The 64,605-nt window shown below is 38.2% G+C and overlaps 3 protein-coding genes and 1 non-coding gene across 5 annotated transcripts; 3 read left to right on the plus strand and 1 right to left on the minus strand.

Annotated features, from left to right (window-relative positions):
* The first annotated feature begins 4,863 nt into the window (after window positions 1–4,863).
* LOC137288159 (calcipressin-3-like) lies at window positions 4,864–14,703 on the plus strand. The gene is made up of 4 exons (XM_067820577.1): window positions 4,864–5,167; window positions 7,040–7,213; window positions 9,437–9,602; window positions 11,917–14,703. Exons 1-4 carry the CDS (start codon window positions 5,048–5,050, stop codon window positions 12,048–12,050), a joined length of 594 nt encoding a protein of 197 aa, XP_067676678.1. The 5' UTR covers window positions 4,864–5,047; the 3' UTR covers window positions 12,051–14,703.
* Window positions 14,704–14,797: 94 nt separating this feature from the next.
* On the minus strand, window positions 14,798–42,229 carry LOC137288154 (metal regulatory transcription factor 1-like). Of its 2 annotated transcripts, none has more exons than XM_067820572.1 (9): window positions 41,936–42,229; window positions 36,316–36,456; window positions 35,085–35,164; window positions 32,079–32,229; window positions 26,050–26,181; window positions 25,292–25,365; window positions 24,676–24,800; window positions 24,222–24,360; window positions 14,798–20,533 (listed from the first exon to the last, which is right to left on the minus strand). In XM_067820572.1, the coding sequence occupies exons 1-9, from the start codon at window positions 42,175–42,177 to the stop codon at window positions 20,097–20,099; spliced, it is 1,521 nt and encodes a 506-aa protein (XP_067676673.1). In that variant the 5' UTR covers window positions 42,178–42,229; the 3' UTR covers window positions 14,798–20,096. The 2 variants fall into 2 exon arrangements, with proteins under 2 accessions (XP_067676673.1, XP_067676672.1); XM_067820571.1 differs by having other exon boundaries at window positions 20,016–20,533; window positions 24,676–24,795; window positions 25,287–25,365.
* A 4,620-nt stretch (window positions 42,230–46,849) lies between these two features.
* LOC137287626 (small ribosomal subunit protein eS4-like) lies at window positions 46,850–57,279 on the plus strand. The gene is made up of 7 exons (XM_067820004.1): window positions 46,850–46,930; window positions 47,850–47,930; window positions 48,271–48,451; window positions 48,920–49,017; window positions 50,291–50,462; window positions 51,767–51,896; window positions 57,100–57,279. Exons 1-7 carry the CDS (start codon window positions 46,928–46,930, stop codon window positions 57,224–57,226), a joined length of 792 nt encoding a protein of 263 aa, XP_067676105.1. The 5' UTR covers window positions 46,850–46,927; the 3' UTR covers window positions 57,227–57,279.
* LOC137288351 (small nucleolar RNA SNORA16B/SNORA16A family) lies at window positions 53,115–53,245 on the plus strand. The gene has a single exon (XR_010957126.1). It is a non-coding gene; the product is annotated as a small nucleolar RNA SNORA16B/SNORA16A family (small nucleolar RNA).
* Window positions 57,280–64,605: the final 7,326 nt, after the last annotated feature.

Here is a 64,605-nt window from a genome sequence, read left to right on the forward strand (position 1 = left end):
AAGTTTTAAACGATTCAATTGATGGATCGTTATTTGTGGATGATTTTAATATTTCTTGTCGTGGGAAAAATATGCATACTATTGAACGGCAACTGCAGTTGTGTTTAAACAAAATAAATGGTGTCTTGAAAACGGCTTAAAATTGTCTAAATCCAAAACTAACTGTATACATTTTTGCAGAAAATATAAACCACATAAGGACCCTGAACTATCTCTAGATGGCACTCCCATCAAAGTTGCAAAGGAGGCCAAGTTCTTGGGCCTAATCTTTGACTCCCATTTAACAACTCAAAGTGGGGAGGGGATCAAGCAGCCCTCTTACACCTGTATCGATCACTCGTACGTTCAAACTCGATTATGGCTCCATCGTATATGGTGGAGCCTGCAAAAGCAACCTGAAACTTCTTGATTCTGTCCACCATCAAGGCTTAAGACTTTGTCTTGGGTGTTTCAGAACTTCACCTATTGAGAGTCTCTACGTTGAGGCCGATGAACCATCTCTTACTCAACGTCGTATAAAATTGTCTTTACAATACATTACTAAATTATATTCTAATGAATCTAACCCTGCCTATAACTGTGTGTTCAATCCCCTTTATGAGGATTTGTATAACAAAACCTCTTCTCTTGTTCCACCTCTTGGGCACAGAATTAAACCATTTATTTCTTCTGCCGGTATTGAGCTGGAAAGTATATCGCCTTCCCGTCTTCTTTCTTCTCCTCCTTGGCAGTTGGTTAGGCCACCAGTTGACCTAACATTAACATCATTTAAAAAAGCAGAAACAAACGACTTACAATATAAACAAGAATATCATCAATTAAAGCATAAATATAGCAATTACAAACCCTTATTTACAGATGGGTCGAAGGACGGTGGCGCAGTGGCTTGTGCCACTGTCATTGGATCCAGAACAATATCTTCTAGATTACCAGATAATAGTTCTATTTTTACAGCAGAAGCTAACGCCATATTAACAGCTCTGAAATATATTCAAAGACACCCGAAACGTAAACAATATATAATCTATTCCGATTATCTTTCTTGCCTTCAGGCTATTAAAAATATTTCTTGCAAACATCCACTTTTAATAGAAATTATTGAATTGTATAATGATCTTGCTACTGGCCAATACGACATCGTCTTTTGTTGGTTACCCAGCCATGTAGGCATTTCTGGTAACACACTGGCTGACCTTGCTGCTAAAGCAGCACACAACAAATCTGTGACACCACGTCTTATTCCTTATAGTGATTACAAAGCCACCATTAGATCTTATATCCGTGATCTGATGCAAAAGAAGTGGGACACCCAAGTGGGTATCAATAAATTACATGAGAAAAAACCTTACATTGGTTATACCCACTTGGGTTGTCAGTCCAGATTTGAAGAGGTTATTTTACGACGATGTCGTATTGGCCACACTAGATATACTCATGCGTACCTGTTAAAAGGTGAGGATCCTATATTTTGTATCCCTTGTGATGAAAGAGTCACGGTCAAGCATATTCTGCTTGACTGTGTTGAATTCTCCATCACAAGGGATAAGTATTTTACAGTTAAAACAATTAAGGATCTTTTTACCAGCGTTAATTCTCATTTAATTATAGGTTTTTTAAAAGAAATTGATTTTTTGGTTGAATTTTGAATAATATGTTTCTGTAAATAGATGTATTTTAATGACTCGTAGTTTGAATTAGTAACTTGAATTGTTGGTGGCTGTACCCTCAAAGGGGGTTGAAGTATTTTAAAATTATTGTCCTCCTGAGAGGGTACGTAAGTCCACAAACATTCAAAGTAAATTCTAAATTTCCACGTTTTTAATCGTAGTATAAGTGTTGTTTTTTTATTGTATGGCTAGATTTCCGAAATTGATGTAAATCCAGCTAGGGTCCATGCAGGTAGCAAAAGTACTGTAAGTCCCCATGGTCCCTAGTATGGTGATCTACCTTCAGTTGTTGGCAATCTATAGCCCGGTTTTATATTGTATTGTCCTCTATAGATAGATTGTTTTAGGCATAGCTATTAGTTTTACATTCATTTCTGTGATGTTCTAGTTGTTTTACTGTCCTTCGTCGACAGATTTTTATAATACTCATATATTCCATTTTAATGTTCCGTTCCCGTCACGATATGGCTGAAATATTGCCGATGTGACATTAAATTTTAACTCACTCACAGCATCTCCATGCTTAAGGTTTTTGTTCAATTGTACTCCCAAGTGTTTGGTTGAGGCGGTTGCTGAGACGATATCACCTGTTATGCACCACTTAAAGTTTGAGGTGTAACCAGGTTTGGACCCAAACACAATAATGTGGCATTTGGAGGGGTTAGGTTCGTACCTCCACGTCTGTGAATAGTTCGACACAATATCCAATAGAGTCTGCAGGGTCTCTGGGGTGATTGAAAGTAGGGTGGTGTCATCAGCCAATGTTGGATTTCCAAGATGAAGATCAATAACCTTCGCACCACATCTCGATGCCTCCAGTTGGTCAAGAAGTTCATCAATGAAAATGAGATACAGGAAAGTTGACAACACGCCTCCTTGTCTTACACCTTGGTGTACAGGGAAGAATCTAGATTGAATGTCACTTACAAAAACTGCACTTCTGAGGTTGGTGTATGCGTTGAGTAGTAGTCTCCAAGACTGCCCTGTAATGCCAAGGTGATGCAGCTTAAGAAACAGGCCATTGTGCCAAACGTATCAAAAGCTCTTTTATTGTCTAAAAATGCAGCATAGACTTTGCTTCCCAGTTCAAGATTATGATATAGTGATTCTGTCAGGTTGAACTCTGCTGTCATGCATCCGATTCCACTTTGGTAACCCTGTTGTTGCTGATTTGGAATTGTGATGTTATTTAGCATGATCCGGGACGTTAGTCTTTTGTGCAAAAGTTTCTCAAAGTGTTTATAAATGACAGGAAGCAGTGTTATTGGCCGATAATTTCCGGGATCGTTCTTTGGTTTGTTGCCCCCCTTGTGAACAGGAATAATTATTATATAACACAAACTGTTTTCACGAATAAAACATAAACAGATATATTTTTAAAGTTAAAATTTGGATATATGTTTCTGGTGACTTTATCTTTCATCCAGCAAAAATGATTGCAATTCTCTCGCATTCTTCTTTAAACTACTGTAGAGACCACTTCTGGTTGTAAAATGTAACTACAAAGACGGACTGTGTATGTGTTATCGGCTTAAAGCGTTATGACTCTAAGGAAGGCTAACAATAATTATACAGATAAACGACTTCTTTATTACAGCGAGAGCGACGTTTTGATGCAAGCTGCTAGATAGCGGTGATAGAACTTACGCCCAAACATCGCTCTCATGATAAAAACAAGTTGTTTATCCACATATTGCCATCCTTCCTTCAAAATGTCTTTCTTAGAAAGACTTGAATCTTACTAAATATTAATAATTTAGATATAACAAAATGAATCTTACTAAATGATTCTTACACAAGATTTTTTTCTTTTTTCATTAAACTGAAATATCCTTTACGTTAATTAAAGAGATGCAACAAACGTAATGCATATGTATGAGCCAACATTTATATTACTACAACATATGTCATATTTGGGATTTCACTTTCTCAGTAAAGTACAAATTCTAGTACTCTTTGGTTGAGTCCCATCCGGGATTCGAACCCGCACCCTCAGAGTCAGGCACCTAATCGCCAGCACACAAAGTCAGCCGCCTAGCCCGCTCAGCCACCGCGAAGGAACTCAACCAAAACAGAACTAGAATTTGTACTTTACTGAAAAAGTGAAATCCCAAATAAGACACATGTTGCATTTGACCACTTTCTAAATGGCATTGTGTAATCATTTATATTTCTAGTATAGGTTATGTGGCAAGTTTAGATTTCCACAGAAGCTGACAATGATGAAAGTCTCATGTTTTCTTTTCATTATAGTTTATACATTATTATGAACTGTATTTTTGTACAAAGGTTCCTTTCAAAGACTAATTGCTAGTCTATTGTTGCATTTGACATTTCAAACTCAACTTCAAACACTTCAGCTTCTCGCATTCATTGAACAGTTGCAGGACTGGCTCTCTGGCGGCCAAGTACTTGGCACAGCCAATTATACACGCTGTAAATTGGATAAAGTGAAATTAATACGATCAAGAACCTGTTGAAAATCGTCAGCACCAAACGCCATGATTTATAAACATTAGCCACAATGCTTTACATAACCAGAAGTATTTGAGGACATCTTGAAATCGTTTTGAATAGATCTATTCAAAATATCTTTAATTCATTTCAAAATGTATTCAATTCAGTTGAAGGCATCTTCAAAACAAATTAGATTATCAGTAAATGCTCAATACATAATCTCTGATAGAGATATCCGTAATTCAGTTCAGTATATCAGCAATTCTTTACAAGATATCATTACTATGATTCAACATATCCTTCATTCGTTTCGCGATATCACGAGATACGTTCAGATCAAGATGTATTCAATTCAGTTCAAGATATCGCTATTTTCTTTCAAGACATCTGTAAAACAGTTGATATATCAGTGTTCCTTAACAAATGTGAAAACGGTTTCCCTTACGGCTTGGGGGTGGGACATAGTTGGATTGATAGATTCAATATAAATAATTTTACTTTTCTACACATTATCTGTAGATAGGACTTATTTATACAGACTTTTATATGCACCAATTATTAACTACATGCAATAAAGAAATATTGCAATAAATTTGTTTCCCTGTTATGTTTGCATTTGGATTTAATGCTTGAGTTTACTGACTGATATTCGATATAATGTTCTGTGTCATGAGCCTTATTTATGTTGAGAGTTGTTCGTGCTCAAAATATCTGATGAGACTACCTGCTATAGGTGGCGCTATTGGTGACGTCACGGGAACCCCCTCGTCGATAAAAATAGATACATGTTTCAGTGGTCGCGCGACTGTCAATAAGTCGATATATTTTTCGAGCATCACGAACAGCTTTAACAAACAGCTACATAACTCATAGGCTTGTTTATCCGTTGGGGATATATTTTAATTCATCGCACATTTGTATGAATGCCGCGATTAGTCGTGACGCATGAGGAAATCAAAATGGCGGACGATGTCAGCGATTTACCGGAGGCTCTCATAGCAACAAATGTAGAAGAAAGAGTGTTTGATGACCCGCTAGAGAAGGTATTAACGGAGTATGGCGATATTCATTTTAGATTGTATTCTTCTTGATATACTATTTACAGTGTCATTTTATTCATTAGAATTTGATGACCACACCCTGTGGTCATGTTTGTGTTGAAGGCTTCTCACACACAGTAATTAACACTTGACACTTGTTCTTTCCATTGTGTTACCTAATTTTGTACGAAGGAAGGACACATAGATTCGCCCACATGCATTATGTCCGAAGCTGTTTTTTTATGCCAAAGCACATGTACACGTATTTCATAAATAATAAATAAAGCTATCTAAAGATATGCTTTGAAACTGTCCCAATATAGACACTCAGCATCAGATGAATTAAAAGAAAACCAAACCCTAGATTTGTGGAATAATGCGGTAATAATGTCACATGCCACCATTGCTTTTGTTGTGGAAATGAAACCCCAAACATGTTTCTTTACACATACAATCCGTGAAATAGGTAGTCATGTACTTTTCAGCTTTGTAACTTAATGTTTGATCGTTTACATCAGGAAAAAATATTATAAAATCCAACTTGATAATGCATAAAACTTCAAGGGTATTGTTTAGGAGTACATTAAAACATCTTATAGAATTTTATGTGCAATACCTGTACCCTAAGCGTTCACCAAAATATTTTGATCCATTCATAAGGTATGCATTAAGCAGCCACTGATTAGTGTAAGTTCATTTTATGTGATATCCGAGAATGACTGGCAGATCTTCTCACAGAGAGAAACATTTTATAGAGCAAAATCATACTTTGAAAGGGGTAGGTAGGGAATAGTTTTGTAGATGTCAAACTAATTCATAGTGCTTTCCAAAATACATTTTCCATACAGGTTTATTAGGGGTTTGCCGCTGAGAGCCATGGGCCTACTTCTATCACTAGCATCAGCAAACTCATTTTGATAAAGAGCTTTTGAATTTGACACTTCACTTCAGACAGTGCAAGTGCTTCTAGTTTGTGTGAAAAAATTGAATGCTGAGAGAATATAGCTATAAGTAGATTTTTGTCTAGGCAGCATCAAATTGAAAGTGTTTTCCATGTATGAAGTAGAGAAAATGTTAGACAATTACTTCAGATATCTGCCACACATAAAATAGTGGTTTGTTAAGAAGTTTCTTTCTTGTCTATATTCTGTGTCCTTGAATGCTATTCATCAGTGATTAGTGTATGAATTAGAATATTGCTAGTTTCAGTCTCTTTTGGGATTATTGGACTGTTGTTACAGAAATCACAAAGACCATTGTTGCTGGACCCAGGTAAACTGAGATGATCACAACAGAGTTACAGGAATGAACAGGGAAAAACATTCTACTGTACATATTAACGCTATTTCATAGAACTAGTTTCCTAATAACCTCCCTCCTTCCTCATGCCCAGGACATGTCAGTTTACAATTCGGGCAATCAAATAATGGTAATTGGTATTTTACTTCTCATGGGTTACCAGGTAATTTCTGCTTATGGTTTCAAACTGCAAATAACGTTGGATTTTATTTCATATCTGCTCAAAATGTAGCTATTAGATTGTGCAGTGATAATAAGGTAGGGTTATCTTTCTTTGCTGTTTATCACTTTTCGATAAATAGTCCAGTAAACATTAACATCAAGAACCATGTTGATTTATAATGTCATCATCATGATAAAGTCATAAAAATCATTTCAAGTGGAAAATTAAAATCACTTGCCCAGTGGCAACTGGCTTTTAAAAACAGTTTGGAACCCCTGATTATATAAAACATACATTGCTAATGCCTGTTGGACTCCTTTGTTGAATTGCCAGGGTGACATTAAAGTAACGTTCACTATTCTCTTGTGATATGAACATTTTGTCATTAAGCAGGTACTTCATTCGTATTTCAGGAACAGTTTGAGAACCTGTTTTGTGAATTTGACCCAAGTGTGACTTTTCAATACCTCAAGAGCTTCCGTAGAGTTCGCATCAACTTTATCAGTCCAGAGCTGGCAGCAAAAGCACGGATACACCTGCATCAAGCTGAATTTCTTGGCACTGTCATCAAATGTTACTTTGCTCAGGTATACAACAACAAGACAATGCAAAATACATGTCAGTTCCGTGCAAGCTCACTGTATATACTTTGAAACTTTAATGGTCAAAATATAGACCTGAGTAAACACAATAAATGAGTTTATAACTTTCTGATATATTTTGTGATGTACCTTGAAATTAGTCTTTTCATTACATATCATATGATTTAAATTCCAAGGGTCAAATCAACTACAGTGACATGTGTGACTGGCGCCCAAAAACACAACTGTTTGCTCATAACATGATGTATAACTATAAACAAGCACCATTCACATTGTGTCCTCCAGTCATTCCATTAAGCAGCAAGTGTGGTGTTTAGACCTGTGAAATACTGGGATATTAAAACACCAGCATCAGTAAATGTATAAGTGAAAGTGCATGGCTAATTGATGAATGTAAGCGGTTGCATTAAAAAATACCAGGTAGCAAGTTTCTGCTACTGTGTTTTTTTCAGGTAGCAAAATAGGACTTTGAATAGCACATTTGCTACCTCAAAGCCTTAATTTAAAAAAAACTTTGGTCAACAGGACAATATGTGATAACTTAAAATGTTCATCGTAATTTTTCTTCGTCACTTACGCATTGCAATACTCGCATAATTTGGAGTCAATCCGGAGTGCATGTGCAGAAGTATAACATTACTTTCTTCATATGTTTGATAATTGACATTCATCATTTCCTAAAATGTCATCTGCTAATACAAGTACAGGTATTATTTTAGAATAACTTGTTACATACCAGTTTGCAGAGGTATGTAACATGCTATGTACTGATTACATGATATATTTTACAAAATTGTAAAGAATGCTGCTACCAGGGACTTTGCTACCTGTTCTTATTTTGATCATTAAAATAGTACAGTGACCAGTGAAGTCAATTTATTACAAAATGTCACATTGACAAAATGTTACATTCTAATTTAGGTATTTTATTCAAATGAATCCTGAAAAGAGAAGCTGTAAACAGTTTTTTGAAAAATACAGATGTAGTCAGTGGATGCTAGATTCTTATGCAATTATTCTGCTTGCCAACATAAGTCATTAAGTGGTTGGCTACAGTGGGTTTCCACATTATCACACTGTAGAGTAGGGTATTATTAGAACATGGCAGCATCAGTCTAAGTAAACTTATCCTCAGTACTTTTCGCTACACTTCACCACTGAGTCTAACAAAACCTTATGGGAGGTCATGTCAGGTAACCTTTGAGATTGACCAATCAGAACATGGCTTACCAAATCGCGAAAGTGCACATTCACACATACCTTTTTAACTTTTTATCTCGAAAAGGTTCGTACCCATACGATTCCGAATGCTATTTAGTGTATGCTCGCTTCCGGATGATGCTCATGGTGTACGTACAACCATGACAATGGAGAGTAAACAGTCAATGAAGATATTGTTTTGGACAATATTCAAGGATGTTATCTTATGGTTATTGGCTAATGGTAACCATGTCAACAGAAACCCCAAAGCGTATATACTGCAGATCAAATAACTGTGTTACATGCAGATTTTTGTTTGTGGAGAGATCTGTGTATGTGACCTGAGTATTTTGAAAGTCCCTCCAATCCCTAAATAGTAGCCGTTGTCTGATTGGTTAAGTCTATTTAACCGTCTCGCGTTTGATTGGGTGGTCATTTGTCACTCAAAGGTTACCTGACACCACCTTCTACTAGGTTTTGTTAGACTTAGTGGTGGAGTGTAACGAAATACACTGAGGCTAAATTAACTGAGACTGATGGTAGCCTGGATCCAAGCATGAACTGGTCACTCAGCAGTCCGTTCATGTAACAAACTAGAACTCACACTATATAAATTGCCACATAAATTTACAACTATTGACAAAAGTGATATTAGTAAATATAACATTTTTCTCTTTTTCAGTTTTTTGATCTAAAACATTTGTTCTAGACTCCTCAAATCTTTATGAAAAATGATGGTAATCTTACAGCAAAAACAAACATAAGAGTATGTAACACAAGCAAAATAATTGGGACACCCAAGTACTCAATGCTTTTCTTTCATTTGTTGCACAGGAAGTGTAAGCAATCATATAAAATTAGAATATGTTCTGAAGGTGCTTTTTTAATGTGTTAAATTCAGCAATTGTGCCATAAAATCAAGATTGGTGAAGTACATAATTTTCTAGAATAAGTATATGAAGTTCCACTTGGAACAATTGGTAACACTGTCACTGGTTGGAATTGTAGGCTAAAACAACTTGTGAGGATTCCCCGCACCTGAAGCCCCCACCCATGGAGAAGCAGTTCCTCATTTCACCTCCTGCATCCCCGCCTGTGGGATGGGAACAAGTACAGGAGTCTCACCCAGTCATCAACTATGATCTCCTGGCAGCCATTGCACAGCTAGCTCCTGGTGAGTCCTCTGCTACTCTTACAGTTATACAACCAAATTAATTTACAATAGATCTTTATGTTCATTGTGACCCGTGAAGATCTGTGGGAGAATAGCTCTTCAGCAACCCATGCTTGCCACAAAAGGTGCCTATGCTTGTCGTAAGAGGCAACTAATGGGATTCATGATCAGGCTCACTGACTTGGCTGACACATGTTATCAATGTTGATGCTGTTGATCACTTGATTGCCTGGTCCAAACTTAATTATTTACAGGCCACCACCATGTAGCTGGAATATTGCTGAGTGCGGCATAAAACTAAACTCATTCACTCATTCTGTTCATTTTGTATCATTTCAAGTGAGGAGCGCCATACTGCAATGCATGTTTACTTGTCTAATGTGCAATGGAAGGGAGACAATTCCAGGTGGACCTATTGCAGATGCCAACCACTCTCATTTTGGAGGAGTAATTCTGATTTTCAGTTACAAAGTCCACACTCTGATTTGTCTATAAAAAAAACTCAGATATTTTAGAACATAAGTATGTTTATAAATTTAGAATGTTTGAAAGAATTTTATTCAGTAGCCTTTGAAACGTGTTAATTTGAGTTAAGTATTGTCTGGTTACGTATGTCCAGAAATTGCATATTTCAGGCTAAATCTAGCGATTTTCATAAGGGAGACCTGCCCAGACCCCCACCGTCAAAAGGAGCTAGGCCCCTTCTCATGCTCACACCCAGCGTGCACCTTTAAGGCTCAGGAATTGCTTTCAGCAAGGCAATACTCCACTTTCTTTCAATTCAGGGTTGGCATCCCTGCTATTGAAGATAGGAAGAGCAAGGGAGGCAACTGTGCAAAAATAAACTGCCTCATGTTAAAATGTATTTTAAGAACATTAAAGTTACAAAATGAGAATGTAATGATATGTCTTGCTTATGTTAGAGATTTTGACTGTCACCTCTGCCCTATTTTTCACCAGTCATGTCAAGGGTCAAGGTCACCATTAGGTCATAGACTGAAGGAAAGTTTGTTTTAACGATAGTTTGAAGCGTTTATGGTAAGTATCAATGACTATTTGGTATGTGTCATCTTTTGGTCAAGGAAGCTGTCTGAGAAGGGTCTTTTTTCATGATCTTCAACTGCAGCAAGGTCATGTGTAATTCTGAAACCAGAAGTAGGTGATGTTGACCTTTCAGTGATCTTGTGTACTTTCATTTTATGACGCATCTATTTGCAACACATCCGCAAGGCCATGTCTGGTCAAATCTCTGTAAACTCGAAAAACTCAATTCACTGTGGCCAATGAAACTCAAAACTGTCCTTCTAAATGTGTGGAAAAGGTCATGAGAAACTAATGTTTAGGGACTGTCACAGTGAAGGTCTTTATAAAAGTGTTATTTTCACTGAGATGCAATTTTTACACACCGTGAAGTTTTATACATACTTTAATCATATTTTTGGAATACTTATCTGTGACCTATATAATTATATCATTTGTAGGATACTGTGACCTACTTTCAGTAAGTAGTTTATATAGTTAACATTGTTACAATTATTTCTGCCACAGGATTCAAATCTGATTTGAATGAATAAGCTTTTGATTGATCAACTGGAAAGTCAAGGACACTGGAATGGCTGTTGTAAGCTGGGTTTGGCTTCTTAATATACTGGATCAATGTTGTTTGAATGTGATGTTTTTCAAGAGCGAGGAACCATATTGAACTTAAACTTTTCAATATTTAGACAACAACCTGTTTCTCTCTTGTTTCAAATGGAATGTTCTGGAGGGCGCCGGGGCGTTCCCATATATGCAAACTGGGGTCAGTTGTCAGGTTGTGGCTCATCTGATACCTGTCAGGCAGTATAGAGGTAGTAAGGGGCTTTGTTGCCTAGAAGTTACAAGCACAGAGTCCTTGTGTCAACGTTTTAATGCTTTGCTCGTATTTGCACTGTTTTTAACTGAAATTTGTAATTTGGTTACGGTATCTAGTCACTCATGGAGATAATCAGGAAACATAGGCTCTAGCCTGCTTATTTGATACAAACTCTTCACATCATAATATGAAAGATGTTTTTTTTCAGTTTGTGAAAGTAGGATTACTTGGGTCAGTATGTTCAGACATTAGTGGCAGTCTGGTATTTTAAAACTGTCACCTCGAGAATCCAAGTTGCCGTCTTCACATTGGCATAGTGTGCAAAGTCAATTTGAGTCCCTTGCCATGACATCGCAGAAATAATGCTTCAAGTGGCATGATGCCTTAGAGTATGTGCACCTGTTATATATGAACAGCATACATGAACATACAGTACCGGTATGTGTCCTCTTCCCACAGGTGAAGCTCATGAACTCCACCCACCATCAGAATCTCAACCAGGCATTGTCGTCCACATTTGTGAAGACCCAGAGGGTTATAATGACCCGAACAGACCTCGAATTGTACAGACCCGAAGGCCAGAAACAACCTGACCCGAGTGTATCTGTCTTGTACATCTAGTGTGTTCCCTGACATGTGAGAGGTCTTCACTTGTAAGATGCAGGATAACCATCAACAGTGTTCAAGGTGGTGTGTGTTTGCAGGCCCGCACTTGGCTTTCTCTCAGTATAGGGCCGATCAACGTTGTCCCTTACTCTGTTTTAAGGCCAGGACATCTGAATTGTTTGGACATAATACCTTCATATATTGTGTATGAGCATAAATAGCAGCTTGTTACAGCATTGAGCATCTTGTCTAGAAATTTGTAGCTGTTACCTCAAAATAAGCATTGAGTGTACTATATTGCCTGAGTGACTGGCAGCACTATTTATACCATTATAGTGTACTTACAGATCTGACATACTGATGCATTTAGTCATGATGGAGGGATGGTAAAGCTTGAGATTCACAATACTTGCTTATGGATAATAGCACTGAAATGGCATTAATGTTACATTGTGGACCCGAATGTCTGCATTAAAAAAATCACACCATTTGCTTAGCTGTCCGTTTCTTTTTTTGAGATGGATGTGTGTAACAATGTATGTGATGTTAGTGTTCTGTGACTTGCACTGCAGTATCTGGCCTTGGTTAGCACTATTAGTGTTGGTGTGACATATGTCTACTTGGCAGCTTCCTAAAGTAACCTGTATAATCTAGGGCACCAGTGCACATTGTGTCCATGTTGTAGTCTACAGTGTATAAGAGTCAACCAAAGAAATGTCCATTTCTCACTGTGTGCCACCCTCTGGTCTCCAATATTCTATGACTAGACTCAACCTTCTGAGTAGCGAAGTCTGGAAGAGTCAGTTCAATTCAGTACCTGTATTTAACCATGTTAGCCGATCATAACAATATTGACCTGGCAAAAGTTACAACAAACATCAAGCTGAAGGTCAGTATCAGGATTGCTAAATAAGTCAGTTTGTTACTGGGGATTTATTGGTATGAAATAGACCTGAAGAGCTTGAATATGATGGAGTAAAGGATGGAAATAGAGACAACTCTGGAAACCGCAATCTTCCATCCCTCCAACAGTTGTATACCTCAAAGACATAGAAATATGTATTTTTATGCTCTGGTCTTAGTATTTTCGTTTATATTCAATTTGGATTTCTCATCAGTGAAAGTATATATGTTGTACATGTTGCTTTATTAGGCATCATGTTACAGGTAGGAAAGAATTTGAAATGGTCAGCAGGATTTTTTAAGGTAGAACTGTAGATATGTTGACATGAAAATGTTTTAAGTTTCATGTAAGGATACAAGGTTCTATTTTTTAGGTATGTTCTTTAAGAAAGGTACTGGTAGCACATTTTGCAGTTTAGAGGACAGGTATGCCTGATATTGTAAGATAGGACATGTCAGTAGTCAAACCACACCACTCAAAGAATATCCCACATCTGAGCACACTTCACTGAGGAATTAGGGTGATGTCATATTTCTAAAGCACTTTCATTATCAAGAACTTGCAAATCAGAGACACTGAATAATTCTTTGATCTCGGAGATGTCTTCCACTTGAATTGTCTTATGCTGAAACTGTTCTGTTGATATTACATCATTTAATACACTGAAGAAACTGTCTTTTATCAGTGTATGGATGCACGTGTGATCCCTGCAGAAGGAAGACCCTGGGGATTATTCATATCATGAATGTCACACAAGTTGACTAGAATATGGGTGTGAATATTTGTATTTGTTTGTGATACACCAACACAAGGCACTGATAATTTTAATTACCTTTACAGATCTGCTTGCTAATCACTGACCCATTTTCAACAAAACTGTCTTCAACAATAAACATGTGTAATCTCTTGTAAAATTTTAGTTACATTGACATTCAGTTGTTTTCCTGCTGCTAAATCCATGTTACCTGATGCAAATAACTGTAAAATATGGTAAACAGCACAACTGTAAACTGATATTTCCATTTTGAAAGTTAAATTCAGTGTTTCTGTTTATTCAGGTATTTGTATATGAGAATCAAGAATGTAAATACTGACTATATACATGGTTAGTTGTACAAGGTACTCTTGACGTCTGTCATGTAGGCTGTAGGGCAGGACTGTAATGATACCTATGGAGAGATACCATAATTAGAATGACAATAAAGTCCATGATGTCAAGAGTATTGTGCACTTAGATCTCACCCAGCATATGAGGTAGAACTGTATATCTGGTCCTCAACAGCACTGTTGTTGGCATGTCAAGATCAAGTTAAATACGACAATTGCTTCGGAAAATATGTCTGTTAACATTTGTGATTCATGTATTTTTTCAAATAACTTGGAAATGTAGTTATCATGTGCAGGTGTACTTTGAACTGCATAAGACTGTCGAAAAGGGATGCCTGTATTGTTACTCTTACCTTTGAGCTTTTGTTGTAAACCATCAGCAATATTAAGATGACATTTCATTTGTCCCCCTTTATGACATGAATTCATTTCCCCCTCCCGACATGCTTTTTTGCAGCATCATTACTAAAATACTGATGGTTTGGGTTTTTTTATCATTATTTGAATGTTTGTTTTGTAAAATGTTTTTGTTTACATATATACATTTGTTGGTTACATGTCACAAATTCATAATTTTGAAATGAAGCACACATTTTGCAAATGGATTCTGAATAAATGTGTCAAACAGCTGTTTGTTTGTTTTTGATGTCTCTAAAGAATTCTGAAGAAAAAGGAGACAGGTTTCATCGGGCATCAAAATATAAGGCCATAAAACACAGCAAAGTTTCTAGGATATTTATTCATGCAGTAATTTACTCCATCATAAATAACTTCACAATATGTGATAGATGTATAAATGTAGGTCTGGGTATTCTCTCAGCAATAAGTAATATACTGAAATGTGTTAGCTTATCAACCGTCTTAATCAGTGATTATGTTGTTGAGTCTTAGGGCATCTCATGTAGGCATATTACTGCATACACCATCCTTGCGACATTTGCTTCTGTGTACCTGCATCAGACTCCACACAGATGAATGGATCAATTTGTGAACCAACTAGAGCCTCATGCTTACATCTAGCACCACATATCAATTATCTATTCATTGAAGCCTGGCACATGACATGAATATCTTAATAGAATATGAAATGAATCAGATAAAAGATCTAACATGGCAAATTGTACATAATTTAGTAGGCAGTCTGCTTTCTGGAGACTGGAGGTGGATCACAAAAGGTTGTCACTTCACAATATGCCGAGTCGACGCATCATAAACAATTATAACATGCATACAATATTCCACTGATTCTGCTTTACTAACTGGGGTTGAGGGCTGACGGCAAAAGAACACCAGATTCCATGTGATTTTGTTTGTAAAACATGGACATTCTGTCACATTTCTAACAAGCCATAAATTTTACATTGAATAAAACTCACAATATAAAAATTCTGAATTTCTGGTATGTTAAGGTGTATACATGTATTGGGAACTATCAGGAAACACCATGATGTCTCAAAACAATTTCTTAATCAGGTTCATGTGCAACATAACGCAAATCCCATCTCCACATTTGTATTATGGTTTCTACAATCACTGATCTGTGCTGAATGTATACAGGAATGATATGAGTGCTTTTGCTCAAGAAACCACAAAAACTCAACTCAACAATCATAACAAACAAATAGTGCCACAGCACTGTATCTCACCTGGATATGACGCCAACAGTTTACAGCATCGACAAGGATAGACACAAAAGATCTTTTTGCATTGATAGTGAAATATTAGTATAAATACTAGAGAAATCAAAAACACTAAACTAATGACATGAGTGAAAATATCAGAACTAAATAGTACAAAAAATAAAATGGATTTGAACTTGTACAAAGCGGGTTGTCCTCATTCATGACAATAACCTATGAGACATTTCAACTTCAAGGTTAAGGTGGTTTCTGGGGAGATGATGCTTACAGTGAGAGAAACTGAATTTTCAGCGAACTACACTTGTACAAAAAAATTTATTTTATATATCCTCATCGAAATTCCCATTTGATGTCCTGAACTAATCGGAAACAATTACAGTAAAAAAATCTGAACAAATTTCTGCTGAATGTTGCCACCCATTTCTGAGAAGGTCCATCAGCAAGAAGCTAAACATATTATGTTTAATCCCATTACTGACTAATGCTGTATAAAGTTTCGATCCATTTACAAGAAATATTAATTATACTTGTTTGATTCTGACAGCAGTGAGAAATCTATTTCTTATTTACAATATTACACTCCAGCAAACAGTTATTAAAGCAGTGTTATGCATTGTCCTGTTGTGTTTTAACTGTTCTACATTGTGCATATGTACTGTTGCTTCAGTAGGTGGTAGTGATGTGCTATATTCAGACTTGTAAATTTAGCTTTCTAAAGAATCATCTGCCAGAGTGTAGAATTTTCCAACATCCTGTTCTTTTAGATATTACAGGTGCTTGCTCATGCATCCCAACTCAAAGGTGACGAGCATTTCAGACCAGAGATTGCTCTGCACCCAAGATATTCACTCCAGGTCTCTATTGCAAGTTGGATTAGTGTTGCTGTGAGGTGAATATTACTGTCACTGTCTTTATTGCTACGATCACTGCTCTTATATGGCTTTCTATCTTGTACTGCCATTGTGATAGCATGGTATTGATCTCTACTGATTTGTGGACTTGCTTGATTACTTACTAACAACTGTTCAGCGCAGCAGAGTTCTTTGTTGTTTGTTGGTTTCACACCTAGTTCTTGTACACACTAACTAATGTTCCAGTTTGAACTTGGGAACCAACATGTCACAGGACACTTGTCATTCCAGTTTGAAATACAAAACTCAAGACTATCAAGTGGTTTGGTTTTCCAATATGAGCAGAAATGGTCTGATGTTTCATCGACTCAAGAAACATACATCCGAGGGCATGACAAGAGATATACCATTGCATTCTTATTAATTCTACGGATATACATTGATGTGACAGATACTGATGAAGGCGAAAGCTGTACAGGTTAACTGTCTACATGTGATGGTGTCACCTACTGCTTGTATGCTACACATGCTGTGTGGGGCAGCACAACTACCAAGTAAGTGAAAGAATGGTAAAATGAAAAAGATCATATATTGAGAAAAAACCCCAAAAACATTCAAGAGTTTGGAAGCATTTGATTTAGTCTCACAGTAACTGAACATATTACTGCAAATATGTCTCATAAAACAAACTATTTTCTAATTATCAGTCCTTTCTCAGTGTCTCGTGGAACTGTTTATTCAGCTCATTCTGTCTGACCTACATGATTAACAATAACAATAAATCCATTCTGAACTGGACACAAAATGAAAAAACGACAAAGAAAAAACAACCTGCTTTTCACAGCATAAGAACATACATGCCACAGACTATCCTGTTGTACATCACATGGGAGCAATCAAGTAGCTATGGAATCAATGTGCATGTTTGGTGTGTAAAACATACTGACACTGTGTTTGGCTGTTCTGATTACATTCTAGTCTTCTGTACTATATTACCTGACCTGGTGAAAGGTAACAGCTGATACTATAAATGTACCCTTCCATTCAAGGCACCACAAATTATCACAGGTTGTTGATATCTACATAAATCAAAGAACAAACACAATAATTTACTTATCGTCAGTGTAATGTAACTGTACACACATCTGAATGGCGAGCATCAGAATGCCATGAATACAAAATGCCATATACAGTCCGTTTGGCTCAATGTAACTCGACAACTAATAAACATAACATATTCAATGAAACACTGTGCAACCAGCAAAACCTTATCATTATGCACAGCCAGGTGTTTGAGAAACACGCACAAGTACCGAGAAAGGTATTTATTCATTAACCTATGCTGTGCTGTCTCTGTGCTTTCTTGCACACCTTGCTGTCCCTTTCTCTGCACTCCTCCCTCATAACAAATAGTGAACTGCATCAATATTTTAATGATAAGTTTGTTAAACAACTTTTTAATTTTAAGGAAAATATTCTGCAAAAACCTCACAGAGTTGGTATGATGTTTAGATTATGATCAGTGTTTCATTGAGTATGTTATGCTTATTAGTTTTCGAGATAGACTGCAATTCATTGGTCCACTTTAGAGCCAAACTGACTACAGAAAGTGGTAAAATGTAACATATGTTACATTGGGATCAGTGGATCTGTAACCAAGTCTTGAAACAACGCCCTATGCAAGTCTCATAATCAAGTGTGTTAATATTTTCTCATAATGTTGTTCACAGTAATGTTCTCATCTTGAAAACTGCCTGGCGAGGGGTCAATATCTAAACAACTGATGATTAAACATCTCTGGATACAGATACTTTCCTTCTTCTGAAAACCAAGACTTCTTGTTTTTGTTACAGTATGGTCATAAATTTGTGGACCAAGAAACAAATTAAGCCAAGGCATCTAAGTCTAATCCTTACTCTATTTACATAACACAAAGAAAGGGGTGTTTCTTTGCAGGTCGCCATTCCTCTGTTATGGCCATATGACAGTCAAGTGGCTGCAGCACCGGACACAAAGTGTTATATGATTACATGTGATGCCCACAATCTATAGAGGCTATTGCTGGTGGTAGTGTCTACTTCTGTCTTTATGGCAGCAACCACATATGTTCAACTCACAACCAAGTGCTGATTACCTGTCTGACTATCAGAGAAAATACAGGGACACAATTATCAAACATAACAGGAAATATCTCTTTGTCCATGATAGAGATATAAATTAACAAACATCTTATAATAACAGAAACTGAAAACAACACAGTGAACCAGTACATGTCCCTCTGCACACAGGGAACAAATGTGCAGTACAGATTATTAACTCTCTTGTTTTCTTTACTTACAGTCAGTCACAGACAATAACTGATCATCATGGTGGGTATAATGAAGCATTGTGTTGTAGTCCAGTCATAGAATCAAGCTGTGGTTGTTGCCACTTCTTGTGTATGTCATGCTGGAGACATAAACATCATTTAACACTAAAGCCAAACATTTTCATAATATGAATGCATGACTCAAGTGATTTAACATCAATTCTACCTTAATTATTTATCAAATCGGTAAATAAATATATGTTGGTATTATCTGCAAACACAGCAGGCCTTCAAAGGTGATGTTCCTGCACAATAACATAAAAGTACATTACACCAAATGCAACAGAACTTAAAACCTGTGAAGCCATTACACTGAAGAAGAGACAATCTCCAAGGGAGCTTTGTTTCAATGTTGCTATGTCCAACTTCAAATGTGCAATACAGAACTATTTGAATTTGCAATGAGACACCACACTAATACTTCACAGCTCCCCAAATGGAAGCCCTGAAATTCCAGGTAACTAGAACAAAAAAACTGGACCACACACAATAGAGAAGTCATGCTGATGCCTATAATGATAGGAGAAAGGCACAGCCTGTGTACAGCTTTACATGAGGGAGTAGGGAGAGATTACCTGTATGTGTGAATATTGCTTCTACAAAGAATTTCACAGCATTGAAGATGACTGATTGAAAAGCTCACATAAAGTATTGTTTCATATATTCTTGCAAAAATCGGATTAGAGTGATTTGATTTTTGATGACTTTGCACCAGGGCAGTAGATAGGGGTTGGCTTTGATAGTGAGGGTCATTACATCAAATCAAAGAGACTGCAAATGAATCAAGATAGCATTTGAACTATTTCAAATGGCATGCGCAAGTAGATTAATCAGGAAGTCAAAGGATAGTTATAATTTAGATGTATGACAATATCAGTATTGAAATACATGAAACCATTCACTCAGAAGAGAAAGGCAGTTATGGTGAATGGTTCACTTTGATTTTTAGATTTAGCAAAATAAGAATCTTGGTGATGGTCATCATTAACACAGATGATGATGGCAGCAGTGCACAAGGTGGGCAGCTGTCCCCAACCAACTAACAGACAATATGCTCAAATTGTCTTGGGACATGATTTGTCTTGTGAATATGAAAATTATCACACACAAAAACTCCACAAACAGGTAAAACTCTCAAAGCAGCGCTGGGTTGACATGGCACCTCAGGTGCGGCTATCATCAGACACTGAAATGCTGTTTTCAAGTGGCACAAGCTCTATGACTGGACCCTTGTCCGTGTTGGAAACCACTGGCACAAAGATCTGACTGACTGGAACAGTGTTGCCTGAAGCAGTCTGAATCTGGAGCTGCACTGGAGCCTCTGATGTGGGTGCTGGGATAATATTCTGGGGCTGGGTTACATCCCCTTGGATGCTGCTGCTGCTGACAGGAAGTGTGCCTGTGGGTGTGGAGCTGCTGAGACTGCTGGGAAGAAGGAAATCTGTGGTTGCATCTGAGAGGGTGGGTATCGTTGACTGGTTAAGAATAACATGCTGGACACTCCCATTAGCCTCACAGGGTGGCGCAGGCCCTGATACACCGGTATCTACTACAGGAATCACTGGCTGCAGTATTTCTTGAACAGGAACTGTCTGTAACCCTGCAATGACACAGGAAAATATATGAACATCAAAAAAGGTGAACTAAGTTTTCTTCGGCTTTCTGAAATGCATTCATACAAAAATGTAATGTAATGTGAAAGGGAATCAAATGTACATTTTCAGGAAATGTTCGGATCCACTGTTTTTTCATTAGTATTTGAGTAAATACAAAATACATGTATTCATTAAAATGCTGTGAAACATCAAAATTTTTGAAACATTAGATTGTTATGATTATGATGAAATGTATAAAATAATAATAAAACATAAGAGCAGTGTCAAATGACAGAAGATGTCCAATGCATACAACATTATCCCCAAGATCTGAACAGCCATGGCTGATGGAAACAGCAGCGGCTCAGACCATGCTGGATTCTGTTGACTACCATATTAATACATTCAGCACCTTCCCCCTCTCAGGAACTATAACAGCGACAGTTCAGTCCTGTTCTTCCAAAATTCATCTGTGAGATGAGAGGGATCACATCCAGTCGAACTTGCCTTCTCTTCAAACGTTCGTTGACTGGAACGTGATAATATATAGATCAGCTAGCATCCTGCTAGTGTCAAATACAACTGTATGTCAAGATTTCCAATCAAGACCAGTCGCAACCCTTCTTCATGTTCAAGTATATGCATTACCATCAGGGTCATCATCACTCATGCTAGTCTGTCTGAGACATGTGTATGGACTCTCCATCATTTTACTCTGCAGAGTGTCTTGTGAGATAAAAAGTGAGATTTTAGATATACTAGTTTCTTCCTCCAACTTGCCTTGTATGGCAACTCTTTCTTCATGATGTCCTCATCATAGAGTTGCGACCCTTCTTCATGCACAAGTAACTCTTCATCATCACTCAAGATAAATAGTGGGTAAGTGAAATTGAGTGCCTTTATGGAACCGTTAGTTGCTGCAGTACAACAAATAGTCTAAATTAGTGAATGGGAGTGATGCCCTTAGTGGTGATGTCAGACAGGTGGTTATGGTGGTTGGTAAACACCATAGATGATGTCCAAAAGCAGCCCTCTATTATCATTGTAAGCGAGCTATTTCCATGTTCAGTGCATGTCGATGCCAAGGCTCTTACTTCATATGGATTGGAGGCTCACAGAGGTTAAAATCTTGCTGGTTTGTCAGCCCTCTGTATAATGGCTCTCATCCATACTGAGATAGTGTTGCTGGATACTTCCATTTCAGTAGATAGAGGGAAGAATAGCTGTATCAGCATGTGAGATCATGTTGAACCTTGCTTGTTTATGAAGAATGCTACTGTGTTCTCAGTGTGGACCATCAGTAGTTTGTTCCTCAATGCTGTCGACTAGTGTTGCATTGATTACAATTTTCATTTCCAGGTGGTTGAGTGCTGTTCCTTGCTCGCCCAAATTCCTGCTGCAATCTCATCCAGGTGAACACCCCAACCTTGTAACGATGCATTTACATAAAGATGACGGTTGCAGATTAGCTCTGTCAAATAAGTCGCTGTGCAATGTTGTAATGGGCGTAGTTGTTGTCTTCCCCTTCAGGTCAAACGCTGCACTGAGGTAAGTAGATCGAGACAACACTGCTACTGTCATATTAGTAATGGAGAGAGTAGAACTTGCAGTGGCCGCGAGGAAGAGCTTGTGCCTACGGTTCTGAAGTCTGTTGTTCCAATCCCGCCTTGGAAAATATTTGCATTGTGAGTTTAATCTTGAACGATATTCTTCAACTCTGGAGTTGGGGAAAGAAAGATGTTCGACCTGGCACTCTCGGGTGTCAAATACTCTTTGTCCTTGGCTTTCTATATCCCCCAAAACCTCAACTGGAACTGGTTACGTTGAGAAGTTTGCCTGAACATACTGTTCATGGTCTGTACTGACTTGATCAGCATCTGATCCTTTGAGCCCTGTTAAACATCTCTGGACATCTGCCGGATGTCATTGTCAAAAAGTGTTGGTGCTGCCCAAGGCTTGCGTAAAAGAGGCTTTGAGTACAGATCTTTCCATGTACAGGATGCAAGAAGCCCCTGGTGATGAAGTATGGTGATGTCCACCGAAATAGATGTAAGGTGGTCAGAAATGAATTCCTGGTCTTTCCTATGAGTGTAGAGCATTAAAAGGAACATCCATTCCTGGTCGGACTTTGGATTCAGCAAAGCGTTGATCATTACTTCATTGATGGCATGGGATCTTGCAAAAACCAAAGCATGCCCTTCTAGTGGCCATGTCAAGTTGAGCCAATCTCTTGATTTCAACTATATAGCTGCATGACTTAGGAGTCACTGAGTAATGTGTGGTATTCATCTATCTCTGATGCTTCAGTTAGGTTCCATTTTGTGTAGCAGGAATCTCTTGACATTTAACGGCAGGATATAACACCCTTGTGACTTTGCAAAAGCCTCCTTAAGGTTGTCCAGGACCTTCTATATCAACTTCATCAGGGGATTCATCAGAGTGGCGATGTCATCATTTCAGTAGTAGGTCTCCTCTGAGTTGAAGTAGAAGACGATTTGCCAGGTTGTTGGAGACGGGGTAGCATTTGCAAATGGTAATGGGTTGACTAAGGCACTGCTGCTACACTGCAAGATGATGTTGATAGGCTGACTGCATGGAAAGGGATGCAAAGCTCTAGGTGATATGAGTAAAATGCATAGAAGCTGGCTGGATGCTGGATCCTTGTTGGAACAGTAGAGCTTCGTTGACTTGAAAAATTTTGAAGGGTGGGAAGGCAGTGACAACGATGACTTTGATGATGTAGACAGGTTCGATGTGAATGTCTTCAAAGATGATGACAACTTCTTCAGCTCAGCTCTTCAGCTCAGTCCTATCCCTAAAAGGAGACATCCTCTTAGAGAGGGACTGTGCTGCGGTCTCTGCATGAGTGGCAGAGATGGCAATAACCCCAAGAAAGATTCCAAGGAATTACCAAGACAGGGGAATAACTAACATTTCTGGACCTTAACTGAGGAGACAATGCACGATTAGATGACTGGGAAATGCCCTTTTTAACGGTCACCCTGCTGTCACGCCCACTCTTGCGTAAACGAGATATCAAAATTTTATAAAATGCAAATTCTGATAAATGTGCACAATATGTTCAAAGAGAGACCAAAGAACATGAAGCATTTAAGCAAGAAGAATACACAAGATGTGGATCAGCCGCTGAGATGTGTAGACTGCATTGTTTACATTCCACCAAGTAAAACAGTTGCCTGAAATGGAGTGAAACATCTCAGAAATTTGCCATTATTTCCGTAAACACGTCGCTATGAAGGTCCTTAATTTGAAATTTTGGCCCACAGATAAAAGGTTGTCAGTCAGAAAAAGGACCCAGGAAACTGTCTGTCTCGTTGGGGGATGAAGGAGAGTGTGGTAAGAGCATGGCTCAGGTCACATGAGACGCTTTAGGTGGGAAGTGGGGGTTCTACATGGGTGAGTGAATTTTTATTGTTTGGGGGATAAAAGGGATTCAAGTTTCCATGCAACCATCAAAAGGGAAGGAAGGAAGCAATTACTGCTGTCTGCTGCAGGGTGGTCTTGCAGTCTATCATCATCACATAGCCCAATCATTGTGGAACCGACCTAACAGATCAATACTTTACATTTTAAACATGCAATCTGAAATCAAAGTGGTTTTGCTATTACTATATCTGATCTCTTGACAGACAACTATGTGACCCAGCATAGGAGCAGTGAGTGCAGGCATACCTGGTACTACATCTGTCTGTTGCAGGGCAGACTCATCCAGGCTTACATTGTCTGTACTTGTTGGATTCACATAGATGGTGTTGAATAGCTGTTCAGCTGTCATGGTCCCTCCTCCACTGTCACTTGTCTCTCCTGCTTCCTGTCAACACCATGAAACATGACAACAAATCAGCATCTTGCCATGCTAAAATACTTCAGCCTTTACTTCAACTTATATCCTGATCACATATCAGGGTAACCTGGAAAGTAAATCTGTCTGTTTGACATATTCTCACTGATGGAAATCACAGTCACCTTCATGGTGCTGTCATAACCTTAGTCAATCCTGGATGTAACTTGACTGTCAAGTCATAGGAATCATTCATCACAACTGAATTCAAATATTCCCAGCAAACTGAGAGTTGAGCTTCTCCACATTGTGAAGTGCATGCCATTGTTTGTGTGTTGGACCCACCTGTGTCCCTGATGGATCTGACTGTGCTCCACCCTTTTCGTGCCTGTTCTTGTGAGACTTGAGGCTGTAGTTGGTTGTGAAAGACTTGTTACAACCCTCCTGGGAACATGTGTATGGCTTCTCACCTGCATTCAGTCATGACACATTCAGCCAATGGCAACATGTATAACACACCGTTTGAATATTCATGCTTATAGAAAGACAAAATAAAACCTAGGGTAAAATCACTTGACAATTAAGGATAAATGTATTACACTCTGCACATGATAAATCTAGTCAGACAAATTCCAGCGAAAAAGTCAGTACAAGTGGGGATCACTTCTCAATATGCCCAAGAGTGCAATGTAATGCAAATGGCTACATTAACAGCTAAAGTATATGCCTTCATCAACATTCCAGCTTCCACCCTCCTTAAAAGTCAAAGACTGAATAGCACATCCAACAACACAATAATGTGCAGAAAATATTTGTCAGATCCAGTCATCTCAATTTCACAAACACCTCTCCCAGAACCAGATCAAGACTGAAATACAGCCTGGCAGAGAGCATAAGTAATAACTTACTATACATGTATTCACTGAAACTGAAACGAAAGAAGAGTGAACTGTGACCTCACCTGAATGAGTTCGAGAATGTGTTTTTAGATGGTGACTTGCAGCAAAAGCTTTTTGACAGCCTGTTTCACTGCATCTGAAGTCATAATCACAAAAACACATATGAAACTACTGTATTATAAATGTTGCTACTTGGTCTTGGACAAAACTGGATAATATGTCACTTGTTTGGACTACAGATTATAATGATTAATTTAGATTTTTAAGGGAAATATATACATATTCATGCATTCCAGTGAAAGTATTAATGTCAGTTACATTAAACAGTATCGGTTTAATGCCTTCCACAGTATGTCATTTGTATCAAAAGGGAGTGACAGCATGAGGCTATTTCTGATAAGTTAAATATTTCATGCTGCCTGCTTTAAACAGTACTTCAGTGACATCACAGCATCAGCTCATGCTTTCAACAGTATGCTCAACAGTGTTGTCAAATTTGTGAAATGTATATGGTCTTAAGTATTAAAGAAAAACTGAATCATCGTAACTGCAACGGTGAGGGCTCAGAAATCCAGACATTTTACGTATCATTATTTTCTAATGTTTCTAAAGTTCATTCATTTCTTTCAGAATACATCATATGCATGATGGAGTAAGTCTTTTCCAAGCAGTAACTGTCTGAGAAATCAAAGTAGCAAACTAATGATTTACAGGCCAATTCTGTTTCACCTATACAGGCCTGAAATGCTTTTCTCAAATTAATACTAAAAACTTAAGCATGGGCTAAATGATAAATAAACAAAGTAAGAGTTTGACATACACATAAGGTTTCTCGCCAGTGTGAGTACGAATGTGTTTACGAAGGTCACTCAAAGTTGTAAAGTACTTTGTGCATCCACTCTCATCACAGTTGAAAGTATTCCCAGAATGAAGACGTTTGTGAGCACGTAACCTGAAACACAATCATGGAGGACTATGAAACCAGCAGTCTTGCTAGTTTACCTGATTAACACTGATACTAATAGTGGGTACTTGAAAACATTCATCAACAAGAAGGCAGGGAGCACTGTCTCTAGTTCTTGGACTAAATGCGAAAGTGTCCAAATTTACAGATAGCAACCTTTACAAAAAAACTTTTGCATTCAAATTTTGTATTTTAGATATTTACATACTTACCTCTTGTCTTATGCATACTTGCCTTATTCCATGAAAACAGACTGCAGAAGAAGAGACTGAAAGCTTGGTAACCTGACACTCGCAAAAGTGGTCACTGCAGTCGCTCATGTGGCCACATGGAAAAGTCATTCCTTTTGTTGAGAATGAAGGGTATAACAATGATTGGAGGGAGGTAGAGAGGTCTCGGGCGGGCTTCAGATTTGATGATAAGAGGTAAGTATGTAAATATCTATAGTACTTAGATTTTACCACATTTCTCACTTACCTCTCATCATTTTAAGCATCTTATCTGACAGCACTGGAAAGAGGGTTGTTCTAATTGTTATTCACCCCAACAGACCAGTGTATCAGATGCATGGTACATTGAATGCTTGGGGGTGTGCAAGCAAAACAATGACCATGAGGTGAGGCACAAACACTGTTGTCCCAATATGTAGATCACAATGCTCAAAAGGAAGAGAACAAACCCCTCATAGCTTAGTGAGGAGAAGGACACGTCAGCTCTTGAGTGACCACAAGAGGTCCAAAACTCTGAAGCCCTTTAAAATCGACTGCCACATCTCAAAGGTAGTGGCAGCTGAAAACCATGATGGGCTTCCAAACACACCTCTCAATAATTGTAGGAATTGAACAATTCCTGGAAATAGGCATTGTGGAAGCCAAAGCACAAGATTACATGAGGGTTATTGGACTTGAGGTGAGATACTCCACTTGCCTTGTAGCCACTGGTGACTGTCATCCGTAACAAGATGGCTACAGTGTTCCTGTTGATGAAGCCTTCGTCGCCTTTCGTCTAGGAGATATCTGGAAATGTACTCCCTCAGGCTCTCACAGGACAAAGAGTTCATCTGCCTCCTCATCTCCTACTCTGGAGGAGAGAGGTAGACTGGTGAATTGCCAATCGGGTTGCCATGTTAACTGATTTTAGCCACCCTATAAGACACCCAGATGGGTAGTGCCATAATGAGATTGACACTCTCAGGGTCTGAGCAAAGTTGTGAGGGTGCTGCACAAGAATTTTCCACCTGGGCAGACGGACTGTTTTTGTGCTGGCGAGATCCTTAATTGGGGGAACCAACCTAACCTTATCTTGATGCACCGATCTTGTTACTCTGCTGGCCACAGTCCCGATATTGTGTGGCCACCCAGGTGTGCCCCCTATTCCTGCAGTGCATCCACAAAGAGGCATCCACAAAGAGTTCCTGGCCGGGAGAGAACCAGCTCAAAAAGACTCCTTTGCAGATGTTCAACGAGTGAGTCCACCAGTGAAGGACGCAGATGCAACGGCAGTGGAATTCTGGTTGAAACAGTCTGCTTCTAGGAATGGTTTCAAGAACCTTTGGATTAGACGGAGCACAAGCCTCCCCCGATTGTGACATCCTGCACCCATGTCAACAGACCTTGAATGACTTGCCAATCTCTCGACTTGAGGAACTGGGTCAGACCCCTGGGTACAGGCCAATATCTTCATCCACCTGTTGGGGAGGGGGTGGGCGTAGGCATTATAAGGAAAAGCCCTCCTTCAGAAGGCGAGTCTCTGAGAAGGCTCCAGGTGCGACCTCTCCCATTTGATCAACCACCCCAGTTGAAGGAAAAACTGGAGAGTGTACTCTTTCTGACTGACAAGCCTTTGACGATCCCAGTGACTCATGAGGCAGTCGTCTATGAAAGGACTGAATTCTATCCATTGCAGATGAAATGAGTAACTGGAGCCATGATGTGAGTGAAGAGTCGAATAAATGTCAACACGAGTACACACCATTGTTAATGCTGGCTGTTGAAGTAACATTGGAGGTACTTCCTCTGTGACTTGAAATTTGGTATGTGCATGTACATCTTCTGCATATCTAGGCTGACAAGCCAATCTCCCGGTTAGATCTTGGAACGAAGCTTTTCCAAAGAAATCATTCAAAAATGAGGAGGATCCAAAAGTAAATATCGTAGAATGCAGCCATATTGTGTATCATTCTCATTTTATCTGTGTTTGTCTTGGGGATCAGGAAGATTGGCGAGAAACAACCCAGATTGGCTTTGGGTTCCTGCACAAGTTCAATGGCCCACTTGTCAAGTAAAACCTGGATGTTTTCTGCTATTTGCTAAGGTTCGGCTGAATCAAAAAAGAGCTGCCCAAGGCAGTTGGTCAGTTCTAGCATTAAACTTTTTTCTAAACTGACATATGTTAATGACATGTTTTGCTACAAAAGTAAGTATAAAGAAACATAGGTCACTCTGGATATTTTTCCAATATGACACAATGTGTAGCATTATATTACATATTTGCACCAATGTTTTGTAATTTATGTATGTAATAATGAAATATGTATGTGGCTTAAAAAGTTGTTCCTCTAATATTTGAATGACTTACTGTATTGACAATTAAATTGTTTTGGTTTATGTGCATCCATCTTACCTTTTTAACTCAGTCATATGAGTTAAGAAATTTGACGCACTGGGCATCATTAACCATTGACTGAAATTGTCAATCATTCTTGACTATTTTTGCAATGGAGTGATTATTTCACAATATTATTTTGAAATAACAAACTACACACAATCTTAACACTGAATTGTTACATTTATTTCACCAGTGTTGAACCCAACCCCTGTGATGTTTAGGCAGTTATTTAGGATAAGGGGTAATGTGCACATCTTGCTGGCTGACAGTCCATCAGCAAGTTCACTTAACTACACAAACACTCCCCTCTCTCCATGAACCACAATGCATGGTTTTCTCCGCCTGACAGATAAGAAGCTGGGTCAGGGGTCAGGTTTCAAAGAACTTGCACAATAGCCGTGATCTACTTTCACAGAATCACTTATCCTTTACTTTCCATCTGTCTTTCTGTGGTTTGAATATTTCATCAAGGCAGTGCTTTTGCTTCTTTGTTATGCAACTGCGTTTCAAGCATGCCATCGCTACCGGGTTATTGTAAACAACACTACCAGAAGACACGTATGCTATGCGGCAGTCGTGAAATAAGCATTAACTTTTGATTTGTAAGTGTCTATTATACTTAGTGTGATATTAAGAGTTCATAATTACATGTATAGACTCTATCAGAATAAAATTTTCAGTGAGTATGACTAGTTGTGGTTGTTTGGCAGTTTGAGCTGTGCAAAAGTTCCAAACGTGACCAGCGAACATCTTTAAGGGTACTTGATACCCTAGTTTCAGGAATGTCCAACTGGGCCTGAAGATCTGCCTACATCTGATCTGATCTACAGGTGTGGGATGGATCTGGGTCCCAAATGTGGATGTCTGGTGCCTCACCAGCATTTACATTGCGGTTTGGATGACGAATGTGGGCTTTTGCTGGTGACACAAAAGTTAGGCCGTCCTTTAATGTGCCTGAATCTGGCACACCGACGGACACAGGTACACTTGCCAATGTAGGAGTTAGTCGTGGGCACCTGTTTTGCAGGTAACAAGAGAGTTGATTGCTATCTCTATGGTTGTAAAGTAAGAATGTTCCTTGTAACTTCCCCTAATGGCATCCTTGAACAGGCATCTAGTGAAAAAGGGCTGAGGAAGCAACTTTCTTGTTAACTGCGGTTCTCAAGCACATACATAGAGAAAACCAGATCATCTCAATGGAGTGATATTAGCCACCGCCACCTGTACATGACCAGCAATGTCACCCAGAGTATGAGATAGCCATAGATAGTGATCAAGGTTTTAAATCACCAAAATATATTAACTCAATGAATACTTTGTAAGAAAAACAAGAAGAAAAACAATAGCACGACATATTGTTGACAACAAAGTACAAACCCTATTCGGTTTGAATATAAGTTTGAAGCTTAATACAATAGGCATCCTTGATATCTCCAGGGTATACGTTCCGATAAGTCTCCACGATACCCTATACTATACCTATACGGCTCTGCCAGATAAATTTATTACCTCCCTTGACTGTCTTTTGATCCAATCAGGAGTCTACGCTGGGAAGTTGTGCGAACCAATCACAACTCACTTTCGTTTTTTGAATTATCTAACCGATTACACTTGGCAACAGAAACCATGCAGAGGTTCTCTGGAAGAGGTAGAAGACGTTCTTGCATATGTTGTTTTAAAGTTTCGGACCTGTCAATTTGTTTGTATGATTTCCCTAAAATCTGGGACGCATTGCGAGCAACCTTCGCAGTTGCGACCGCTACCTTTGTTGACACTGGTAAGCTCGGTTATAACGGCGGCCTAGCTGATTGGCTACTGTGAGAAGGCAGAGCCAGCAAAGGGAGGTAATAAATTTATCGGGCGGAGCCGTAGATGCCTCCAGGTTATAGTGGAGACCTATCGGAACGTATACCCTGGAGATATCGAGGATGTACAATAGGGGGCTGATGTGCTACATCCCGATGTCAAATATTCAAGATTAGACTCATGGTGACGAAAAACATCATTGACTACAGCCTGTGCGTCTCCCCTCATCCCATCTTTGATAATTTGTTCACCATATGTATGGTGGCCCTGAACATGAGATGATCGATCCTGAAAACATCCTCTAGCAAAACCTAAGAAATAGCAGAGGTCAAGGCAGACAAGGGACCTAACATTCTTTGCAACTCAGTGTCAATAGCAGCCAATTTGGAGTCACGAACCCGATATGAGGAGACAGGTGTCGAGGAGAGATGAGCAAACTCCTCATTATTATCCACTGCCTGGTCTGAGAAGTCCATGGAGTGAATAGGATAATCACCTTTGTGTGCTTCAGCTGCCCTAAAGTTATGGTTGAAGGATAGCTTGGCCAACTCATCAAGAGAATCAACCAAATCAAGGACATGAGTGTAATGCGGAAGACGAAGAGTCCCAAATAGTAAGCTTCTTATCCATTCCCATGACTGGAGAAGGGCAAGATGTCTGAAGCTTATCTGCCATCCAGTCAAAAACAGCCTCCATGTCTAAGTGGAGATAGATACACTGCCAAGTGTAGGTGCACTCTGTCCAACAGGTACATTCTGTAAAATTAATGCATCCAGTCCAACAGGTGTGCCGGTGAAAGTTGGGTCCAACATACCCCGCAGGTAACACTGATGAAACTTCAGTTGACACAAGGAGACATATGGAGACACACACCACGTCCAACAGCAATACACTTAAAGGTGCACTAGTAGGTAGCCTAAACAATCCCAGGGTAGACAAAATAGGTTGTTCCTCCCAGTGATCCACGAGTTAACAAGTAGACATTTTCTTAAGGAGTCTCTGTTGCTTAAGTCTCTTTTTAACCACATACAGGTAAGCTTTGAACAAGTCAAAGGATAAAAGGTCACACTAATAACACCTGGAGTCCCAAGTGCACTGAGAAGTGCAATTTAAACACCAAGAGTGCAGGTACTTGGTTGACTTGAGACTGTTACAGGTCATAAGGTCATGGCATAAAGAGTGCTATAACACAAGCAGAACAATATTCATTAATATGCACTGAGGGAAACCATGTATGAAACGCGTGAAAAAAACAAAAACCTATACAGAGATTATATCTTTGTGGGTATTAGGGTAGCAAGCTTTCGCTCTCGACTTCTGTTTTCAAAGAGTAAGGCAAGTATGATAATAGGTAAGTAAAAACTAACACGTCTAGTAAACATAGCAAACATTTAAAGCTGTTTTGTGAAAAAATACAAAACAATGTCACAAGCTCAATAAGAATAGGCTACATTTGTAGTTAGTGCAATTACCTATAAAGTGTGTTGAAAGACTTCTCACAGCCAGTGATGTCGCATTCATAGGGTTTTTCTTTTGTATGTACTCGGACATGTATTTTGAGACTGTATGAAGTGAGGAAGGCCTTCCCACAGCCATTCTGGTCACATACAAAGGTATACTCTCCTGACAACAGAAAACAAGCAGCACATCACAATATGCCATAAAAATGAAATGAATACCTCTGCTATGTAAATGACGTAAGTTGTTAGACTGAAATACTTTGTAGCTTCATACTCGAAACTATTACACAACTGTAGTTACAACTGGTAACAACAGGAAACATATATGACTGTTGAAACTGTAGCTGTTTCTACTATTGCGGGTAGATTTCTTGCTGACATACTTCTTGCATTGGACATCATATCCATGAAATGAGCTGCAAGAAAAGGAAAATTCAAAGACCAGTTCACGAACATAAGTCTAACTTGAAGGACAGAGATTCAGAAAACCAGAGCACCTTGTTCTGTGACCTTCACATTCAGCAAGAGGTGACTTGTGGTGCTACAGTATAAGCAATGTTTTCAGCACTTGACTTTTAGTTGCATTTCAATAGTTCATGCAGGATGAAAAGAGCTTCTACCAATTATCTATCTATACCACCATTACATTTATGGCAGTATTTTCATATTTTGATAGAATAGAGGCACCAGAAGGCAAAAGGCACCACTTTAGGTTCTGACTGATATATCTACCATGTTTTGCAGAAAAATATTGAACGTTTTTTGAGTTAAGCTCCGGAAACCAAGCCCACCCCTCCCATTAGACGAAGACCAAAACATTCCATGGAAAAAAAAAAGAAAAAAAAAAAAAAAAAAAATTGCCAACAATTTGTAAATGCAAAAGGCACAACCCTACATTCAGTATATTATGTCTACCAATTTTGATCTAAACATACTGAACGTTTTTTCACTTATGCTCCGGAGACAAAATGATTAGGGTCAGACAAGGCGTTGGCTATATCCCACTGCATGTAATGCAAATAGCAAAAGTCACCACATCAGCTTATGTTTGATGTATCTACCAAGTTTCATTACCAATTCAGCTGGGCAAGCCTGTTGTGTGAATCATTATTAATAAGAACACATAAAAACAAGACTCATCTGAAAATGACATATCCTCAAGCTCCCACATATTTGAAAAGACAAATCATCTGACAGTTTAAGTAATTTCAGACTAAGTTTGAATCATTTCCATGCGAAAGATGAAAAATATACATGCCATATATCTGTAAACAGCAATGTATCTGCCAAGATCTACTGAAAGAAATCACATGGTTTTCAAGCTGTGCTCCGGAAATAAGGACCATCCCTCCCTTTTGAGACTAAGTCTGAATCGTTTCAGTGGAAACGGTGGAAAATTAAAATGCAAAAAATCTGTAAATAGCAAAAAGCAATGCTTCAAGATCTGTCTCATATATCTGCCCAGATCTACTGAAACATCCTGACACTGAGAAGTGTGAACATAGGTTTGAAGCATAATACAATAGGCGGTTGAAGCGCTACATCCCGATATCAGAGATTAGACTCTTGGTGACAAAGCACATTACTGACCAAAGCCTGTTTGTCTCCCCTCACTGCCATCACTGATGATATCTATGCTGTTTCAGGATACCATTGCTGCCATTTTTCAGTGCAATAACTGCCATTTTGTGTGCTCGGCAACCATTCATGGGTACTGTTGTAGCTGATACATGAGTTTTGTTTCCATTTCAAAGATTAGTTTTTCGTTATAGAGTGTTTGTTTTAGCTTTAGATGATACTGTTGCTGTTTTGATGATTACATCAGCAAATCAAACAGCCAATCAAAAACTTTGTTACATATGACTGCACACACACCTGCTCTGACTTGCTTCAGTCTTCTGGGTGCTTTGTTTCAGGGGAAGTAAACCCAAGTACAAAATATTGCACTTTTGATTTGCGACTCCCCGCAATTGGTCCCAGTTCAACTCACACCAAGAGACATCTGGCAGTCTTGGATGCAAACAACAAAACAATAGCAATCCAACCATTATTAACAGTACTTGTGTATTGCTTGTGTGGCATTACAAAACAGGAAGCAATCACCATATGTGAAGTCACTGGAAACAGCTGATCGGATTGGCAAGTCATTTTGCAAATGGCGACCAGACAAGATGATAACTATTTCTATTATTTTTGTGTGTAAATAAGTAGGAGCAGAACTAAAGAATGACTAAGGGTAAAATAATTTGAAATAATGAAAACTATACTTCGATATATATTTTATTGATCATTTATAACCAAGTGGCTGTAGTCATGATTAACTTCCTGGCAGGTGTACCGCTAACCTGTAAGATCTTCCTGACAGGGCACTGACAACCTGAACGAGCATTGTCACTAAGGTGACATAACCAATGCCACATATTATCAAATCAAACACTTAAAAAGAAATTAAAGTGAAGATTGTAGTTTAAGATGAAGTAAAATGTCAACAAAAACATTACTCTCAAACTCTCTTGAACTGTAGTTGTTCAAACACCAAAATACTTTGAAGAGTCATTTAGACCTTGACCAGTGTATGAAACTCCTAAAAAACACAGTTGCTGTTACCTTGAAAATGAATTGAAGGTCACCAAAATTGACTGGGTCCTGCAACTACCCTAGATAGAGCTTGGTGTTGAAGATGAAGAAAATCCAGTGAACAGTTCTTCAGATATCTCGCTAACAAGGTAAAAGGCTAAAGTCCCCTTGACATGACAAGGAGGGTGTTGTTGGAAATGAGGCTATATGTAGGGTTTGAGACTAGTGAAAGCAGCAAACATCAATCCATGTGACCACAAAGGTAAGTCTGACAAATCCATGAACCAAGCCCAGCCTTCTGGCAGCCTTAAACTGATGCATGTGCCAGGTTTGTCAAATCAGATTGGTGTAGTAATGATATTAACACTGACCTCAACTGTTAACATCAGCTTAAACCTTATACAAACATGATCTAGATATATAAAGGCTAGTGGTACTAACCTCGGTGGGTTTTCAGATGTGTTTTCAGGTTGCCAGGGGTACTGTAAGTTCTTGAACAGTCTTGGAAGTTACATTTAAACCTGGAAAACATTCAAATAAAACATTCTCGAGCACATATATCTCGCAGAAAAAAATGGATTATGCTATAGCTGTCTTGGTATAAATATGTTCGTCTACCAAGTCCATTTTCAGGTACTGAACACAAGCTGTATCACTACAAAGCATTAGGGTGTTGGTGGAAGTGAGGCTATCTGTGGGGTTGACATGACAAGGAAGGTGTTGGTGGAAGTGAGGCTATATGTAGGGGTTGTCATGACAAGGAAGGTGTTTGTGGAAGTGAGGCTATATGTAGGGGTTGTCATGACAAGGAAGGTGTTGGTGGAAGTGAGGCTATATGTAGGGGTTGTCATGACAAGGAAGGTGTTGGTGGAAGTGAGGCTATATGTAGGGGTTGTCATGACAAGGAAGGTGTTGGTGGAAGTGAGGCTATATGTAGGGGTTGTCATGACAAGGAAGGTGTTGGTGGAAGTGAGGCTATATGTAGGAGTTGACATGACGAGGAAGGTGTTGGTGGAAGTGAGGCTATATGTAGGAGTTGACATGACGAGGAAGGTGTTGGTGGAAGTGAGGCTATATGTAGGAGTTGACATGACGAGGAAGGTGTTGGTGGAAGTGAGGCTATATGAAGGAGTTGACATGACGAGGAAGGTGTTGGTGGAAGTGAGGCTATATGTAGGAGTTGACATGACGAGGAAGGTGTTGGTGGAAGTGAGGCTATTTGTAGGAGTTGACATGACGAGGAAGGTGTTGGTGGAAGTGAGGCTATATGTAAGGGTTGTCAAGACTAGGATGGTATAGGTGGAAGTGGGGTTATATGTAGGGGTTGACCAGATGAGGAGCTTGTTGGAAGAGGTAGAGCTATATGTAGGGGTTGTCAAGACGAGGAGGGTGTAGATAGAAGTGGGACTACATGTAGGGGATTGTCAGGGTTGTCAAGACGAGGAGGGATGTTTAAACTGATCACTTCTAAACCATGTCCTTACACTTGGTTGAAAATAATAATTTAAGCAATGTCACATGTTGTTACATCAGTTCATAAATTGTGTATTCATTTGTTACAATGCATTTATTATTATGTCTACCAGTACCTGTTACTACATTTAGTGAGTTCAACAGATTCAGTGCAAAACTAACCTTGGTTGTCTAGAATAGTGGTGAATGGGACACTCACCTCTTCACTTCTTTAGCATTAGTATATGGGTCTTGTGTCTCCAGCGTTATGATGGCATGAGATGGGTTGATTGGCATCTTCTCATTTCCAGGGTTTAAGGTCATCAATATCTGGTCGTCAGATATTGTATTGTGTATATACCTATGGAATACAAACACAACATTTGTGTATTAGAAACAAGTAATCAAGATTATGACAGAAGAGCACCAAATCTAAAACATCTGTGTTATCTCTTGATCATAGAGTTGATGACAGAGGAACAGACTATCCTATACAAACTTTCATGTCAAAATAACAATTCACAAGACCCTATTTACTTTAGGGACTGAAAAAATGTGTGTACCACTAATTAGAGGGATGTCTCAACATTTCAAATAACTGCGACATGCTAAGGGATGATCTGTTTTCAGTTGCCAGGTTCCCCTGCAGCAACACATTATCCCTAAAACCATTATTCATTATTTATAAACAACTGTCGAATACTTCTTTAAGTTAAAACATTCTCTTTGCTTCACAAGCACTTACAAAACCTATGTAATTCAGTTCTCATTGGTATTTAATAAAAATAACATGGACAGTGTTTTTTTCAAGTCTCATAAAATGTGTATGGCTTGATTACCTGTACTTAAAATTGTATCAGTTCAGATTCATACACAATGTATTGTGTTAAGGGCACTTTGCACATAGTATAACCTTTTAAAGGTCACATGCAACGCAAAACACAACTTTGCAGATTCTGGTACCTTTCGGTGTGCACTTACCGAAACAAATCATAAAAAATGCCAATTCAACCTATAAAGTTGAAAAAAACGTGATGAAAAAAAAGCCCGCGAAATCGGAGTTCAAACGTTTCACTAAATTCCCCCTAATTAGTTAGGCACCTAATCACCAGCACACAAAGTCAGGCAGGCAACTTCCACAAACTTGGAAGTCGGACAACTGGTAGTCAATTGGTAATAAATTGATTAGGTGCTCCAATCTAGTTGGTGACTAATTATTGTCATTTTTTAGCATTTTTTAACGATTTTGCTCCATTGTTTCTTAACACAATAAACAAAATTTATCTTCATGATGGATTAGCTACTCACTATTTCCTGCCCGGTTACAGTTGCCAATCATGTTTCTATGAAATGCAGTCAACAGAAAGCACAATAGTGTATATTGTGCTTTCCCTATAACTAACAAGACCAGTTATCGCCATTTCTAAATCTCATGTTATTCACCAAATGGTGCACAAATTTGGTAATAAAACTTTTGTGTTTCCTTGACATATTGAAGAAATTTCATAACTGGAATTTGTTTTCTAAAAAATAAATCTCAAAGAACAAAACTTGCTTTCAGTCTCACTGTGAATGTTGATGGATGCTGATAAACTAAAAGCTTAAGGTAATACAAAGTGTCGCTGCACGGTTGAACTTATCAAAAAAAACAAAAGTAAAGACAAAGATGAAACCTGACAGTTATATTTTGTAATGTGTGTGTGGTATCTGTAGAGTCGATAAAATGGAGATGGAAAAGTAGGCAATTCAGAGAATAGGGATTAAGTGTTGGCAATATAGGTAGGTTTAGACAAATTAAAATCTGCACTTTTTCTGGTATTAACTGTAATGTCATAGATTCATTATATAATCTATATATTTTCATTCAATTCTCATCACTTACGAAAGTGTGTCAACACACTTACAGTCACGTGACATCACCCAATGTGTTTGGGTCTAGTGTTCCAAGGGGGTTCATATTAGTAATGTCTACAATGTAAAATACTAACAGTGATTTTAACTCTTATAGTCTATCACTTTTGTGATGTGGCAATGTGTGAAATAGTATGGAAGTACAGGTCAACCTGTCTCTGCAAGTGCTACAGCCAGGTGTTGGCGATAACTGGTCGCTAGCCAGTAGGCAGTGACAAAATTAAATGGATGTTTAGCTGGTTTATGCGTGGTTATCATTTGCATCATTGTGTATTATGCAGTTTATGCATAAGTCAGAGATACTGAAATCCAATGTCACAGTTAAAGATCTTCTCTTCACAAGCATCCAGGCACCCTTGCCAATTTCATAGCTATGCTCAATGATTTTTCTAAACATGTGATATTACTATAAGAAAAATGGCATTATATGATATGGACCTTAAGAAAGAAAAACAAAGTTTTTTATGGACTTTTATTATCCATTGTTTTCATATGAAAAATTCTACAAAAATAGCACAGTCAGGGCCAAAATAATCAGTGACAACCGTACATAAAATATTTACTCTTGGTGAGAAAAATTAAATCATTAAATCACAAATGTGTTCTTATCAATGCTGATTAGTGGGAAAAAAAGTTAAGGTCAAGGGTGTTCATACTGATTTTATAAACAGCAAAATAGCGGAGAAAGAGTAGGTGGAAATGGATGAATTGTTCAAGAATATGCATTAATGTTCTTACACACAGTATGTCATCTACAAATTTAAAGGGGAAGTGATAAAGAAACTAAGTGGAAGATACATTATTATCATGTTTATTGAATAGGTGCATGTGCAGTGAGTTTAACTTAGTTTAAATACAAGTCTCTTGTCTTGTGTAATATGTTGCAGTCAACAATGATCATTATGATACCATCAATTTGTTTAGTTTAGTTTAGTCTACTCCTACTTGATGATCAATATTTGAGTTAGGGAATGGATAATGATTTTGGTGATCACTTAATCAAGTGAAAAATATGTTATACTGTGGGGTATAGTCATGACCTTGTCTGTGTGTAATCATTCAGTTTCCAAAGCAGAACTTGAAAACTGTTTGTTATATATTTTTTAAACTTTTTGAAACACCAAGTATTGAACTCTTGCCTTTTGATATTTTCATAGGTCTACAAATTTCCATGTCTAGACGTTAAATTGTTTCAAGGTTAGGGTTTGTTTCTGGAGCAGAAGAAATATCTTAGGACATAAGTGGAACTGGCAGGATAGTCATCTTCTGATGACTTGTCACACTGATAAAAATTACAATTATAAAATATTTGTGTACAACCTCAACTTAAACTCATGAGAAATTAAATCATAAGGTTGAATTACTAAGACAGAGTGGCCATGGACTCTTAACAGGCAAAAAACTGATTCTTTAAGTATTTTTACATTGGGATTTTCCCATTTCATTTCATTTGAAAATTGTCTCACTGTTCTAGACTTAAATTCCCTTTCTAATTATTGAAAAAGTGACAAAATTCACACAGATTAGCATTAGCATGGGTTTTAGGTTTCCAAGGGGATGTAACTCAATCATGAAATTGATGGAAATGCAGACCACATGCCAAAGGCACCCACTTAAAATGTGTTATACAAATGCCTTTGTCACATGAAAAAAAAAAATCTTAAGGTATGATTTATTATTTATATACTTTGTTGTTTAAACTAAGACAAGTTTCATAAGTGTAATGACATTTTTTAACAACAAATCATTCTTTCAAACACATTTCAACGTATCAAAATAAGAAAACAAAGTCTAGCTCTAAACATAGCAATTAAACCTCTTCCTTTTAATACAGTCTGTGATAAAAGTTCCAGAAAGAGGTCCTTCCACTTTTAGTTATTTTTGTGAGTCCTGCAGTAAATGTTGTATTGGGTTTTGTTAACATTTCTAGCATTTATATATCAATTTATAAATATTATTTGGGACAGGGCACGGAAGGAACTCTTTCCAAGTCTGTAGTGCACATACAATTTCCCATCTTTGAAAAAGGTACAGTGGGTAAGGGTATTCCGGATCACAGCTATTCCGGATCACTGCCACGTACATTAACCCCTAGAAACTGTAAATATCGATAGATTTCTTCACTCAATCTCACATTTAAAGGCCAAGACATTGCTCTTTAAGGTGATATATTTCGTTTTACTTGATCTGAACCAGAAGTTTACTTGCGCGCCCTGTAACAAGGATACCTATCATTGCTTAATTTGTCATTGGCACATCAGGAAAAGGTAACTCATTCGGAATGGCCTGTCTCAAATAAGACTAGAATCAAGTTGCTTCACGTTAACTCTCCATTGCATGCATATACTTTTCACCTGTTAAAAGCAACAAAAATCTTCTCTTCATCTGCCATATTTTTGGAGAAATGAGCAATTAATGGAACCATGTGTTTAAGTCAGTTACGGATCACCAGAAAATAGGGATCACTTCAGGACTGCCAACCGCCGAAAAATGTTAATTACTGTTGAAATAAAGTAATTAGTTTCACGATCTTACTTCGGTTGCCTTTATTTAAAATATATACTCACTCAAGGGTCTGTCTTAGATGTTCTTTGCACAGAGTAGATACATGAAACGTTTTGGCCTTCATTTCGCCAAAACGTAATTTGCGGTACAGAACTGTCTGTCAGGTAAAAGATTATGAATATTGGAAATAACCAACTTGACAATGCTTTGGGGTTGAAATTGTTTTGTTTTGTTTTCAAGTCATATTATTTTTTTTTTAATAACTTGATGAATTTTAGTGATGAATTATGCCAGAGGCGGAAGCAATGAGGTTGGAGTAGACTCGAGCTATAGTTTGTTTCATTTTTAAACACAAGAAGATACACGTACACCCATAAAGAGTTCAAATATGCTGGTATTAATAGATTATACTCGTTAGCTTCACAATCAGTAAATGATGATGTGATGTTAACAATCTTGACTGAATAAAGCTTTAAAGGTTCTGAAAAAATGGGTTATTTTGCCTCGATAGTTGTACTTTACAGATTAAAGTCGCATGTCACGACAAAATACTATATATCAATACTGAAGAGATCAGTACCATAAACCACTTATGTATTAACCCCAAGAAAATATTTTCAGCCCACACCGGTACCTGGAATCATGATTCTGGAGTATGTTGTTATGAGCAGCAAGTGTTAAAACTATCTACCAAGTGGATGTTGTTATCAACTGCAATGTTTGTTAATTATTCGTTTATCAAACATTATGAATATTGTTAATGCACCTATTTAATTAAACGCATGTTACTGTTTGACACAGACCCCTGTTGCCCCAAACGAGCACCAATAACCGAACACTGCCTCGTTATGTCACGAGATCCGGAATACCCTGAAATGATTCGGAACTGCCATAATGGCGGAGCGTTTCTTTTGTGATATTTCTAAAGTCAATCAGGACCGAATTAATTTCATATTTTGGTGTAAGTAACATCAAACTTTGTTCAGTCAGAAATTGCCCTTAGGTGCTTCAGATATATTTTGCGGAGGCGCATGCAGTTGGTTTTTCGTTAGTGATCCGGAACTGCCCTACGCACTGTATCTGCTTCAAATCTATGTAAACTGAGGGTACTCTCATGGCCTGGGTTTCAGTACTCACTGGCTTAAGTCAGAATGAGTTTGTATTTCCCATCTTTGAAGAAGGGATTTGCTTTAAATCAAGGTAACCTGAGGGTACCTTCATGGCCTGGGTTTCACTTCTCAGTGACTGAGGTATCAGCCTTTACCCTGGGCATTGCTACATTTATGACTACAGGTCAAGTCCTCAAACAAGGAAGTCGGTCTTCTAAAAAACTGTGTTTTCAGTTTGTGAATAGTAAGAGTAACACAACGGATTCTCATACACATTCACATGAAAAGTCAGGTGGCAAATAAAATTACCCATACCCTTCGTGTTCGATGGTTGAAAGACAACTTTCATTTTGACAGTTCTCCATACAGGGAGGGATGGTATCTGACCCTGAATCGGCCACTTGAGTTTGGTCATCTTTGGACTGAGATCCTAGTCTTTCTATGTACACTTGAGTTACTGCACTGCTGTCAGGGTGTCCACCTTCCTCTACAAACGTCATTAAATCTTCAAAAGATTCCGGCCCTTTATTGCTGTCGTTGCTATCAGTAAATTCCATGATGAAATCCGAATGGGCCGAACAGAATGTTAGAATCGTCTATATACACGACGTCGTATATATTGTGGTACAATATACACGACTGGATAATTTCTATCCCCGCTTTGCAAGACGCGCTGTGATTGGTAGATTCTTTTAAACTGGTTACAGGCCCTTGTACCGCCGGCGGACTAGCGTAGACTGGTACTCTGCCTATGCTACGCTCTTGATGATACAAGGGATATTATATATGGATGCCCATGTCATACTATGTTTATGACATGAGTGCATTTTTAGTTTCTTAAAGGAGGTATTTGCAAATATATTTGGACATATCCACGAGTAAATCTCTAGTCTTTTAATTTTCCTTGCTTCTAACAAATATATGCAGATGCCAATGTACATTACAAATTAATATAGTGAGAGAGTAAGTTCAGGTGTGGAAATATTCCAGCAATATCACGGTGGAGGACACCAGAAAATGGGCTTCACATATTGTACCCAAGTAGGGAATCGAACCCGGCTCTTTTGCGTGACGAGCGAACGCTTTAATCACGAAGCTACCCCATCGTCCCTAATTAATATAGATATTAAGGTAGCACAATATATTACTGAATATGTTAAATATGTTTTACAGTATGAGATTATCTGCTGCAGTGGGTAGCTGGAACAGTGCAAGGCATTCAGCAGTAGGTATTTAATATTCATACTATAAGGGTATCCCCTATAACGGTATAGCAGTAGATTTGAGGTACTGAGTGAGTGGGTTTAGGTTTACGCTGCACTCAGCAATATTCAAGCTATATGGCGGCTATCTGCAAAGACATTGTCTAGATAAGACAGTCAAGTGATCAACATCATGGCCACTAATCCATGCAACTGGGATACGATGTCACGAGTCAACCAAATCATCGAATCGGACCATCCGATCCCGTTTGTCGACTCTTACAACAAGCATGGGCTACTGAAGATCAATTCAGGTATCTGGTACAATATATGGGTGTTCACTAAAGTATTAATGTATTCAAAACGACAGTTTTCTGATACGGTACAGTCCTTTTTATAGTATCAACTACAGTACAAAACTGTTACAATGCCAACCGCTACAGAAGGAATCTGTTACTCTACAAAACAAGAACAAGTGCATCCATTCCGGTTGACATCTGGTACAGCATATAACATCCAAGGGAGTAAATATCCGTTACGGTATAAGGTTATTCACTACAATTTACTAGGTTTACATTACAGTGCCATGGTACATGGTATCATACCTTACATTGTACCGGATAAATGATAACCGGTGCAGTATAAGGATATCTATAAAAGTAGATTTCCGGTACAGTATAAGGGTGTCCACTACAGTATGTTTATGATACAATATAAGGGTTTCTAACAGAATGCAAGGGTTTTCTCTTCGAAAGGAATCTGGTACAATACAAAAGTACGGTTAGGTATAATACCAATGTATGCCATGCGGAGGCATTTTGTACAGTACAAGGATGTCAACTACAGTAAGCAACTGGCACTGAAACGATGTCCGCTAACACTACGTGTTGTGAATAGGTATTAAAGGTATCAACCATAGCATTGGGTCTCCATGGCATAATTAGAAATCAGGGTGTCTTGTAAAGTATATGGTTACTATTGGTTTCATTTCATCCTGAATTTAGCCCCGAATGACTATATAACCTAAACATAATACTGATATTGATAGTCAATGTACTTAATGTAATGTATCTCTGTTGATGCCATAAGCATGTCACCTGTAGGATATTCCAGGTGTATGAGAGTCATTTCATCTGGATGATATTCCACCCGTATGAGTGTCATTCCACCTGTCTTTGTACTGTATCATTCCACCTGTATGACCTGCCATTCCACCTGTATGGGCTCTGTCATACCCGAATGACTGGTCATTCCACCAGTGAGTATCATTCCACCTGTATACGTCTTGTCCCATCTGCATGTCTTGTCATTCCACCTGTTTGGGCTTTGTCACACCTGCACTTCATTAGTGTATTCTATTAAATTAGAATTGTCATATTGCATCAGTGTATTATGTAACATATGAGGACTTATTTGGAATAAACTATGTCAGATTGTTGTCATTCAACATTGTAATGACTTCATTCGAATTCTTTTCCGGGTTAATTCATACGCGGAATTATGCGAGTCCACCTTATGTGAGTATCAGTGCGTTTCGAGACACTATAACGTGAATAACGAATAACAAGGAACCGTTTTTATAATGAAATATCTTTGTATTTCGGCATTTGTTGTCATTCGCCTTTCACTTAAAGATCACCAATATATACGACGCAACGAGCAGACAATTGTAACTTCTACCAGGGATAATCTACAACAATCTGTATATAGTGTCCCTGCTCCTACACACATGTACTCGCTACGTTGAAGAGTTTGTATCTGCTAACACCCACAGAGGTACCCGTTACGTTGAAGAGCTTCTCCCCGAATACACACATATGTACCCACTGTTTTGTAGAGCTTATCTCCTAATACACTCATACGTACCCGCTTCCATGTAGAGCTTTATCACCTGATACATATGGAGATATCCACTGCTTAGCACGGTTTTATCTCCTAACACACGCATTTACCCGTTGTTTGGTAGAGTTTTATCTCCAAACACATTCAAAAGAAACTGCTGTCCTGTAGAATTCTAACACAAACGGGTGCCCGTTGTCTTTTCAGAGGTATATCTCCCAGCACATATATAGCCACGTGCTTTGACAATAAATACATACATTAAATGTAAAACGCATCCGAACGTATGGCATATGAGACACTAAAATCACAGAATATCGCAGCAGTACAATAAAATAAGAGAAAACAATCACACAGAAGTTATAACCACACTGACGCACGCATGCACACAATCATGCAGCCCATCACCCATAGGCTCTCTCACGCGTACACTCTCTCAACTACACAATCTCACCTACACGCTCTCTCATCCACTCACTCGCTCACCCATACGCTCTCTCTCGCATGCGCTCTCTAGATTACATACACTCTCACCCATTCTCTCTCACACATATGCTCTCACACCTACACGCGCTTCTAGCAATGCATTCGCTCATGCATACACTCTCTTGCCTACACGCTCTCACCTATACGCTCCCTCATCCATGCACTCTCTCGCCTACACGCTCTCTCACCCACACGCTCTCTCACCTACACGCTCTCTCATCCCATACGCTCTCTCAAGCATACACTTTCTTACCCATACGCACTCTCACCCACATATGCAATCATGCGTTTACACACATTACCAATAGGTAATCACGCACCCTCATACACAATCATAGGCTTCCGCTATCTGTTTACTCCCATAACAACATCATAACGGTGGTTTATTCCCTATCACATTATCATTAGTAAATTAGTTATAGGTTCCACCTACCCCGTCGGCGAAACTGGCACAGTCAGAAGCCGACTATAAACATCCAAAACCGTCGTCGGGTAAGTCATTCACTTCTTCCTTCTTATAGGGGAATATTACTTTTCCTCTTATCAGTTCACTTATGGAGTAATAATTAGGAACATTACTGTATAAGATAATATGAATAACATATTATCGAAGTTGACAAAAACTATGTATTTGTGGCATATATTTAATCATTTCAAATAACGTGGAGCATTTTGACAACCCGTTTCTGAAATTGGACCAAAAATCCGAGGCATTTTGACCAAACGTGCTGGGGCATTTTGTAACTGGGACGATTTGACGGCCACCCAGTATATATACATACGATACACTAAAATTGTACACGTTCCTCACACCAGGGATAGTCTACAACATATATAGTCTCCCTGTTCACTAACTAAACGTAACTAACCGTTACATTGTGGAGTGATATTTCTTCACACATGATAGAGGTACCCGCTGCTTTGAGTTTCATCTCCTAATACACACATTGACACTGTTTTGTAAAGTTTGATTTTCTAACACTTATATATCGAGGGAGCCACTGTTATCTCCAAACACTTTTCTGGAACCTGCTGCCGTGCAGAGCTTTGTCAAATACAACATTAAAGATTTACGAGAAAAAAATATTGTTTGCTACAAAGACATATTTCCATAAATGTTTGCGCATGTACAAATATATTGAAAATAAAACTGGTACGCGCGTAGAATGAATTTAATTTGTGTTCTATTTTATTTGTAAATTCATAAATTCGCAGCATGAAATAGGTCTGTAAAATTAATTTCTTTATAATCCTGGCAACTGATATCCATTTTGACCTGCTCCCTCGTATTACGTATAAATTGTAATGACTAAATTAGAGAGTACGAAAATATATTACAAATATATCTAAAACTAAAATTTGAAGCATAATGTCATTTTTAAAGATACAAATTTTGAATCCACACTGGGTGTTGCGCGAAAAGAGTTCTATTTTGCAAATTAATATGTCATCATTTTACTAGTTATAATTTCTCACGAATGCATCCTAAGGTTAACATAAACTTTTCGTGTGAATGACATCATTATAAAAACGATAAAAGGATTGTCGTGCATATAACAGACTTATGTACACGACATTGTTTTGTCGTGTATATTAGAGCCTTGTATACACGACGTCGTGTGCATAGAATGTTACACACGTAGCCTCTTGTCGGTGTTAGAATTGATACCATTGGTTCAATATACAGTCTTATGACCAATCCAAGAAACGATAACGTAAATCAAAGCGGAAGCGGAAACAGAATTGCTGATATTCGGCCTTTTTCCGGTAGCCATCCAAAATGGTGAGGACTGGTTGAGCAATATCTACAAAATCGTACTCATCTAGCTTAAAATGTGGATAGAACAACTGATTTATCATTTGAATGATTATCTTTAACATCTTTCTTTGTGGTTTACCTCTCATTTTGAGTCTGCTTTAGCCTGAATATGTGATTAGGTCGGTTTCTTCTACCTTCGTTGATACGTTTCAGCAATCTACACATGTTTTCTCATTACCAGAGAACAGATACCACAAATATAATGACGATTTAAGCTGTGGTGGGTATCATCGCCATTTGAAGTTTCTATGGCAGAGCTGATACTAGCTCTCGCTTTACAGGGCGTACCTGTTCGATCTGTACGCATTGGTTACGCATCCAATTTGATCTTCAACTTCTGGGCCAACTCTCCGAAAAAAATTAGGAAACCGAATGTATAGTACTCAGTATTATAGTAGTTGTCCGTGGAGAAAATGACTAATGTTCAAGGGCTGAAACGCTAACAACCAGGTGTTGAGTTCTAAACAAGCCAGTGGTCTTTTCCAGTCTGTATCAGCTGAATATTAACTCCACAACAAAGCTGAGTTTCGAGCTTGCAAAACGAGCTCTATCCAGGATCTTCACCAGGTGGAGCTGTTTTACAGGCGATCAATGGGAAAGATGTCTGCCAGTATCCCCCCCGAAAAAAACATGTGAAATAACATCGTCCAAGGCTAACCTGTTAAATGAAATCTATTGTATGTCGTCCTGTCAAATCTTGTTACTTGAATGTAAGCACAACTTTTTTTCCTCATTGTTAAAATGTAGGTGGAAACTGGCGAAAGTCTTTCCGAGCAAAGTTGGTGAGGTTTGCTAAGATTTCATTGAAGTACAAAATTTCAAACTGCCTTGATCATATTTGTGAATGAAAGATTTCATAACTATGTTTCTGTCATGATTTTAGGGTTATCGAGGACGGAGGAAAGTGCTTAAAAGAGTTACAGCACCAAAATCATGGATGCTGGACAAACTTGGAGGTGTTTTTGTAAGTTTCAAGTTTTCATTTACCTTAGACTACTGGGCATTGGTCTGTACACAGTATGGAAGCATTAAAACTTGTCCAGCAGCTAAATGAATTGTTTTCATGGTTTAGAGAAAAGTCAGAAGTAACTAAAATCTCAGACCATATTCATTAGAGATCTGATGGTATGTCACTCACTTTCACACTATCTGTCATGTTATGATTATGACTGTGCGAAAAATGTCATGGTCCATCCTTTAATTATTTATTATTCGTCGATATTATTTCTACATACTACTGTGGGACTGAAGAAAATATTCACACGGCATTATTTCAAGTCTTGAACTTGTAATTTTGATTACAGGCCCCCCGTCCCAGCACTGGTCCTCACAAGCTAAGGGAGGCACTTCCAATGAGTGTGCTTATGAGGAATAGACTTAAGTATGCCCTAACCTACAATGAGGTCAAGAAGATTGTCAATCAGAGACTGATCAAAGTTGATGGCAGAGTTCGCACAGATAAAAACTTCCCCACAGGATTCATGGGTTTGTAGTGTTTTTTTTTATTTCACCAAGATGGTGAAAACCAAAGCATGTAGGGTTAATGTGACTTGCATGACATTAAAAAGCTTTGTTCTCTCATGTTTAGTCCTTTAAACCAAATTCACTTTGTAACTTGCATGTGTACAAGTTGGCCTTACACTAAGTTTAGGTGGTTCACCTCAAATATGGTCCTAGACCAAATGCTAGAGATCTCCCAATCTGTTAGGATCTCTCGGCAGCAGTAAACATATTATCCAGTAATTAGTGCGACATCCCATCCTCCCAAAATTGTTGATATGGAACTAGCCACAGGATGTGTCAGGTTACTATTAACAAAGTTGATTCAGTTCGCTTTTGAAGTAGGATTGAAAGGAGCGCTATGGTTACCATGTACAACAGAACCCTCAAATACATTGTTTTGCTTGTTTTTTTTCTTTGTGTTGAGAATCTGAAACGTCTGACTTGTTTTAGATGTTGTTACCATTGAGAAGACCTCTGAAAATTTCCGAGTCCTGTATGACGTTAAAGGAAGATTCATTGTGCATCGTATAAAGCCAGAGGAAGCAAAGGTATTTACTCTTTACTCATCATTGGTAGTGCCTTTAAAGCTATTTAACTTCCTACTGAATTCTTTATAAGTAAAATAAATTTGCAATGATGTCAGTCACATGTGTATGTGGTCATACGACATGAGATTGTAACCCACTCTTCTTTAAAAATGGATTAAGAAACACTTTCGCAAAAGGATATTGAAAATCTTGAGTATTTGACAACTAATATGAATTTAGATCACTTTGAGAATTGAGCCTTTCGCAAGTACTAAAGGTTTTCTCAAAGCAAACAAGTGCAAGAAAGCAGGCATTTTGTTGATGGTCTGACCAGCTAATCAAATTGCTTGTTTCAATCACATGCTATGTTCTCAGGAGTAATCGTTTTTAGAACACCTTTTCATGACATGCATATAGAAAATCTTAATCAATACTTGCATATTCAGCATGCAATTAAACATGGATCTAAATAGTATTTGTATCCACATCAAAACTTTATTATGGTGCAATCCACTATAGGCTCAAGAAGAAAATGACTGCTCTTTCGGCAAGCTATAAATAGATTTGACGTCCTGGATTATGGCTACGATTACAAGCCTACCTGGATGTATTTACAGATTTTACTTGTCCACCAATCTTTTGTTATTCTTAATTTTCTTAGATAGTATCAATTTTTTCTATCGATTATTGAAGTTTAATTGTCAAAGGATCAATAAACCAATCATTTGATCGATCAGTGCACTACTATCATATATACTATTTAAAAGAAATTATAGAACACTCCATATTTTTCAAATATTTGCAGTTTCTCCATTTGGATAGATAATCTTTCCTAAAATGACTTGCCATGTAGTTGTTCACATGACCTAGTGTATACATCTCTTTGTATAGTGTTTTAGTTAGTTGTTTGCATTCCAAGCCATAGTCAATTCATTTGTTCTTACTTTCACTGAATTGGTATCGCAGCCTTTTCTAAAATGTAAATTTCATGCCCAAGTACCTTCCAGTCTTTGTCTTGGATGGGAGAGCCATAGGAAAAAACATTTGCTGGTTAGCTGTGATTAATTGCTTTTTCTCAGATGGCTCATATTGAAGTCTCCCGTGTGTATTTGCACGTCTGAGGTCATGATGAAGCCCAGATAATAATCTTTCAGACGGTCGCTAACTGCAGATTTCATGCTTTTGGCATTACCAAATGTTAGAAACAGTGTTTGCAATACTGAAAACGGATTTAGACATGTAGTACTGAGAAAACCTTTCCTGAAAAAAAAACAACCCTAAACCCTGTTTTCAGTACAAGCTCTGTCGAGTGAAAGGTGTTGCAACTGGCCCAAAGGGAGTGCCATACCTGACAACAAATGATGGCAGAACCATCCGCTACCCAGATCCTGTGGTGAAAGTAAATGACACCATTATGGTGGACATTGCTACAGGAAAAATGAAGGACTACGTTAAGTTTGAATCAGGTGAGAGGTCATCAATATCATTAGACAACATGTTTCAAATTTTCAATCTTGCAGCAAGCCTTGTGCAACTATATATGAGTTATGTGGTGCAGGGCAAAAATTGCAGTTTAAAAGACTTTTGTGAACTGTGTTACATATTGTATTCTACCAGGCATCAGTGTATATACAGAGTATATTTTCCACCACTATCGCAATGTATTTGCAGGGTATGGCAGATACATGTTGAAAATGTTAATCCAGCATTACCAGCAAGTATCTTCAGATTCTGGGTTTTCTTATGCCTGACTGGATTTTTTTTTTCTGGATTTTCACATATTAACAACAACTTCTTAAACACAGGCCATCCCCAGAGTATATGCAATGTCTGCATGATACAACCTACCTATTAAAAGTGAGAGTAAGCCCTGTGTTCAGAAAATGGAATCTAACAATACAAATACATGTCCGTCACTCAGGCTGATCACAGTAAGGACAGACCTGAGAAGAGCCATGGTAGAACAGCTTATCAACCCATGCTTTCCACAAAAGGCAACTGTTTGTTGTAAGAGGCAACTAAATGATAGAGTGGTCAGGCTCGTGGACTTGTTTGACACATGTCGTCCATTCCCAGTTGCGAAGATAATGTTCATGTTGTTGATCACTGCATTGTCTGGTCCAGACACTATTATTTACAGACCTCCACTAATTAGCTGGAATATTGCTGAGTGTGGCGTAGAACTAGATTCAATCGGTCACTTACAATAAAGATTCTCATTGTTGAAGCGTCTGATAAATTTCAAGTTAAAAACTAGCTAGACTGATAATGTCCAAGCGAGTTGTCAATGAATGAGATTGGGAATTATGTACATGTATGCATCTTTTGTATCATTTTGAATGGCAATCAACTAAGAACAGATTTTGATTTGGTTGCTTCTGGTTAGATAGTTAATCTTACCTGTGGTGAGCTTACACCAGTACCTACCAAGTACCTACCAAGTACTGCTAGGAAGTTGCATCAGTTTGATATGACCCACAATATTTTCTAAGTGGCCCATGCCATTTAGAACTGGACAGGTGGCCATGGGTCTACTACCTCAAACATGCAAGCATGAACACCGTTCTAAGGCAATGTGTCATTACTGTCAGTCATTGCTCATTGTATCTGAAATATGTGATGCAGGCATTGTTTGTATGGACTATCTTACTGAATATTGCCCAGTGTGGATAAACAACCAAACGCATACTTTGCTTTCAATATATTGTTAATTGCAATGTATTCTGCACAATAAATGGTTGGAATCTTAAGTCGTCTCTGACTGCTTCAGGTAACCTGTGCACAATCACTGGTGGACACAACTTGGGGCGTGTTGGCGTCATCATCAACAGGGAAAAGCATCCTGGGTCCTTCGACATCGTTCACGTGAAGGATTCCCTGGGACACACATTTGCCACAAGGTTTGTTATTTAGGGGTTTTCTCTTCAGTCAGTAGACAATATGACACCTAGGAAATAATTAAGAAATTGAACTTATGAGTCATTACTCAAATCTGGAACAGTTAGTTTTCTTCATAAAAGAAACAGCATTGTTTTCAATGTGATCACTTTTATGTCATCTGTAGGTCAGTCTAAGTAAACTTACCCTCAGTGCTTTTCATTACACTCCACCACTGAGTCTAACAAAACCTTATGGGAGGTCGCGTCAGGGAACCTTTGAGATTGACCAATGAGAACACAGCTTACCAAATCGCGAAAGTGGACATTCGCACATACCTTTTGAACTTTTTATCTCGAAAAGGTTCGTACCAGAACGATTCCGATTGCTATTTAGTGCACGATCCCTTTCGGGTGATGCACACGGCGCACGCTACAACCATGACCATGGTGAGTAGACAGTCCCTGAAAATAGTGTTTTGGGCAATATTCAAGGATGTCATCTTGCGGAAATATTGGCTAATGGTAACCATGTCAACAGAACCCCCAAAGCGTATTTACAGCTGGTTCAAATAACTGTGTTATATACAGATTTTTGTTTGTGGAGAGAGATGTGTCGGTAACCTGAATATTTTGAAAGTCCCTCCGATCCCTAAATAGTAGCCGTTGTTTGATTGGTTCAATCTATTTAACCACCTCGCATTTGATTGGATGTTTATAAGTAGTTCAAAGGTTACCTGACGCGACCTTCTACTAGGTTTTGTTAGACTCAGTGGTGGAGTGTAATGAAATAACTAAGTTTACTTAGACTGTCTGTAGGTCAACCTTCATGGTGTGGAGGATAGAGCTTGTAACTTGAGAGCACATGGTCAGTGACTCTAGTTGCATCATATCAATACATTGGTATTTCTTGTACCTATATCAGGCTCTCACTGTTAAGGGAATATAACATGAGTAGCTGCTGAGACCATGTTTGTCTAGAGTTTCAATATCCAGGGTATTTTTTAGATTAGGACAAGTAGCCATGCTTGATGGCAAGTGAGTGATACACTGAAAATGCAACAAACATTAACTCACATTTTGCTGCAACAGTCTGTGCTGTTGCAGCGATTCAAAACTATTGATAGATAGGTGATGTTTTCACAAACTATTAGCAAACAGTTTCTGGGATACCAGGAATGAGAGGGATAAGTTCTGGATCTGACACAAAGTTTTGTGTTGATGTTCTCAAAAGTGATTGTAGATGGCTCATATCGAAGCCTCATCTGTTTCTGCATGATTGGGGTCATAATGAAGCCTAAATAAAGATCTATCAGACGGTCGCTGGCTGCACATGCTCCTGCTTCTGGCATTACCAAATGGTAGATACAATGAACGTGATATGTACTGGACAAAAATAGTTATGGATATATGTAAATTTTGAAATTATGAATAATGATCTACTTTCTCATTGACAATATGATGACACAAAAATCATAAATATACCAATATCTGTAAGTTATATTACTGGTATAATGACTTGGGAAAGAATACACCTGCAAAGGTTGTAGGAAAAGAACAAGTATTATCATGAATGTTGCACCAATAATATGTCAACAAATCTGTATGAAAGTACCAAGTTTAATTTTATTTAGTCAGTTTTTCATTGAAAACATTAATTTCAACAAAATAGGCAAATCACACCCTGTCCCCAATACTTATCAGGATATTTAGAATTGTAGTGTGTCTTTGGTTTTCTCACCTCAAATACTGAAACTCTAATCAAACAATTGCCCTACATTAGAGCAGCCAGTGCTCTCTACCCTTTATTCTGACCAGTGTTGCAACTGCTTAGGTGACCATCTTGTACAAGAACATTGCAATAAACCCTGATGAACATGCAAACAAACATACTAACTACCTTGTCATCTTTATTTTGGCCATAGCTGTGTTAAGTGGTTGTTATAAATATTTTATGAAATTTCACATAACATGTCCAAGGTCCTCTAAATTGTCAGTGTTGAATACAGTAAGTATTTTGGGTGGGTTGTTCATATTACTTGTTCAGACATCTTGTGCCTTGTGTTTAATGCATCTTTGTAGTTACTAAGTTCTTCCACTAATCTTACAGTTTAAGTTTGGTCAGCTATGACATAGCTTGTACCATGTCCAATTTGTGTCCTGACATGTCTTGTGTGATTTTTATGCCCCCAGTATATGGGGTTACCCGCCATGTCTGTTGGTACAAAAGAGGGAATGTCACAAACGCCTTCACTGCACTGGCTCATATAATGCTTGTCAAGCAGTAGATACATTTTGCTGAATTTCTCTATGATGATAGTGTAATAGGGGAAGAAGTGGGGATATGTACGTTACCCACTTCTCAAAAAATACTTTTTGAATTCATCTAGATTACACATTCTATATAGGAACTTTAAAGGTGTGCAGTGTCTGTTGATTTCGAATGTTATCTATTTTTTCAATTTTATTGCAGCACTTAAATAAATTTTGTTGAATTTTTCTCTGAATATCGTTTTATAGGGGAGGTGTACGATATCCACTTCTCAAAATGCTCAGGAGAATTGATTGAGCTTTTACGTGTGTTTCATTGGGACTAAAGATGTGCATCTCATACCTTGCTCATCCAATTTCTTAATTTTGTCACTTCTACAGATGTTTGAACTACAGTCCGTTTGATTTCATTTGAGACAGATGAATTACTCACTAACTCATGCTCATTGCGCACTGCCCCCCAAAAGTCTGATTGTCATAGCTAACTCTCCATATCATGGTGTTCAAGTACTTAATACGAAGGTCCCATCATCTAACAGTAAGAAGGGGGACATGATAGAATGGTTGCAAAACAAAGCAATATTGTATCCAGAAAGAGCAACCAAACCTGTTCTGTATGACATCATAAGGTCAAATAAAACCACACCTGTCTTTAAGGTTGATGAGTACCTTACAGAACATGATCATTCAGGTTTGCGATTGCCACCCTATCATTGCGATTTAAACCCAATAAAACTCATTTTGGGGTATCATGAAATCGGATGTTGGCAGGCAAAATGTAACATTCAAACTTCGGGATGTACAGACGATTGTTCAACGGTCAGTAGACACAATCACACAGGACACATGGCAAAAGTGCGTTGAAAATGAAATAGAAAGACATTATTGGGAACAAAGTGGACTGGACCATGCCACCATCAAGCCAGTCATCATTAGGGTAGATCCTGACGACGGCGACACTGTTTTGGACAACAGCGTCTTCCAAAAGTGGCAACACTGACTCCCATTGAACATCTCAAGTGGTAACCAGATAACGGCTTTTGAGATGACCCCATCTTGTTGATTACCTGGCTGTTCAACCAGCAAGTACCCCCCTCGTACAAAATAGCGAAAGGTGACAAGAAAATGATCGTTTGTTAAACAACTTATTTATTCGTGTGTCCCAAACTATGAAACACATCATCAGAGTTGGTCTGTCGATTTCATGTGGCTGTGCAGAATTTGGTTTTGTTGCGATTATTAGATTTTGTGTTAGTGAGCAATTCATCTGTCTCAAATGGAATCAAATGGACTGTAAGTTGACTTGGGTTCTATTCTTCCTGTTTGTCTCATACAACAGGGATGTACTTGATCCACTTCTCAAAAACCACTGAACAAAACTCATTTTGCTTACATTGACTTTTGTAGTGACTCTGAAGGTGTGCATATCATGTTTTGTTTTTGTATTTTATAGTTTTTTGTATGTTTAGAGACATTTGAACTTAGATAAATTTTGTGGAATTTCTTTCTGACGATAGTGAAATAGGGGATTAAGTTTAACCACTTCTCCACAAAAAAATGGTCAACAGAATTGATTAAACTTAACGGATGTTTCATTGGGACTCTGAAGATGTGCAGCTCATAGTTGCATAGATGCTTATTGAACTTGTTTATTAAATATCAATCGCCAGAGTACACTCAGTGTAGGGAACGCTTCCCACCGCAACGGGGCATCCGTGTCCCTTAACACAATTCTTGTCTTGTAAACCTATTACAGTTTGTGCGAGATGAAGTAATGATCTCTCATGAATGTGTAAATAGTGCCAAAACCATTTTCTCAATTATGTGGACATTGCCTGTATGTGTTAGCATTTATGGTCAAGTTCACTCAAAGCCTGCAGATATTGATACCAGGAACTAAATATTGGTTATCTGGATTTCTGTCTGCATAGATCAATTTGGTAATCTCGTTGCTGGATCAGTCTCTCTGTGCTGGCTTCATTATTATCATACATACAACTGAAGTTCTCACAGAAGCTACTTGGTTGCTTGCAGTGTGGTATTTATGTTCCTCGATACCAGTAAGTTTTTGTTTCGAGGAAGAATAGATTCCCAGTGCTTTTGTACTGCTGTTGATGAACAATAAGGAGGGGTGGGGGAGGCGCTGACAGTTGACTAGCAGCAGTTGAGCTTTGTGGACAAACTATTCGTGAGAAGCCTAAAAATGAAGATTCCCCAACTCCTCTACTCTATAGTTATCCACTGCACCATGTTTACAGGGGGTATTAAAGTTCACTCCATCTGTCCATGTGTGGACATTTATTTTTGTCCAGAGCAGAACTTAAACACTTTTCCATATCTCTTCACCAAACTTGTCTCATAGATAGATCTGGTGGTGGAGTGGTGCCTTTTGATAGTTTGGGTATTCTTAGTGAAATATTTTTTGGCATTTCCATGGCAACTGGAATTTGTGGTAGTGCTCTTTTCCGGAGCAGAACTCTGAAACCTTTCAATGTTTGTTATTTTTTTCACCAAACCTGGTTCATAGATAGATCTGGTGGTGGACTGGTGCCTTTTGGTAGTTTCTGAATTCTTAATAAAATATTTTTGGCATCTCCATGGCAACAACTTTGACTTAAACTGAAATTGGTAGTGTTCTTTCCAGAGCAGAACTCAAAAACTGTTCACTGTTTATTTCTTCAGCAAACATTGCACACAGCTTTGTCTAGAATTTCTGAATTCTGATTAAAATATTTTGGTGTTTCCATGGTAGCAAGTTTGACTTCAACTAAATTGATGGCTGTGCTCTTCTCATTGCTCTCCTTCCACTTTTCTATATACACACCAAAACATTTGGCATAATCATAACTTGTAGACATATTCATGATCATGAAGAATGTTTTGCTGTTTCAGGGCATTTTGATGACTGTCTACTTCTTGTCCTGGTATTGTATTTTGATATTTTGATTAATTCCAGAATGAGCTATGTGTTTGTGATTGGCAAGGGCACCAAGCCATGGATCTCTCTACCAAGAGGCAAAGGAGTGAAACTGTCCATTGCAGAGGAGCGTGACCGCAGGATCGCTATGAAGGCCAACCAATAGATCATCACCAGTGTAAAAGGAAAAAACGACTATTAAACCTGTGATGGTACTCAGTCCATGTGCTTGTTTTTTTGTTGTTTTTTTTTTTTTTTCAAATAAATTTGACATAGTGTGTGACAACCTATGCTATCATAACATCAAAGCAGTCAAGTACCATTCATTTATATGATAACTACAAAAGTGTTCTTGACGTCACACAGGACAGTGTGCCAGCTATAGTATCAGCCATCTCTGGTGGATATGTTACTGGTTGGAATATAAAGGAAGATTTTCATAATAATGTCCAAAATTGATTGTTGCATATGGTCCCGCTTGACCAAAAACAAATCCACATGTGCGAGCGAGAGAGCTTCATTACATTTGTTGGTCAGAATGCATGTCATGAACTGCATGTAGGACTTTTGATTAAGAAATTGGAAGTGTTTTCCTATCGTGTGGCCATGTTTTCTTATCGTAACTTTTACATGAGCTTTTACGTTTTCTGCATTTCGTCATGGTTTGTTTTAAGTGAGGATTTCAAAAAATATATATAGTACCAAGGTTTCAAAGGTCCCATTGTCCAATGCCCAGGACAAAGAGTTTTCTTTGGGGGAAATCAGATAATGGTATCTTATGTGGGCTGCTAGTTAATTTCCACTTACAGTTTCAAACTAGAAGTAAACATGGGCCCATGGGCTTGTATTTAATTTCACAATTTGTCAAATGTGTCCAACTTCCTATTATTACTCCATGTAGAAAAGGTGTGTATAACGCAGTCAACTGTGAGGGACACTATGTACCTTGGACACTATGTAGCTTTGGAGGAAGGTCACATGGATGTAGATGATGCCACAAGGAACGTTGATATTTTTGGTGAAATTCATGTGTTAGGTAAACCTTTGATAAACCTCATGGATGATGGCCCAAGTGGTGTCGGCTGTGATGGTACTTTGGGGCAATGGATTAACTTGTTTGAACCCAATAGTTGTCATGAACTTCCAGAGTTTACAAGAGAGATTTTAGAGTGAATGCATTTTGTTCACTGCCTAGTCATTGCAATATTCGTGAAAAGATATCCTTCACTTGTCTTGTGGTGTTCTGTTCCACATCAAGGTCACTTTAAAAAAAAAAATTTAAAAAAAAGTCTTTCTGAATATTAGCTCTAGCTTTCTATCTGGTGTTAAAGTTCACTTGTTGGTAATTGAAATTGACTCCATATGTGCATCCATGCACTTTTGTCTTTCCTGGAGCAGCAGATCTTTAAAACTTGACCAACTCAAATTGGTGGTAGTGCTCTTTTCTGTAGCAGAAAGTTTTATCCACCAAATTTTGTATACACATATCTAGTGGTGATCTGGAATTTGTAGTTTGGGAATTGATTAAATTTTTTTTTTTGTGTGTTTCCATGGCAACAAGTTTAGCTTCAACTGAAGTTGGTGGTATTGCTTTGGAGCAGAACTTAAAAAACACCTTTCAAATACTCTCCTTCGACTTTGCCATATACATACCAAAACATTTGACATAACCATAACTTGTAGACCTATTCATGAAGAGTATTTTACCATTACAATGGATGATGACTGTCTTCTGGCTTCTCCAGTTCTCCCACTAGCATAGTTAGCTGCCACTTGCTTGCTGAAAGTGACACAGGTGGAACCCTGAACTGACATTTTTTCACATTTCAATTTAATATAAGAAGATTATTTTCATACATGGGAAGTATACTCAAAAGCGAAAGTGACATTTTTAGTTTTTTTAAATTGTAACTACTCATGCATTTTCTTACTTGAGCCAGTGCCAACATAAAAGCAGAAACATTGCTGAGTGAGGCGAAAGTAACACTGTTTATGAATAGCCTGAGGAAATGCAAACCAAATGGCATTTGCAGTACATTATTTTTAAAGGAAACAATGGCTATTTAGGAGAAATGAAGGCACATCTCTGAGGAAGTGACAGCTTGGCATCTGGACAACGAATGTTTGTCAGCAGCATTTGGTTGTGACATCATATTCAGTTTAACTGATTTAAGACACATGACTTCATCTCGTAAGGTTAAGGGACACATTTTCAACAATACTTGGACCATATTATATATTTTGTGCATATGCACTCACTTTAGCTTCCTTGTTGATGCAACAAAAGACTTGGTGTTCCTTAGGACTAATAATTGAAATTTTGAGGTGAACATTACTGTTTTCAACATTAGTTCAACCATTTTAGTTTTGTGTTGGGTGTTTGTATAGAGCACACCAGGGACATACCATCTCTGGGGTTCTTTTGAAATAATCATCAGGTAGAGGGCGTGAGTTACATTAGTTAGTTCAAATCTCTTAACATTCTAAACGAAAGTCACACATATCTACTTATGACAACTATATTAACTTAAAACTCTCACAATACATCTATAATGACATGTCTAAGTGCAATATTCTGTTGCAGTCATCTCTATTCAAACAGTATATGATTGCATAATGCATGCAACTCTTATGCATATGGGCCGGAGGCCTGCAATACAAAAAACATCTTTGAGTTTTACGTATTTAGATTACAATATTGTCAAAGAATTTTAGAATGAATTGTGTGGTAGCTTTGCTGAGGGTGGATAGTATTGTCGAGAGAAATGCATTAGTTATTCTTAGAGAAGTGTGTGTCTTTACCTGTTGTTACGCTCGATAGTTTTGGAGATCGTTATGTTATGAACTGCTATGGAATAAGGGCTACATGGAGGACTAACAAAATTGTGACTGATGGGTATTTAGAACTCTCAGATACTAGGTTTAGGCATTCTCCGCTGAAAGACGGAATTAGTGAGTTTAATTTGCCACTGCTTAAAGCTGTATTCCAGCAATATCACAGTGGGGAACACTAGAAATGGGTTTTACATTGTACCCATGTGGGGAATGAAATCCGAGTTTAGTTTTCCTCCACATTTTGCAATATCGAGACAGGCAACACCTGAAATGGGTTTCACACATTGTACCAATGTGGAGAATCAAACACTTGTCTATTGCGTGAGGAGCAAACGCTTTAAACACAAGGCTACCTACCTACCCACCAGCACCCTGAAAGAGAAAGGCCCTAGGGTGGCATGATAATGCTATAAGCTTTATGGCTCATGTTGTGTGTCAGTGTCTGATACTGGAGCAATGTGAATGTGTTAACCATGTCCTTCAACATTACCTAAACAGCTGCCAATGAACCAGCTATGTCTGGGATGAGATGTAATATCTTAATGATCCCCCTGATAGCATTGCAGGAGCTCCGTTTGCTGTGAAAACATCACCTTGAATTACTTCCCAAAACAGACATTGACAGTAATTACAAGACAAAAAACACTTGGACTGAAAGAGTAAACGTACTCCCACATTTATTGGAAACTAAAAACTGTCTAGACCATTGTCATTTACCATATTTGAAAGGTCAAAATAAAATAAATTTTGAGTCTGACTTCATATTTCATGAATGGTTACACTTCTTGAGAGTTTACATACAGTGCCTCAGCACTATAGCTCACCTGGTTATGTAGTCAACAGTTACATGTTTAAGAGTGACATTTAACAAAATGTAGTCCGTATTGATATTCAAAGATGTTCTACATAAATTATGAGCAACAAAACAAAGTACTTAAATCATCATAAGGAGAAACATCATACATCATACATGTTGAACCTTACTCTCTCTGTACACATGTACCAAAGTTCATGAGGTTTTGTACAAATATGATGAAGTAATCACTGTAATACATTCTTCAATGTGGCTGCTATCATGGCCCTATTGAAAACAAGATTTAAACCTCTTACACATATTCTGGAGTGACAGCTGACAAAAACCAACGTGAAGTTACTGAATCTCAAGAAATGGGTACCAATTCAGACTTTTCATCAGCAATCATGACTAAGTAATGGCTGTAGGTTGAAATTTGGATTTGCACATGTTAAACAAATTTAATTTTATTGACCCAGTGTTTTCCGATGAGATGTTTGATACAAGACAGACAGGCCACTATGGAAGCTCACCTGACATTCAATCAGGTGAACACAATTTTTATGATGTCTAATAGAATATGCACAAATACTGCGGGGCTAAAAGTTACTTACATTTGGGAGAAGTGATGTAAATAAAGTACCATTACTTGTACAATGCACACATAAGAAGATAAGTGATTTTTATTAAAATATACTCCTGTAAAATAATCAAATCACAATAAATTATCACAATATATGTTTTAGCTTTGATCAAATATACCAAATAACAATGATAAATAGTAACAAATCTGTTCAGCAAGCCCTCACTACCTGAAAGCTGACACAGAGGCTGGAAACCCCTGACTAAACCAAATCTATGTACAAGAACAAGCCACTTACATTGAAGAATCTGAGCAGGACTACTGACATCTACACAAAATGATAATGTACCAAACTAAACCTGGTTCAGGAACTAATGGTTCATCCTGCTTATATTGGTACTGACTGTAACTCCAGCTGATCGTCTGCCAAGACTACAGGTTCCTCAATGTATCTGACTCCCACATGTGACATTGCATAACCTATGCCAGCCTTACATGCACGTACTGGAGTGAGTGTGTTGGGATAAATGCAAACCTTGAATGGTATACCAGTTATGGCATATCAGCTCAAATGTGCGATGTCCCAGCCTTTGGTGTTTGCAGCTCGGTAAAACCCACAAGCCTGGTCATTGTGCTGACAAACATAAACAGTGGCAAACCAGGATGTGAAGAATGGTAGTTTTCCAGTGTACCCAAGGGACACAACTCTGCACTGCTTCCTGTGCCTCCTACATGTAGTAGAGATGGCATGGCATGGCATTCCTGTACAAGTCTAATGTTAGCAGGCTGATAGTGCAATGCAAACCACACAAGCATCTATATAAAATGGCTATAAGCTGTTTATGAAAAGCTAAAACAAAAATACTTTTAAAACATCCAGGGTTTAAAAATAAATCCGCTTGATTGAAACAGGCAAACAATGTAAAAAAAACACATATGTTTGGAAATGCTTCATTCTATATACTGCAACATTAGCATCAATACTGTGCAAAAAAGCTGCTTTTCATACACCGGAATATCTCTGCACTGCAGGGCCACTTGACACTATGGCTGGGTGAGAGTGGTCTGTATAAACACAAGCTATGGCAACAGGAGACATGTTACAGATAGTACATTGTATAATTACTGACATCACTGGGGACTGGGTAAAGAAAGATTGAGACGGGGTAACAAAAGACTGGACTGGATAGATGCTGCAAGATACTGTCACCTGTCAGAGAGGAGCAACACAAAAGAGAACTTACTCTGCACAGTATCTAACTTAAAAAATGAACACCAGTTTTCTTCATGACTGCTACCAATAACCTCATTATCAGGATCTCCAATATCAGTGTTTGGCAACACAAACACTTCAATTTATCCCCAAACCAAACATTTTTCAAAATAATCTCTACTTCACAAAAGAATGCAACTTGTTTTGTTAACAAAACAATTTACAAATTGCATTGATCTTCATATTTACACACACAATCCCTCTACAGGTTCAACGGAAGGAAGACAAGAGGCACTTTAGATGTGTAACCAACACTGATTAACAAATGGAGGTCTTATCTGGGTATTTTTGACTTAATAAATGACCATGTCATTTGGTGTTCAAAAGAATGAGAGTAAGTCTTAACAGTAAATGCCACATTAAAGTGTTACCTTGAGCATCTACGTCACTGTGATTAATGGGTCACCAATACATAACAGTCAACACTTCGTATCAACTTCACCATGGTTACTGAGAGTTACAAATCATTAACTGTCAGCTCCAGTTAAAATTGTCACACTGCTTCAAATGCTCTCAACAGCATCCCTACACTGAGCCAGTGAAGAAACTGTTCTCCAATACAGTGGCTGTTCAAATTAACAGACTACCGTTCATGTACAAGTGATGGAAAAAACACAGGACACACATTCACAGCTGTCAACAGCAAAGGTGAAAATGGTCCAGAAACTGTAATAATGGCACATGGATTAGCTAAACGGCAAACTGTGCAGCTGATGATGGTATTGATGACACTCGTGGCATTGTTGAAACTGGTACTTTACTGTCCTCAGAAACATCAAGTAAGCTTCACTACATATTACACTTATGCTTTCTTTGACAAATCACTTGTCACAAATGTAGGCGGTTAAAATGATTTATGACAGACGTTTTCCATGGTGCTAGAAGCAAATTGAGTGGGGGTAAATTTGGGCACAGCAGAGACAGTTGCCTCTAAATACATCACACTCATCACAACAAATATTGTTCATGAAGAGAACTTGATCCTTCAATAGACATGTTCACTTCAAAGTGACCAAAACACAAATGTAAATATGGGGGCATTTGTGATGCTGTAAGTTTTCAGCAGGTAGATAAATCTTAAATCTTAAAGCAAGCTTCATGTGTATCACCAGTTTTATTAACAATGCATCTCAGCAGGATTTCAAGGAACATTGAGTGACAGGATCAGTTGTGATGCAACATGCCTTCTTGACACTTAGATGTTATGACTACACTTACGTAAATGAAATGTCTGCTCAAAACAGATGAGACCCTGTTTCACACACACAACTAATCTATGTTTGCACAACCCAGAAAGGTGAGTATCCCTTATCCCATATGAATCTGCTGTTTGAGATCTAGTGAAACTACAAATTGTAGTGGAACTGTAGCCTGACATAAACTAGTATCTGCAGTGTGTACAACTAATAAGCACCGTCTGAAGTGAAAACATGGTTAAGTGCATGTGTGGAGACACCTGTCAGTGTGGGACTGCGTCAGTACAGCTGGCCGCAGCATGACATCATGCTGCACTACTGTGACCTGTCAGTCAAAAGTTCAAACACTGAAGATCTTCTGACCCATCAAACACAGCTGTTGGTGGGATAAGCAGGACTATCTATGGGCCTACATATGGCAATGTGTAGGATTACAGCTGGTATGAATGTCCCATAAAACTTACCAGTTGCACATCATGCATGATAAACTACTTAATGATGGCAAGTGTCAGCATCCATAGAAATGCAAACAAAACAAAGGAACTTGGAGAAGACATGTTAAGTAATGCAACAGAGATCACATAAACTGGGTTCCACTAACAAAAACAGATGCAGCCCTGCATTCAGTAGTCCAAAACATGACACATGTTTCTTACATTGTAACATTCCGAGGTGTTTTGTCTGCCAAAAGGTACTGAATAGGGACAGTCGCATACCTCCTGCTTAAGTTCCACCGTCGCTCTCAACTTTTGTAGGACACTCCTGAATAACTTCCATCGTTTGTTTGCCTGAGAATACTACTATCAGACACAATGTAAGACCAAAAACAACAGCATCACATGAACACAGGGCTGATAATGCTGAG

Source organism: Haliotis asinina, chromosome 6 (genome assembly GCF_037392515.1).
Source record: "Haliotis asinina isolate JCU_RB_2024 chromosome 6, JCU_Hal_asi_v2, whole genome shotgun sequence".
In the NCBI taxonomy this organism is placed as follows: domain Eukaryota; kingdom Metazoa; phylum Mollusca; class Gastropoda; order Lepetellida; family Haliotidae; genus Haliotis; species Haliotis asinina.

What these genes read in the sequence shown, in the direction of transcription:
- LOC137288159 (XM_067820577.1), top strand. Translation starts at nt 5,048, where the DNA reads ATGCCGCGATTAGTCGTGACGCATGAGGAAATCAAAATGGCGGACGAT. An exon ending in TTGATGACCCGCTAGAGAAG is followed by an intron (nt 5,168 to 7,039) that starts GTATTAACGGAG and finishes TTCGTATTTCAG; the next exon opens with GAACAGTTTGAGAACCTGTT. An exon ending in TCAAATGTTACTTTGCTCAG is followed by an intron (nt 7,214 to 9,436) that starts GTATACAACAAC and finishes TTGGAATTGTAG; the next exon opens with GCTAAAACAACTTGTGAGGA.
- LOC137288154 (XM_067820572.1), bottom strand. Translation starts at nt 42,177, where the DNA reads ATGGAATTTACTGATAGCAACGACAGCAATAAAGGGCCGGAATCTTTT. An exon ending in ACTGGCGAGAAACCTTATGT is followed by an intron (nt 25,366 to 26,049) that starts GTATGTCAAACT and finishes TTATGACTTCAG; the next exon opens with ATGCAGTGAAACAGGCTGTC. An exon ending in ACATTCTCGAACTCATTCAG is followed by an intron (nt 24,801 to 25,291) that starts GTGAGGTCACAG and finishes GACTGAATGCAG; the next exon opens with GTGAGAAGCCATACACATGT.
- LOC137287626 (XM_067820004.1), top strand. An exon ending in TAAAGCCAGAGGAAGCAAAG is followed by an intron (nt 49,018 to 50,290) that starts GTATTTACTCTT and finishes CCCTGTTTTCAG; the next exon opens with TACAAGCTCTGTCGAGTGAA. An exon ending in GGACACACATTTGCCACAAG is followed by an intron (nt 51,897 to 57,099) that starts GTTTGTTATTTA and finishes GATTAATTCCAG; the next exon opens with AATGAGCTATGTGTTTGTGA.